Source organism: Arachis ipaensis, chromosome B09 (genome assembly GCF_000816755.2).
Source record: "Arachis ipaensis cultivar K30076 chromosome B09, Araip1.1, whole genome shotgun sequence".
NCBI classification, from domain to species: domain Eukaryota; kingdom Viridiplantae; phylum Streptophyta; class Magnoliopsida; order Fabales; family Fabaceae; genus Arachis; species Arachis ipaensis.
In genome coordinates, this window is record NC_029793.2 from 54,021,879 (window position 1) to 54,093,967 (window position 72,089).

The following is a 72,089-nucleotide window of genomic DNA, read 5'->3' on the forward strand; positions in this document are numbered from 1 at the left end:
CTTTCAAGAGCCAACATTCTTAATTTTAATTTAAAATATGCACTATTTATTCATACATTCATAAAACACAAGCAATGCCACCACATCAAGATAATTGAACTATTCTTGTTATACAACTTGAAATCCATGTATCTCTCAATTATTTTCAAATAAAATTTTCTTATAAGTAAGGTGAGAGACATATGGAACATTTTATAACTTTAAGACATAGATGATCATGCAACAAGAACAAGAGAACAGACAATAAAACATAACAGAAAATAGAAAAATAACATAAGAAAATGGGATTAAGAGAACGAATCCACCTTAATGGTGGCGGCTAGTGCTCCTCCTTGAGGATCAAATATAGTGCTTGATCTCTTCAATGTCACTCCTTTGTCTCTGTTGTTCTTCCCACAGAGCCCTTTGATCTTCTCTTATTTCATTGAGGATGGTGGAATGCTCTTGATGCTCCATCCTCAACTAATTCATGTTAGAGCTTAATTCTCCCACAGAAGTATGCCATTGAACCCAATAGCTTTGAGGAGGAAAATACATCCCTTGAGACATCTTAGGGATCTCATGCTGAAGCGGTTGCAGAGGCTCATGTGCATCCTCTCTAGTTTTCACAAAGGTCTAAAACCATTGTCATAGATCAGAAAACCATTCCTAAAACTTTAGGCAACGCTTTGGCAACAATTTTTGACCTGTGGTATATGCGGCCGTTACCAATGCTCAAAGGCAACGGTTTTTTACCTAAGGCAACGACAACAAAAAAACCATTGCCATAGTTACTGGCATAGACAATGGTTTTGACAACAATTTTTAAAGAACGGTTTAAAACCGTTACTAGATAGGCAATGGTTTAAAACCGTTCTCTTTGATGACGTAACGGTTTAAAACCATAACTGGATAGACAACGGTTTTAAAGTGTTGTAATTTTGTTGTTCATAAAGACAACGGTTTAAAAGCATTGCCTTTGGTTGTGTTTTTTACAACGGTTTTACTACCATTGTCATTTTGTAGCTGTCTTTGACAACGTTTTTAATACCATTGCCTTTTGTGACTTTTGACAACGGTTTTTTATAACTATATTATTCTTTATTTACAATAGTTTTCTCATGTTGCATTGAAATTAGTTCCAACTATTTTTTTTTAATTTAATGTTAATAAACAAGGTTAAACTATTTGAATCAAATTATTAAAGAAAACTAATACACTTACCATAAAAAAAATAAATATTTATATACTTAGTGAACCAAAAATTTCTGAATACAATATAGTTTTATCAGTGTTGGTTACAAGTAATTCCAGATATTTTCTGATTATCCCAGGAAAATAAGCTACAGAAATGCCAACCCTAGAAAAGAATTCAATCTTCCTCTAAAGAGTTTTATCAATGCTGGCAGCAAAAATTTTTGGGCAACGAGAAATAATTCTCCCAATAGTTTCTCTATCCAAGCCCATATTTTCAAAAGACAGAACCACCTGTGGACAACAAGAAACACAAGCTTCTTAACTAGGGAAAAAATGAAGCATTTTGAATCAGTAAAATACAAAATAAAGAACAATGGCATGCATATAACACGTATCACTAGCACAATGGATACAAGCACATAGGTACTTAACAAATTCAATTCTTAATAAGGCTTCAAAAGGATCAAGCAACAATAGTGTAGTTATTTTCAATTATGATTGTTATAGCCAGTAAGAAAAGCAATATTTGCATTGCTAATAAATAAGCTTCTTAATACATCAAATCAAAAGGTTGTAATTTATAAAAGATATTAAATCCAAGAACTTCTTTGCGTTGAAGGCACCACAAAAGATCACAAGACCCACCTCCCCCTCCTGTCCCCTCCTTTGACACTACCAGAAGGTAAACCAACAGTAGCAATAAATATAATAGCAAATCTTAGACTTCAGATTCAAGCATACTTATTCAAGCATACCTAAAAGAAACCAGTCTCATCATGGACCCCTTTGTCAACATCAGCAGTTGCTTTGCTTAGTATAGTCTCTCACACAAAGCAGAAACTTTAGACCACCATCCCCACCTTGCGGTAGCCAGTTAAACATGAAATCTTATCCACTAAATTAAATTGATAGCACATGAACTCTTATTTCTTCCATGTAACTGCAAAGAGATGATTAAACAACACTAAATATGAATGGAAAAGGTTTAGAACTAAATAAATTACAACTGAAGCTCAGGTCGTGTTGCCCCTAAATACATAATGAAGATAAAATAGTGTCATAATTAAAAAAATAACATTCTTCAAGAGTGTAGTGTCGTCAGCTCAGATAGAGCCAAATTATGACCAGCCTAAGTGTAAATCGATGACTATACACACTGATAAAAGAAGAATGTTTCCAAGTACCCACATGAACTATAAATTCTATACTCACAGGTTGTTTCTATTGAAATGATTAGATTATGTGCACAACAAACAAACAAAAAAGTGCCTAAAGAAAAAAGGAAAAAAATAGAATGGTGCTAACTTGTTCAAGGTAAATCAATCATGGATGAAGACAGAGTCTATCACATTTCAAACAAGCAGCTTTACAAGTAAGCTACCAAGGTTGAAATGCTGGTCAACACATAGGAATTAAATAGAAATTGAAATGATCAAGAGAAGGTTAAAAGGAGACACACCCAGTAAAATACTGTCAATTCCATCATGCTGGGATTGTCTGTCTTCAAGGATTATCAACTGTCGTAGCTGTAATTCGTAATTGTCTTGTCTATTCTTACTCTCTATTCCGCTTCCAGAAAACTCTTCTCCACCAAACTTCTAATCCTCTTTGAATATTTGGGCAATCTTCTCCAGAATTCTAAAACTTTTACTTGAGTCATTCAGGCCATCATCCTGCAGTTATAAGAATCCATAACATAGAATAAATTAAAATGGGTGAAAATATGCAGGCTGTGTGAATTCTGGATGATTGAGTACCTCATTTTTTTCAATTGGATATATGAAAATCTATATCAACCAGAAGATGTAATGCTCCAAATTATGACCTATATCTATTTGATTAAAAAAAAGGTACCAAGTAATCTCACCCGTTTAAGATATATAATTTTATGAAATGCTTTCCATTTTGGCAAGAGGGTAGCATCCTCATCTTGTATCAGGTAATTATTCATTGAATATAGGAAGAGCAAAAAAAATAGAGAAATATAGAAATAGTTAAGAGCATAAGAATTAAGACCATAATGATATAAACATGATAGACTTTCAGTTTTTCACCATTAGACACTAAAGCCATTACTAGGTCATCTAGGTCATCAAATAAACACGAGAAAGGGAAAATCTTACCTTGTAGTTGTCATTCACTTTAGAGGACCACTAGGAAGAAGAACAACTTAGTTTAACCAGAGCAGCAGAGGCAGAGGACCAAGGACCAGAAGAGCATCAAGAGCAGGAACAGCGACGCAGGGGAGGAGACGAAGACGAGCACCAACAGCGACGACGTAGAAATCGATGACGACGCAGAGGGAGAAGACGACCATGACGACGACCATGCACAGGAGACGATGAACAAGGCACAAGAGACGACGACGAAGCAAAGGAGAAGACGCCAACGCAGAAGCCAACGGCAGAGGAGACCAAGGCGAGGTAGAACAGGAGACTGTATGGGTGCTTCTTCTTCCAGGAGCTCCATTGTTCTGCTACTGTGGTTGTGGAGGCACAGAGAGGGTGAAGAAGGAGTGGAAGCGCAGAGAGAATGAAGAAGGAGTGAAACAGAAAGTGAGACTTAGGGTTTTTATTTTATATTTATAGAAAAAATTATCTAAATTTGTATGATTATTTATAATTATTTTTATATGTATCTTTTAATTTGTATAATTATTTAAATAATATTAGAAAATTATTGTTTGATAAAAAATTGTTGTAATGGTTATAAAACCGTTCTTTAAAATAGTCAAAGAGAACGGTTTTATTTTGTTGCTATAACGTAATGAAAAATTGAACTTCAACAACAACACTGTAAAAACCGTTATCTAAGACCATCTAATAGAACAGTTTTAAAGTGTAGCATTTTGGCAACGGTTTTTATGCGTTTCTTTTGTGCAATTATTTAAACAACAATAAAAAACCGTTGCTTAAAACCAAATCATGGTAACGGTTAAAAACTGTTCTTTAAACTAGTCAAAGAGAACGGTTTTAGTTTGTTGCTATAAAATAATGAAAAATTGAATTCAACAGTAACACTATAAAAAACTGTTGTCTAAAACTATCTAAGAGAACGGTTTTAAGACGTTGCAAAATTTGGCGTTGCTAAAGCCCGTATTTGTTGTAGTCCTCATCAATGAAGATGTCTCCTTCTATGATAATTCCAGCTGAATTGCATAGGTGACATATGAGGTGAGTGAAAGCCAACCTTGCTTTGGTGGAAGGCTTTTCTGCTATCTTGTACAATTCTTGAGGTATCACCTTGATAAACTCTAATTTTGTGGTTTATCTTGTACTTAATTTGGGGGATTTTATCACATTTTCCCACATTTATTCAATGAAATAGCATGGTTTTGTAATTCTCCCTTGATTTGTGATTAAATGTAAAAATATGCTTTTTAGGCCTTAAAATAGCTAAATTTAATTCACTTTAATTCCATTCGATGCCTTGATATGTTTGTTAAGTGATTTCAGGTTTAGAAGGAAAAGATTGGATTGAAGGAATGAAGGAAAAGCATGCAAATTGGGAGAACTCATGAAGAAATGAAGGAACCGCAAAGCTGTCAAGCCTGACCTCTTCTCACTCAATCGACCATAACTTGAGCTACAAAGGTCCAAATGAGGCGGTTTTAGTTGCGTTGGAAAGCTAACATCAGGGGCTCCGAAATGATATAAAATTTGCCATAGTTTCCTGACGTATAAGGGTGCGTACGCGCACATGACGTGCAAGCGCTGATGGATTAGTGTGGGTCCATTTTGGGCAACTCGTTGGGGGCAATTTGTAGCTCATTTTGGGCCCAATACAACTCATTTCTGATGCTATTGAACCCAAGAATTGAAGGGGGAATGAACCAAGTAGTCAGTTTAGTTTTCATGATGTTTTAGTGTAGAATTCTAGAGAGAGAGGCTCTCTCCTCTTTCTAGATTTAGGATAGAAATTAAGGTAAAGTTAGGTTAATCACTCTCAAATTTCTCTTTCAATTCTTGTTTTGATTTCAATTCTCTTTATATTTTAGTGTTCTATTGTCTTAATCTTCTTAGTTTCTCTTATTAATTTCTTATGTTGCTCTCTTTTATGTTTATGAACAATTGTTGGATCTTAATTTTCTTTAATGCAATTTTATGTTTCCATGTTTCTTTTATGATGATCTTGATTGTTATTGTTGATTTCTTGCTTATGTTAGTTGTGGGTTCTTTTAATTCTTGCATTTTATGATGTTTACTTTTATTGCACACTAGGTGTTTGATAGAATGTTTCCTTTAGTTTTTGAGTAGCTTTCTTTGCTCTTGGCCTAGGCTAAGGGAATTGAGTGACCTTGAGTCATTAGGTCTCAATGATTTGGTGATTTGAGAATCCTTGGTGATCAATTTGATACTCATTGACACCAACCCACTACTAATCTAATTAGTAGATAGGTTGGAACTTATGGGTTGATGTGATCAAAGCCATTTGATGTACTTCAAGTCTAGGAGTAGATATTACGTACTTAAGACTTTTGGAAGTAGACTTAATGAGCTTGATTCTTCATAATTGTCAATATATGGTTTGTAGACAAGGATGGTGATCTCAATTACCTATGTTTAGCCAAGAGTTTTTTCCCATTTATTTCATTAGTTCTTATTATTTACTTTCTTGTCATTTACTTTCTTGCTAATTACCAAATCAAATCCCCTTGCATCTTCATAGCCAATAATTAAACACTTCATTGCAATTCCTTGTGAGACGACCCGTAGTTCAAATACTTCGGTTAATTCTTATTGGGGTTTGTACTTGTGACAGCGAAAATTATTGTCGGTCTAAAATTTCTCTTATAGAAATAAGAACTTCGTTGTAAGCATAGCTCCAAATCAACAAAAAATTCTTGCATCAAATTTAATTTGGTTTTGTCACAAGTACAAGCCCCAATAAAAAGTTAACCGAAGTATTTAAACCTCGGGTCGTCTCACAAGGAATTGCAATGAAGTGGTCAATTATTGGCTATGAAGGTGCAATGGGGTTTTGGTTGATAAAAGGGGCAAGAAATTAAATGACAAGAGAAGTAAATCAAGCAAGTAAAGAAAGCAAGTAATAAAGAGAGACATTCATGGCCAGGGTTGAGAATATAGACCTTCTATCCTAGTCACTAATAACAATAATTAACAAGAATTTATCCTATTTCATCATCTCCAATGTTGGAAGAAGGTGTAAGTTATCTTCCATGAGAGAAAGTGAAACAAGACTAGTTAATCTCAATCCAAAAATCCTAATCAACTTACTAATGGAATTAGCAAGAGATTAGAGTCAATGGAAATCATATTAACAAATAACTCTAGATCACCAACATGAATTGGGTATTCATGACTCAAGATTACCTAATTACTCTTTCCAAGCCAAGAATACTCAAAATCTACTCTAACATCCAACCAAGTATTTTGTCAAACACTTGGAAGACATAAATAGAAAACATAATAAATGTGCAAGAATAATAAGATCCAATAACTACCAATTGCAAGAAAAGTAAGATCACAACTCAAGTCAACAATAAAAGAACATCAAACATTAAATTACACTAAAAGAGATCCAAATCCAACATGAGTTTATTAACATAAAAAAGGCATAAAAGTAAAATTAACATCACAAACTATGAGAATGAAGGTGTAGAAGCAAGAATTCATAAAGGAAACATGATGAAATCAAGAAATCATGCCTAGATGAAAATACCCTAGGAACCATAATTCTAGAGAGAAGAGGGAGCTTCTCTCTCTAAAAACTGAGCTGCATGATGCAAAAACACCAAAACAATTGCCCCTCCCCCTTTGCTCAATCTTCAATTCTGCATCAAATACCCTCAGAAACGAGTTGGATTTGGACCTGGGCAGCTCAGAAATTGCCCCCAGCGATTTCACTTTAAGTGGGCCACGTGTACGCGTGGGTGACGCGTGCGCATCGATGGCAAAAACTCCTATCCACGCGTAAGTGTGCAGGGCGCGTGCGCGTCGCTTGCAAGATCTCCAATGCACGCTTACGCGTGCATGACGCGTGTGCGTGGCCCTCAATTCTTCAAGCTCATTTCTTCATGAATTCTCCCTTTTGCATGCTTTTCTCTTTATTTCTTCCATCCGATACTTGCCTTATGAACCTGAAATCACCCAACAAACACATCAAGGCATCGATTGGAATTAGAGTGAATTAAAATCGCCAATTTAAGGGCCTAAAAATCATGTTTTTACACTCAAGCACAAATTAAGGGGGAATTAAAAAATCATGCTATTTCATTGAATAAATGTGGGAAAAGGTTATAAAATCCCCCAAAATAAGCACAAGATAAACTACAAAATTGGGGTTTATCAAACCTCCCCACAGTTAAACCAAGCATGTCCTCATGCTAAAATCAAGAAAGAAGCAAAGGGTATCAACATTTATTCAATGCAAACTACCTACATGTAATCTACCTATATGGAACTATCTAAATGAATGCAACTACTTAGTCAAAATAAATCAATTTCCAAGAATGCATATACAAGCGCAAGGGCTAGAGAAATCGCAATCAAATCAAACCCTTAATTGAATTGAGTCATTGAAAGATTTCACAAACTTGCAAGAAAAAAATGATCATGGGTGGAAGCATGTAATTGAGCGATCGAACCCTCACCGGATGTGTATCCGCTCTAGTCACTCAAGTGTATGGGGTTGATTCACTCAATTCTCCCCTAATCATGCTTTCTAAGATTTGTTTTTCATCTAACAATCAACAATTATTTCATGCATGCATACAAATATCATGAGGACTTTCCATGGACTGTAATGGGGCTAGGGTCAAGGTAGGATGCATATGGTCAAGTGAGTTTGAAATTTGAATCTTTGATTACCTTAAACTTCCTACCTAACCTATATAACAACCTATACAATTCTAAACAAACCTAACTACCAATTCTTCACTTTTTCACACACTCATGCATTCTCTTTTGATCACCACACATATGCATTGATTTTTATTGAACTTTGAACTTTGGGGCATTTTGTCCCCTTTTTATTGCTTTTCTTTTTCTTTCTTTTTCTTCTCTTTTTTTTTCATCAATAAAGTGTATATACAAGTACATCAATGCATATGGTTTACACATGATTAATACATGAGTATGTACCCAATTCCCAAGATTTTTCAACAAAAATACGAACACACTTTTATCTCTACCGAATGTTCCCAACTTTTCCAAAATCAAATGATGAACACTCTCAGTATCCTAAGCTAATCAAAGATCCAAACAAGGGACATTTATTGTTTTTCACTTAAGGCTTGTAATGCGCTAAAATTAAGAACGAATGGGTTAAGCATAGGCTCAAAATTGGCTAACAATGAAAGATAAAAGGTAGGCTATTTGGGAAAGTGAGCTATTTAAAACACTGGCCTCAATCATATAAGTGCATTCATACACAAAATAATGGATATAAAGAATCAAACAAATCAAGGATTACAATCATAGAAAGAGAATAATGCACACAAGAATGAAAATAAGTGGTTATATAATGTAACCACACAATTAGGCTCAAGTCTCACATGCTTGTGTTCTCAGCTCGAAAATCATGTTCCACAATATATAGTTCAAGCAAGTTCTAAAAAAAATTTTTTTCAATCAATTGGGGTGCCCTATAGATAAATTTCTTGAAAAATCTCATTATTTTGACTAAGCTTATTATGTATATATGCAAACTAAGAAAATGTAACTAAGAAGCCTAGAAGACCTAAAATGAGATGCAAAAGTGTTGGGATTAGAAATTTGTCACCCAAAAATGCCGATTGGTCGGACGACCTCCCCACACTTAAAAGTTTGCACCGTCCTCGGTGCACTCAAAGATGAGCAAGGGGGTATGGCGATTCTCCGAGTTGCCACCTTCAGCTGGCGGATCAACCGGTGCTACATGTTCTTTCTTTCACTTCCATTTTTTCTTATGGTGCATCAGTCATGAAAAATAGAAAATAACACCGTAAGATGAGAAAATATAGAAGCAAGGAAGCGTAAATTATTGGAATGAGGTAAATCACTAGAATGAAGTGAGTGAATTAGTGTGACATTAATGAAAAATAGGTGTGTGAATTCTAAATTAGGCGCCCTTTAGAACATATACACACATTAGTATAAAAAGTTATGTCACGATTACACAAAAGAAAGCATGCACTTCACTCATTCTAATGTGCTTGAGATACTTTAAAAGACTTGTATGTTAAGACAACCAAATAAGTAGTGAAGAAGCATAAAAGCATTCAAGCAAAAAATCAAGCAATTGTGAATAGGATAATGGATGGACATTGATTAATGTGCAAGGTAACTTTAATGAACAAAATGGTATATGAAACTTACACAACAATCAATGACACATATTGAAGTTGTTGCAACACCTAAGTGGCATAGAGGTGGAAGACATGGATGCTATGGAACTTAGAAAAAGAGATATAAGAGTCAAAATCAATCACATAGCAAGCATGGTCCACAAAGCTTTACAAGCTCAAAAATATGTCACTAGGTAAGCGCTCGATCCGATTTCACAATTCCAAAATCTCAATGCATGAAATAGGTGATATGAATAAGGGTCAATCATGAATAAGCAACACCTAAGAAACAATGCATCGACAATGCACAATTGCCTAACAATAGATGATGAATGCATGGTAGCCAAAACATGCAATTCAAAGAGTTAAGACGCATGAAGGCAATGTGACAAGTACTTGGTATTCAAAAACATTAAGCATGAAAAGTTCCAAAACAAGTAACCAAATATAACCTCAACAAAGAATCCAACAAGTAATATAAACACAATTGATGTTAAGATAACATCCTATTAGTAATCAGCAGCAGTAAACAGTAAACAAGATTAGTAATCCAACACTAATAATGGAAAACAAAAATTAGACACAAATTAAACTAACTAACTAACTAAAAGAAATGGTGTTATATGGTGTTTGGTAGTGTTGGATGAGGAATAGGAGAAGAGAAGAGGATAGAATAAGGAAAGAAATAGAAAGAAGAGAAGAAAAGAAGTGTAGTGAAGGAAGGGCGTCCACGCGTATGCGTATGTCACACGTGCGCGTGGAAATGGTGAAATGAGAGCGACGCGTACGCGTGAGGCACGTGTGCGCATCGATGGGTTATTTCGAGAGTGACGAGTACGCGTGAGTTGCGCGTACGCGTGAGTTCACTTGCGCGAAAGGCACAAAACGCCCACAGTGCAGGCACAACTCTCGGGAAAATGGATGAGAAATGGAAATATGCAATCCACGCGTATGCGTGGAGGACGCGTGTGTGTGGATGGTTGAAAATAGTTGGGTCACGTGTACGCATGAAGTACGCGTATGCGTGGGTTGATGCTCTATTTTTCAAAATTTTTCATGTTTTTACACCAAACCAAGCATTCCAAACTTCCAAACAGCTACCAAAACATCATAAAACCTTATTTAACCTATTATACTCCCAATTAAACTCAACTAACTAAATAAAACATGAAATTAAACGTAAATTACCAATATTTACAAAGAGGAAAAAGGGAAAGATGTTACCATGGTAGGGTGTCTCCTACCTAGAACTTTTGTTTATTGTCCTTAAGTTGGACTTATGGGGAGCTCCTCATCAAGGTGGCTTATGCTTGAATCCATCCCTGAACATCCACCAATGCTTGGACTTCGATTGTGCTTCATCATTCAAGGTTAATAACTCCAAGCTTTGATGGAGTTCTTCACAAACCATGGGCTCCCAAAGTTGATCCACACCTTGTAAATCGGGATCCCATACTTTGTTCTCACACCTGTCTTTAATTTAATCACTTTGATCCCGTCCGGGTGGTAAGAAAGCCGAATTCTCATGAAGGAACCAAACGATCCACCTAGACCCATTCAATTGAGCACTACACCAATCCATGCTCTTTAATTTCAAGCTTCCAACCATAATGAGCCTAGACTTACAACGCCAACCACTAAACATCCTCCTCCTACACTTAATTCCGCAAAGCATCCTAAGTTAGCCATCCGTCTCAAGCAAACCAAATTCAAGTGGGATAGTAAAGCTAAGAGTTAGAAGTTTTACCCACTCAAATGAAGGATTGGATGATGACCTAGGTAGAGGAGTTCCCAATGATCTTGACAAGGCGCGCTATACTCTCGTCCATCCTCTCCTAGAGGCTTCAACCACATGGCAAGGTTGTTCAAGCTTTACTTCTTGCCAAACTCCCTCAAGTTCCCATGCTTCTTCACTAAGTTCTTCAAGCTCTTCCCCATCACTCAAATTATAAATGGGTGGTTTAGTGAGGTCCACCTCATCATCAATCCCAAGCATAGTGGGGAAGGATTCTTCAAACTCAGAAGGATCATATGTTGATGCGGAATCATCATAAATAGGAGGGCCTATTGCTTGGGACACTTCTTCCAAATCTTCAATCACATTGTATCTTGGAGGTTGTGCACTCTCCTCCTCAACATCAACTTCAAATTCCATGGAAGAAAGCTCTTCAATTTGTTATTTCTCTATGTACTCAACATATCCTAAGGTTCCAACCACTATTTCCTTTGGTTCAATCATCTCTACCTTCTCCTCTTGTTGCACTTCTCGCTTTAACTCTTCTTCTCCACCTTGAAGCTCCAATTCCACTCCCTTACTAAGCTCTTTGGTTGCTTCTCCACATTCGACAATGGGAGTGCTTTGATTGCGCAAGCTTAGGCAGGATGAAACTATGTTGCCAACGGCTTCTACCATGATAGCCGTCTTGGCTCTTAACTCGTCAAACTTCTTTTCATCCTCCTCGTGTTGCCTTATGATACGAGATTCAAGATCTCTCAGTTCTAGCATGAGGGCTTCATTGGGCGGTGGTGGTGAAAGAGAGGTTCATTATTTGAGGGAAGGGCATTGTAGTTGGATGGTGGTTTGATAAACCCATATTTTATGATGTATTTTGTGCTCAAATTGAGTGTTTCTATCAATTCTTCACCCACTTCTTCATGTAAATTACTTGGTTTTACTTTCCCTTCCTTATTTTATGATATAAGTGAAAACATATTTCCTATGCTTTAAAAATATTAATTTTAATTACCCTTTACTATCATTCGATGCTGTGATTTGTGTGTTAAGTATTTTCAAATCTCATAGGGCAGGAATGGCTTAAGGGACAAAAAGGAAACATAGAAAAATGGAAGGAAAACACAAAAATGGAGTTTTGAAGAAAAGGCAGCGACGCGAACGCATGGACGACGCGAACGCGTGCCTAGCGCGAAAATGCAGTGACGCGAACGCGTGGATGACGCAGACGCGCGCCTTGAGCTAAACGCAATTGATGCGTACGCGTGACCGACGCGTACGCATGACAAGGAAAACTCCCAGATGACGCGAACGTATGACCCATGCGGACGCGTGATAGATGCCACGTACAGGAATATGCAGAAAATGCCCCCAGCGATTTTTGGACCCTTTTTTCGGCCCAAATCCAAACCAGAAACATAGAATATAAGCCAAAGAATGGAGGAATCAAAGGAGAGACGGAGAACAACTTAGTAATACATAATTTTAGGTTTTAGATGTAGTTTTTAGAGAGAGAGGTTCTTTCCTCTCTCTTAGGATTAGGATTAGGATTAGGATTTCTCTCAAGTTTTGGATTATTTCTCTTAAATCACAAGTTCAATGTTCCTTTAATTTACTTTCTAGTTTTATTTACTTCATTACTTTAATTGTTATTTATCTTTTCAATATGGCTTACGAACCTTTCCATGTTAGGACTTGAATTTATGTTTAAATGCAATTTGAGGTATTTCAGATTTAAGATTTCTTTCTTTTATTTATGTTACTGCTGCTTCCCATCTGAAGGCATTTTTATTCGAGTAGATTTATTTTCTCCTTTTGGCCTTGGTTAAGTAATTGGAGACACTTGAGTTATCAAACTCCTTGTTGATTGAAAATTGGAATTCTTTGCTGATTGATTTGAATTCCAATAACTCTAGTCTTTTCTTAGGAATTGACTAGGACCAAAGGAATCAAATTGATTCATCCACTTAACTTACCTTCATAGTTAGAGGTTAATTAAAGTGGGAGCAGAATCCAATTCTCATCACACCTGATAAGGATAACTAGGATAGAACCTCAATTTCTCATACCTTGCCAAGAGTTTTATTATTTATTTAAATTAATTCCTACAGTTTACTTTCTTGCCATTTACTATTCTAGCTTTTTATTGTATACATTAAAAAAATCCAAAAATATACTTTTTTCCATAACCAATAATAAATCACACTGCCCTGCAACTCCTTGAGAGACGACCCGAGGTTTAAATACTTTGGTTATAAATTTTATTGGGTTTTGTTACTTGTGACAACCAAACTTTTGTAAGAACGGAATTCTTGTCGGTCTAGAAGCTATACTTACAACGGAAATTTATTTGTGAAAATTCTAGATCGCGCGAGAGTTCCGTTCTTCAAAATGGCGCCGTTGCCGGGGAGTTGTAACTGTGTGCCTTATTATTGGTTATTGTAAATATTTTCTTTTGCTTGTTTATTTTTTTTATTTTTATTTTCACTTTTAATTTTTATTATTTACTATGAATTCTCACCCCTATCGCTTTGAGTTTGGTACTAATAATGTTGAAAGGAATGGAAGCTATAACAGGAACATGCATTAAGGTCAAAACAATCAGAGATGGATGGAGCCACGAGGATCTGATCAACCCTTTAGGCAACAACACCTTCCAACCTATCATGGACGACGACCATTCAATAATGCATGTCAGAACAATAGTTATGGTGGACCCCCTTGTAATTACCGACAAGCCCCATCATACGCCTATGAACCACCTCCTCAACACAGCTTTGAACCATAACACTCACAAGCCAACTACCACCATTCACCTCCATATAACCCTAACCCGTATCCACCCCAATTCCAACCTAATTACTCCCGAGAACCACCACTTCCCTATGCACCATGTCCATATCCATCACTCCAAGAATCAAGGGAGCAACTCAAGAAAACATTTGAAAATTTTCATGCCACACTTCACCAATTGAATCAAGCGATAAATAGACTACCTTCCCGACGTTCGAACACTCAAGGAACCCCCATGGATTCATGTGGACAAACTAATGAAGAACGCAGTATGAAGGAGATACTAGAAACCCCACTGGACAGTATGGAGCATGACTTTGTACTGGAACAAGTAGAGGAAGCTGAAATTATCGAAGAAGAAGAATTGGTTGAAGACCTAGGAGACACTAAATCTCCATGGGAATCCAGAATTGTGGAGGATTCTGTCAAGAAATTTACAATTGATGATAAGGAGGATAGTGCACAACCTCCAAAGTAGGAATCTTATGAAGAACTAGACGGAATAACTCAACAAGCAAGTTTCCTTGATAATGAAGATCACGAGTCAAGTTCTCCTAGTAATGAACTTGCATCCGCAAGTGAATTCTTTGAGATGGAAGAATCTTCCCCAAGTGAATACGAAGATGATGCGGAGGTAGATTTTTTGCAACTCCAACTTATGATTTGAGTGATGAGGAAGATATCGAAGACTTCGATCAAGACATGTTACAGCTGAAGAAAATTGCAAAGAAGTGGAAGAATTCATAGAAGAATACAAGGGAGTAGAGCTTGCAAAACCACTAGAAACACCTATTCCAAGGCCATTACCGCCCAATACAAACTTCAAGTGGGTAAAATTCTTAGCTTTTATCTTTACTTTTCCACTTGAATATGGTTTACTTGAAACAGATGGTCAGCTTAGAGGTCTTTGCGACTTTAAGAGTAAAAAGGAAATGGTTCGTGCTCAAGGCTGGTATGCAAGATTCAATAAGGTTCCACGCTTCAATCTGAAGTGTAAGGATTGGTTTCGAGTTCGATTGAATGGGTATCGGAGAATGATTGGCCATCTTGGTGAGAATGCAACTTCTAAACCGCCCAGCTGGAAAAATATAACTCAAGATAAAGGCGGATATAAAAGTAAGGTTTGGGATCCTGGAATCTATTCTGACATCCAACACCCCGGGAACCTGAGAACCTGTTTGAATTTACTCAAAGGCTTTACATGCCTAGTTTGGGACCCCGGAGGCTGTTGGCATTCCAAATAGTGGTGGAGATTTTTGGATGAATTCAAGCACAAGCTACCATAACAAAGGACTCCCCAAATGTCCAACTTAAAGACTAACTAAAAGTGCTAGGTGGGAGACAACCCACCATGGTATGATCGTTCCTTTTTCAACTTTATTTCATTTTGTTTGCTTTTATTTTATTTTACTTTCATTGAACCTGGAATTATTCATAGCATCTACATCAGCATTGCATATTGCATACTGTATAATTGCAAAAAAAAAAAAAAAAAATCACCCCACGCGAGCGCGCAGGCAACACGTGGGCGTCGACTAGAAATCGGCGTAAAGATCCAACGCCCAGAAAGTTGGGCTGGAATCGTTCGGCTGATGTGCCTTTAGCAGAAACTAGCCCATGCGTTCGCGTCCCTGACACGAACGCGTCACTGTACTACGCACATCCCACGCAAAAGCGTGAGTGACGCGTCCGCGTCACGTGGATTTTATGGACCCTATTAGAAATAGAGAGTTGCGACAAAACGATGCTGGAACTGTGCGTTTAGCACAATTTTCAGCGATGCGTTCGCATGCTTAACGCGTACGCGTCCCTTACCTTTTACCCAATTCACGCGATCGCGTCAATGAAGCGTTCGCGTCAACACCTTTTTTGCCCAAATCACGCGATCGCGTGCTCCACGCGATCGCGTGCTCCACGCGATCGCGTGCTCCACGCGATCGCGTGCTCCACGCGATCGCGTGTCCCCCCTCCCCTTCTTCCCCTCCTCTTCTCCCCTTTTCTCATCCCTCCACAACCACTAAACCGCCCCTGCCTCCACCTCGGACCGCCACCACACAGCCACCCATCACCGCTGCGTCACGAACACTACCACCATCTCTCTAAGCCTACTTTCTGTTTCTACACACCAGGTTCCGCCGAACACCGATTTCATTTTCCAATTAGTCAGTTAGTTGCATATTTTACAGTTTTTGTCAAAATATGATAGTTAGAGATGTATGATTGCAGTGGATTTTAGGTGGTTAGGTAGCTAGGATGTGGTTAGTGGATTTAGGCCTGATAATTGCACCGTTTGTGCTACTTGTTTTTTTATCTGATTCGCAATTCTAAATATGCTGTGATGATTCTGTTCATATGTTGTTCTTCATATTTGATGTTGCTGTTGAACTGTTCTTTACTGTTTTTACTAATTGTTAATCTTTTCAGCACTATTTAATTTCATATGAACTGATTTTTCCTGCTGTTTACTACCCGGGAACATCCAATTTTAGCCGGAATGATGCCCAATTTTCTGCAAATTTATGATTTAATCTACTCCATTCACGTATTGGTTTGAAAACCCATTATTTTGCATTACTTGGCTACAACCAAACCAATTCATGAATGCACGGGCTAGCATTCTTATTCCTTTTGGTTCCCTGAGTACTAAATTGCTTATTGATGATTTTATTCTCATTTTAAACTTACTTTATCTATAGGAATTATCATCAATAAATTGCAATCCTTGCTTGAATATGAGTTGATTGTTCCTCAAGTTTGTGAATTTCTTGGTAACTAGGAAAACCATTCGCATGCCACTCACTTTAACTTCCTTTTAACTCCTAACCAGTTTAGCTTTCTAACTTCCCTTTTTAATTTTTTTTACCTAACTACTTTAACTTTCTAACTCAAGGCATGATTACTGTTTTTCCTAATTCACTTGAATTGCACTTCTATTATATTTTGGATTGTGATTTTTAATCTCAGACTTTTAACTTGAATTCAATCCAAAATGTACATATATTTACCATATTTCATACTTCTATTACTCTTTTGCCTTTATGCTTACACTGACCAACCCTACTTGCCTACTTGTTTTCCTGCTTTAGTTCTTCAATTATATCCTGGAATTTCTGTTTTTTCAGGATGTCTGTTCCTAAAAACAAAGGTAAAGGCAAGGCAACTATAGGTAAACGAAAAAGAGGAGAATCTTCTACCTCTATCCTGGATCTCCTTCACGATAATTTCTGGCGGTAAAAGAACTTTACCCCGCAGGAAAAGGCCGACAAGCTCCTCACTGCCACAGATCAAGTCAAATTTGCAAACAGATACTGTGAGCTTAAGTATCCAGTGTTTGCCACTGCCAGGAACCTCTACCTGGAGAGAACTCTTAAAATTCCAGAAGAACTCACCCAGTACACTTCCAAACAGATAAAACAAAGAGGCTGGTTCTTCATGGAAAGGAACTTGAAAGAGGTCAATGCTTCCTGGGTCAGAGAATTTTATTGTAACTATTTCAAAACCTCCTTGAATGCAGTGCACTTCAGAGGGAAACAGATTTTAGTCACTGAGGAAGCTATTGAGGATATCCTCCGGCTTCAGCCTAAGTCAGATCAGCCTGACGGTTACCAAAAGGCTCAAGAGGATATGAGATACATGAGATTTGACTAGGATGCAGTCAAGCAGAGAATAGCTCTTGATCCTACTGCCCCATGGGTCATGGGAAAGAATACAGTGATGCCTAAGGGAATCAAGCTGATATATTTGAATGATGAGGCTCAGCTTTGGCAGCAGATCCTGAGTAATTACGTGATGCCGAGCACTCATGAGACAGAGGTGCCCACTGCTATGATCACCTCATCTGGTGTGTGACAGAGGGTAAGGAACTGTATCTTCCATGTTCCATTAGGTATTATATGACCAGGATCCATGTCAGAGGCACTCTCCCTTTTCCTTATCTGATCACTCAGCTAGGCCGCCGAGCTGATGTGCTTTGGGAGCTGGCTGATGAGAAGCCAACTACTGCAGACTGCAAGAAGATCATTCTTCACAGCAGGAAGTTTCTGGCATTAGGGTACAGACCCCCTTTTCTCACTGCCTCAGGTAAGGCAGCCACATCTTCAGCTGCCCCTTCTGTATCCACTGCTGCACTAGCCCCATCCACTGCACATCCACCTGCTCCTGAGCCCATTTATCATCTAGTGCACCGCCTCTTCGTATGCCTGGATCGTATGGAGCGTCGCCACAAGCGACGCTATGAGCACCTAAATTTGATGATCCGATCCGGCAGCGACATCTCATCCGAGCCTGACACCGCTTCTGAGCCATCTGATGTGGAGGCGGATGATCATGAGGAGGAGGCACATGCCCAGGCAGAGCAGAGAGGACCTGAGCAGGCTGCACCACACTATGAGGAGCCCCACCAGATCCAAGCCGCAGATCCGGAGATTCCTCTACAGACAGAGCCTCTGCTTCCGCAGGCAGCTCCTCCTACATTTACCGAGACTGCAGATTCTCAGCCTACCACAGAGTCACCGGCAGCCCATCCTTCTAGAGATGACACTTCTCACACCCAGCCTGAGTGAGCATCGAGGACGATGCTATTATTTAAGTGTGGGGAGGTCGCTATCTCTGGCATACTTTATTTTGGTGAACCACCCTTCAGACACTCTTTTTTTTTATCCTATTTTGCTTATTTTTCTGTATTTTTATTTTTATTTTTATCTTATCTTGTCTTTCAGTACTTGCATATTTTTCTGTATTTTTACAGTATTTCTGCATTTTACACTTCAGTTTATATATTATCTTAGATATTTAGTTTAGTCTAATTGCAATTTTAGTTATTAAGTTATGATATAGAATATATATGGATTAATTAGTTTAGTTTACCCTTTCAGCATGCGATAACATGGACTAATTGAAATAAAAAGAGTAAACTAAAAACTATAGTATAACAGAATCACAACAATCCACACACTGTATATATATATATAGCAATAAATGATTGGTTAATTTACACAACATTTTTCAAGGAAGAACACTAAGATTTTAAGGGCCACCTTAAGATTCACATTGAGAATAATGGGAACTCTTGATTTCTACTTGCATGACATACATAACTGATATATGGTTTTTGAGCCAGAGAACACACAGCCTGTGAGTTTTTGAGCTTATTTGTATGGTTACATTATTTAACCATAATTATTTCATTCTTGTGTGTTCGCCCTTCTTTTTTTATTCTGGTAATCTTTACTTTGTTTTAATCTATATGTCGAGTATAGAATATAGATACATACTAAGAGATGATTGAGGCCATCATTTAAATTTTTCCTCACTTATCCCAAATAAGCTTACCTTTTACATCACCTTTGTTAGCCCCCTTGAGCCTTTAATCCCCTCTTGTTCTATAACCACACTACTAGCCTTAAGCAGAAAAATAAATTAAAAATTCCAAGTTGAATCCTTGGTTAGCTTAAGATAGAGATTGTGTATTCACTAAGTGTGGGGAAACACAGGAACATGGGTTGATAGGAGGGGATTAATTCAATAAGATAATAAGGATTTTAGGAGCATGCTCATGTAAAATCAAATTAAACCAAAACACCATGTGCACTGATATATGTTAAAAAAAAATCTTTTTTATAATATAAATAGATAAATAAGGGGACAAAATTATCCCAATAATAAGTTTAGTGAAGAAATCAATGCACATAAGGTGAAATTCAAAGTAAAGTTAGTACATGAGTATATAATAAAAAAGTGGAAAAATTTGGGTAGCTAGGTAAAGCATTTCAAATTATATAAAGTATATGTTAGGTGAGACCTTAGACTAATTAAGGATTCAACTTATAGCTCACTTAGCCTTATATATATATACCCCTACCTTTACCTTGGCCCCATTACAACCTTTAAAAGACCTCATGATCTTTGTATGTCTGTATTCAATATTTGTTGATTGGTTAGATGACGAACAAAGTTTTAGAAAGCAAGAATAGAAAAGAATGGAGTGATTAACCCCAAACACTGAGTGACTAGAGAGTAAACACAAAATCCAGCTAGGGTTCAATAGCTCATCACCATATATCTCTGTTTAAATATTTAATTGTCTTGCAAGCTTATGAAATATTTTAACACAACTCAATTGTGACAGTACTTTAACATGATTTAGGTTTGGCTATACATATATAATTCCTTGAAAATATGAATTAGATTAACCACATGTAAGCTCTGTATATATAGGTGGGTGATAATTAAAATTGCATGATTCATGTAGGTAGTTTGCATCTAGAATAGATTGCATTGCATGAGATTCCACCATTCTAACTTTACCCTTTCACTTGGATTTAGCATGAGGACATGCTATTGTGTAAGTGTGGAGAGGTTGATAAACCCATATTTTATGATGTATTTTGTGCTCTAATTGAGTGTTTCTATCAATTCTTCACCCACTTATTCAGGTAAATTGCATGGTTTTACTTTCCCTTCCTTATTTTATGATATAAGTGAAAAACATGTTTCCTATGCTTTAAAAATATTAATTTTAATTACCCTTTACTATCATTCAATTCCGTAATTTGTGTGTTAAGTATTTTCAGATCTCAAAGGGCAGGAATGGCTTAAAGGACAAAAAGGAAACATACAAAAATGGAAGGAAAACACAAAAATGGAGTTTTGAAGAAAAGGCAGCGACGCGAATGCATGGACGACGCAAACGCGTGCCTAGCGCGAAAATGCAGCGACGTGAACGCGTGGATGACGTGGACGCGCGCCTTGAGCAGAACGCAATTGACGCGTATGCGTGACAAGGAAAACTCCCAGATGACACGAACGCGTGACCCACGCGGACGCGTGACAGACGCCACGTACAGGAATCTGCAGAAAATGCCCCCAGCAATTTCTGGACCCTTTTTTCGGCCCAAATCCAAACCAGAAACACAGAATATAAGCCAGAGAATAGAGAAATCAAAGGAGAGATAAAGAACAACTTAGTAATACATAATTTTAGGTTTTAGATGTAGTTTTTAGAGAGAGAGGTTCTCTCCTCTCTCTTAGGATTAGGATTAGGATTAGGATTTCTCTCAAGTTTAGGATTATTTCTCTTCAATCACAGGTTCAATGTTCCTTTAATTTACTTTCTAGTTTTATTTACTTCATTACTTTAATTGTTATTTATCTTTTCAATATGGCTTATGAACCTTTCCATGTTAGGACTTGAATTTATGTTTAAATGCAATTTGAGGTATTTCATATTTAAGATTTCTTTCTTTTATTTATGTTACTGCTGCTTCCCATCTGAAGGCATTTTTATTCGAGTAGATTTATTTTCTCCTTTTGGCCTTGGTTAAGTAATTGGAGACACTTGAGTTATCAAACTCCTTGTTGATTGAAAATTAGAATTCTTTGCTGATTGATTTGAATTCCAATAACTCTAGTCTTTTCCTAGGAATTGACTAGGACCTAAGGAATCAAATTGATTCATCCACTTAACTTACCTTCATAGTTAGAGGTTAATTAAAGTGGGAGCAGAATCCAATTCTCATCACACCTGATAAGGATAACTAGGATAGGACCTCAATTTCTCATACCTTGCCAAGAGTATTATTATTTATTTAAATTAATTCCTACAGTTTACTTTTTTGCCATTTACTATTCTTGCTTTTTATCTTATACATTAAAAAAACCCAAAAATATACTTTTTTCCATAACCAATAATAAATCACACTGCCCTGCAACTCCTTGAGAGACGACCCGAGGTTTAAATACTTCGGTTATAAATTTTATTGGGTTTTGTTACTTGTGACAACCAAACTTTTGTAAGAAAGGAATTCTTGTCGGTCTAGAAGCTATACTTACAACGGGAATTTATTTGTGAAAATTCTAGATCGCGCGAGAGTTCCGTTCTTCATGGTTCATATTGATGAAATTATTGAGGTGGTGTGTATGGATTTTATGGTCCTTGGGAGTATTGGTATTGGAATGGTGGTGGCTCTAGATATGGTTCAATGGTGGTTGGTATGATGGATATGGGTTGGAGTCATATGGAGGTGAATGGTGGTATGAGGCTTGTGAGTATGGTGGAGAGCTATATTGGGGAGTGGGATCATATGCATATGATGATTGTGGTTGACAACCACAATTAGGATCATCACACACATAAGATTGGTATACATCTTGGTATGGCTTTTGAGCATAGTACATTGATGGAGGTTGTTGCCATGAAGGTTATCCATAAGCTTGCGGTTCCTCCCACCTTTGGTTGTTCTTACCTTGATGCATATCCTCATTATAGCCTCCATCTCCTACAACATAGTTAGAACCACACTCATAGCCAAAATGATCAGAATTCATGGTGATAAGAGAAAATAAAAACAAGTATTAATAAGAAACAAAGAGAACAAAATCCTAAAACTAGCAAAACTTAACAAACAAACCAAAAATCAATCCATTCATAATATATACAATAGCCAATAACATACCACTATTGCAATTCTCCGGCAACGGTGCCATAAATTTGACAGCAAAAATTATTGTCGGATCAAATTTAATTTGGTTTTGTCACAAGTACAAACCCCAATGAAAAGTTAACCAAAGTATTTAAACCTCGGATCGTCTCACAAAGAATTGTAATGAAGTGGTCAATTATTGGCTATGAAGGTGCAAGGGGGTTTTGATTGATAAAAGGGGCAAGAAATTAAATGAAAAGAAAAGTTAATCAAGCAAGTAAAGAAAGCAAGTAATATAGAGAGACATTTATGGCAAAGGTTGAGAATATAGACTTTCTATCCTAGTCACTAATAACAATAATTAACAAGAATTTATCCTATTTCGTCATCTCCAATGTTGGAAGAAGGTGTAAGTTATCTTCCATGAGAGAAAGTCAAACAAGACTAGTTAATCTCAATCCAAAAATCTTAATCAACTTACTAATGGAATTAGCAAGAGATTAGAGTCAATGGAAATCATATTAACTAACAACTCTAGATCACCAACATGAATTGGGTATTCATGACTCAAGATTACCTAATTACTCTTTCCAAGCCAAGAATGCTCAAAATCTACTCTAACATCCAACCAAACATTTTGTCAAACACTTGGAAGGCATAAATGGAAAGCATAATAAATGTGCAAGAATAATAAGATCCAACAACTACCAATTACAAGGAAAGTAAGATCACAACACAAATCAACAATAAAAAAACATTAAACATTAAACTGCATTAAAAGAGATCCAAATCCAACATGAGTTCATTAACATAAAAGAGGCATAAAAGTAAAATTAACATCACAAACTAAGAGAATGAAGGTGTAGAAGTAAGAATTCATAAAGGAAACAAGATGAAATCAAGAAATCATGCCTAGAGCTAAGATGAAAATACCCTAGGAACCCTCATTCTAGAGAGAAGAGGGAGCTTCTCTCTCTAGAAACTAAGCTACATGATGCAAAAACTCCAAAACAATTGCTCCCCCTTTTGCTCAATCTTCAATTCTGCATCAAATACCCCTAGAAACGAGTTGAATTTGTGCCTGGGCAGCTCAAAAATTGCCCCCAGCGATTTCACTTTAAGTGGGTCACGTGCCGAGTGTCACGCGTACGCGTGGGTGACGCGTGCGCGTCGATGGCAAAAACTCCTATCCACGCGTAAGTGTGCAGGGCGCATGTGCGTCCCTTGCAAAATCTCCAATGCACGCGTACGCATGCATGACGCGTGCGCGTGACCCTCAATTCTCCAAAAACTCATTTCTTCATGAATTCTCCCTTTTGCATGCTTTTCTCTTTATTTCTTCCATCCAATACTTGCCTTATGAACCTGAAATCACTCAACAAACACATCAAGGTATCGAATGGAATTAAAGTTAATTAAAATCACCAATTTAAGGGTCTAAAAAGCATGTTTTTACACTCAAGCACAAATTAAGGGGGAATTACAAAACCATGCTATCTCATTAAATAAATGTGTGAAAAGGTGATAAAATCCCCCAAAATAAGCACAAGATAAACCACAAAATTGGGGTTTATCACCTACCACCCAAGTGGAACCATGATGATCAATGAGAAGATGGGTGTGAAAATAAGATATGGGATCCCGGATCATAACATGAAGAACAATTTTGGGAGCTCATATCTTGGGAAGGACCTCACCCAAGCTTGGTGAAGATGGTTGGAAGTTCTGACAACCAATTCTCAATTGTTGAGAATTTCTTGGTTAATCTTGGTGCTTCTTGACTTGTTTGATATTGTTGGGTGATGAAACTTTTAAATCAATGCTTAATCTTGTATGACTCTTATATTCTTTGTGCATTGATATGAACTTGCATGTCTTTCATGACCCACTTTTTTTAGTTGAACTTGATGCTTTTGAGTGCTCTTCATGCTTTGACTTTACTCTTGCATCAAGTGTTAGTTAATATGCCTTAGCTTATATTGTTTTCTCACTCACATGTTGTAGCTACCATGTAGTGAGAACCCTACTCTTAATTGGCATTAGCCCTGCCTATGTTCTATTTGCTTTGATATCTTTGTTGTAGGCTTAAGTTTCTTTCTTTTTCTTTCCTTTTAGGATGGCCACCAAGAGGGAAAGGAAAAGCTTCTAAATGGGGCAATACACAAGTCCTTTCGCACAACCTTTTGGAGAAGCTCATCAATTATAGCAACCCACCCACCTTGCTCTTCTTTGCATGCACCGAGGACGGTGCAAATTTCTAAGTGTGGGCAGGTCGTTCGACCGATCTCCGTGGATAACAATTTTTCTTTTCAACGCCAATTTTTCAATTTTTTCCTTTGTCTAGTTGTTGCATTGCATGATAGGATGCATGATAGTTAGAACTTATTAGGACTACTTGGTTAGGGTAATAATTGATTTTCCAAGACTATTTTAAGGCACCCTACCAATTTGAAAAAAAAAATTGTTGAACTTGCTTGAAAAATTTATTTTGGAACATGGTTTTTGAGTTAAGAACACAATCATGTGAGATTTGAGCCCAATTGTGTGGTTACATCTTATAACCACTTATTTTCATTCTTGTGTGTATTATTCTCTCTCTATGATTGTAATCTTTGATTTGTTTGATTCTTTATATCCATTATTCCATGTATACATGCATTTATATGATTGAGGCCATTATTTCATTTAGCTCACTTACCCAAATAGCCTACTTTTCATCAACCATTATTAGCCGATTTTGAGCCTATTTAATCCCTTTTGTTCTTAATTTTAGCACATCACTACCCCTAAGTGAAAAATAATAAATGTCCCTTAATTTGGATCTTTGATTAGCTTAGGCTAGTGAGGGTGTGTATCATTTGGGTATGGGAAACTTGGGACATTGGTTGAGGTAAAAGTGTATTTTGTATTTTTGTTGAAAATCAGGGGATTGGGTACATGCTTATGCATTAAATATGTAAATCCATATGCATTGGTACGTTTGTATGTACTTTGTTGTGAAAAAACAATGTGGAAAAAAATAAGTATATAGAAAAAGAAATAGAAAAATAAAAGAAACAAAAATATATTAAAAAATGCAATAAAAAGGGGATAAAAAAATGCCCCAAAGTAAAGTAATAATAACAATGCATATGGAATGTGAATTAAAGATAATGCATGAGTATGTGAAAAAGTAGGAATCATGGGTAACTAGGCATTGTATTACAATTGTATAGGTTGTCATATATGTATTGGTGTTGTGATGACAAGTCATCTTAGCCTAGTTTTACTAGCCTTTTTCTTTGTTTTTATTTGGTTTTATGCACTTTCTTGCATTCTAAGTAAGTAATTTGGAATGGAAATGCATGGTTTCATTGAATCAAACAACCACCATTTAATTGATGCTAAATCATCAGGTTTAAGCTAAATTTAATTGATTTTTAATGATTTATAAACCTTGTGAATTTGGTGATACTTTGATTGGTTGTTTTGATTACTTGTAGGTGAAGAAAAGAAAAAAAATAAGAAAAGCGTAGCCTAAGGAGCATGATCTAAGCAAAGAAAGAAAGCGTCGCACAAAGAAGAGAAGCGTGGCTTAAGGAAGGAAAAGCGTGGGTGAAGTCAAGAAACAAGGGCACAAAGCTCTTGCCAAGAGCTTTAAAGCTCTTATGGAGAGCTTTCCTTCAAAGAATCAAGAGCCAAGCTCTTGGCAAAGAGCTTTGAAGCTCTTGCCAAAGAGCTTTTTCGTGCATGCCATGAAAAAAATCAAGGAAGAAAAGCTCACTAGCTTGTTTTCACTCACCAAGGTTCGAACTAGGCACCTCAAGGAAGCAAGGCATTGTGCGCCACTCATGTGCCAAGAAAAATTGGCTTGTCTTCCTTCACCAAGGATTGAACTGGGCACCTCAAGGAAGCAAGACTTTGGGGGCTTTTCTAGTGCCAAGGAAATTAGCTCCACAAGTGCTCCACCCAAGACTTGAACCAAGGACCTCAAGGACAAGTAAAGCTCTTGCCAAGAGCTTTCAAGCTCTTGCAAGGAGCTTTGTTCTCTTGGACCGTGCGCAACACATTGGAAGGAAAGGGAACCAAAGCTCTTGGCCAAAGCTCTTGCCAAGAGCCGAACTCTTCCCTGGGAGGTGCACTATGGGCTAAAAATTGAACTAAAAATCCAAATTAATTCATTTCTTTACCAAATCAAAAGCCCATCCAAATTCTAAAATCCAAGAATAGAAAGTGTATAAATAGGAGCTAGTTTAATGTAATTAGAACCTTTTGACACCTCTAGATTTTACTTTGAATTTTCCTTTTAATTGTCATTTTCATTTTTGAGCTTTTTACTTGTGAATTGGGATCTTAGAGAATTTGGAAGGAGAATTGATCTCTCTTCTTCCTTGTTCTTGCTTGAGCACTCTTTTATTTTCTTGTTTTTTATCTTGGGTGAAGAATTAAAGAACTTCTGTTTCAATCTCACCTTGGGATCTCTTGTTTACTTCTTCTGCATAATTGAATTTCAATTTTTGTTTACTGCTTCATCTTCTCTTTAATTCTGCAATTTACTTTTCTTTACTTCTTTTGCAATTAATCTTGTTGGATCAAGGAAGGATTTGAGATCTAGACTTGTTTTCTAGTCTCTTCCACTCCTAAGATCTTCAACCTCTTTTAAATTGCTGCAAATTAAGCACAAGTCATTTTCTGTTTTAATTTCTCAAGCATTTCTACTTTTCTGTTTAGATCTACTTTACTTCAATCCACATTCTACTCTTCTGTTTTGTTGCAATTTACTTCCTCTTGTTTAAATTCTGCAATCCCAACTCCCAATCCCTTTTAAAATTCAAGCAATTTACATTTCTTGCACTTTAAGATTCAGTCATTTACATTTCTTGCAATCTAAGTTTCTGTAATTTACATTATTTGTTCTTTAAGATTCAGCTTATTTACTTTCTTTGCTCTTTAATTTCCTGCAATTTAGTTTCTGTCAAATACAAACAACTCAACCAATACTTGATTCGCTTGACTAAATCAACCACTAAACTAAAATTGCTCAATCCCTCAATCCCTGTGGGATCGACCCCACTCATATGAGTTATTATTACTTGATGCGACCCGGTATACTTGCCGGTGAGTTTTGTGTTGGATCGTTTTCCACAACATCAAGTTTTTGGTGCCGTTGCCGGGGATTGAATTAGATTGACAATGATTAAGTGAAGTGAAGATCTAGATCAAGCACTTTTTATTTTCTGTTTCTTTAATTTTTTACTAACACACTAACTGTTTGAATTTTTGCTTAAGCCAATTAACATTTTACTTCAGCAATGGATTGAAGTGTTATTGCCTTTCTGGTGTTATGTGATTCTTATGCTTTGGTTGTATGTCAGGTACAAGGAGAATTATACCCACTTTTTGTGAACAAGATGAAAGAACCCTTAGAAGATTAAGAAGAGCTGAAAGAGGGAAAAACATTGTTGGAGAAGAGGATTCAGAAGAAGAGTTCCAAGATATGGAGGAACACTTAACAAATCCACCAAATGGAGTAGAAGGAGCAGCCAATAACAACAATAACCCACCACAGAGAAGAGTTTTGGCCTCCTACACATGTGCAGATCCTAGACAGTGTGGGAGTAGCATTCTCACCCCAAATGTTAATGCAAATAACTTTGAACTAAAGCCACAACTCATCACCTTGGTTCAAAACAATTGTTCTTATGGAGGAGGACCACTTGAAGACCCTAACCAACACCTGTCCACCTTCTTGAGGATTTGTGACACTGTCAAAACCAATGGTGTGCACCCTGACAGTTATAAGCTACTGCTATTTCCATTTTCTCTCAGAGATAAAGCCACTCACTGGTTGGAATCCTTCCCAAGAGGCAGCATCAACAATTGGGATGATCTAGTAACCAAGTTCCTTGCCAAGTTTTACCCACCTCAAAGAGTTATTAGATTGAAGACTGAAGTACAAACATTCACACAAATGGATGCTGAACCCTTGTATGAGGCATGGGAACGATACAAAGCTCTAATCAGGAAGTGTCCATTAGGAAGTGGCCAACAACCAGTATTTCTTTGCTCACCAAAGGCAACGCCAACCATCACAAAGGAAAGGAGTGATGGAGCTGGAAGGAGTGGACTCAATCCTAGCTCAAAACAAAATGATGCAGCAGCAAATTCAACAACAATTTGAGCAAATGGCCAAGAGGATTGACAACCTTCAAGTTGCAGCAGTCAACACAAGCCAACCATCAACCACATGGGGGCAAAATGAAGAGATTCAAGAGGAGCAGCAGAAAGAGCAAGTTCAGTACATGCACAATCAAAATTCTGGGCCAAATGAAGTCGAACCAGGAAGCTTCAATGAAAAATATGGAGAGGCAGATTGGGCAGATTTCCAAGCAACTCGCTACTGAGAGACCTTTAAGTTCACTACCAAGTGACACCATTCCTAATCCAAAAGAGGAGTGCAAAGCAATACAACTAAGGAGTGGAAAGATCTTGGTGAAAAATGAAGAAATAACCAAGAAGCCAAAGGAAAATGACAAGAAGCAAGCTGAAGAAGAGAAAACCAATGATGAGGATGTAACAGCAAGCAAGCAAGCTCAGAATCAAGCTCAAGAAAAGGGAGACCAGCCACAAAAATCAAGAAAAGAGAAGGAAGTAATTGAAGAGCCAACTAAGGACCAAAGGCAGGGAATGAACTTCACACCACCTTTGCCATATCCTCAAAGGTTCAACAAGGAGATTAAGGACCAACACTTCCCAAAATTTCTTGAAATCTTCAAGAAGTTGGAGATCAATATCCCCTTAGCTGAAGCACTTGAGCAAATGCCCCTGTATGCTAAGTTCTAGAAAGAACTTATCAACAAGAAGAAGAGTTGGCAAGCCAATGAAACTGTACTACTTACTGAGGAATGCAGAGCACTAATCCAGAAGGGACTTCCTCCTAAACTCGAAGACCCTGGGAGCTTCTTTCTACCCTGCACCATTGGCAGTATGACCATCAACAAGGCGATGTGTGACTTAGGAGCTAGTATCAATATAATGCCTGCTTCTCTGGTGAAAAAGCTAAGCATAAAAGAGGTGAAACCAGTACAAATGTCTCTAGAATTAGTGGACAAATCAGTGATATACCCCAGGGGTATAATTGAGAACCTTCTAGTCAAGGTAGACAGATTCGTCTTTCCTGCAGATTTTGTGATCTTAGAGTCAGATCAGGATGAGGGCGACTCCATTATACTGGGAAGACCGTTCTTGGCCACTGCTAGGGCCATCATAGACATAGAGCAAGGAGAATTAACCCTCAGGATGCATGATGAAAGTGTCACTCTGAGTGTACTTCAAGAAACACAGTTCATTGATGAAAAGAAGGATTGTATGGAAATTAACAAAGAAAATCTGCAAAGGAAGGAAGGGATCAACAAGACAAACAACAGCTGCCTTCCCAAGCAAGAGATAGATGATACAACAGGTCAAAAAGAGAAAGAGACTGTGCAAAATAATGAAGAAGTTCAAGAGGACATTGGAGTATTGGCAACCAAGAAAAGAAATCTCAAGAGGAAGCCTGTTGTCAAAGAAGAAGGGTTAACAAAAGGAGGGAAGAAAAACAAAAGCAGAATCAAAAAGGGTTGGAAGAACAAAAAAATTCCAATAGAAGGGCTTTCCAAAGGTGACAAAGTGCAATTGGTCTATCAACAACTAGGAGCAAGTCAACAGACTGATGACTACTATACTGTGAGCAAAATACTCTCACTAGAGCATGCTGAAATAGAGCATCAAGGAACAAAGAAAAAGCTCACAATCAGAGGAGACAAGTTGAGGCATTACAGCCACCAACCACCATAAAAGAAGGGTTCAATGTCAAGCTAATGACAATAAAAGAGCGCTCCATGGGAGGCAACCCATGATTTATGGTTCCTGCTTGCTTTTAAATTCAATAAAGTGTGATCACTTTAGCATGATTTTGAATTTTTCTAGACACCCTTAACAGATGCATACACTGTCTTGAAATACATGCCAGACTTCTAAGTTTGGTGTGCTTGACAGCACACAAAAGTCAATATTTCAAACATTCTTGGATCATATGCTTAGTCATTTTGGTAAAGTATATGACCAAATATTAAGATTGGTGTCTGCATGTGTACGAATTTTGAAAAAAAAAATCAACTTCTGTTCAGAAAATCAAAATCATGCAGAGATGGATCATGCATTGTTTTGTTTTAGGAATTTATGCTAGGAAATAATTTGGAACTTATGATGAAAGTATCAATTGTGACAAATGCTTGCTTTAATCCTTTGGCAAGAGACAAGTCTGGTGTCCACCAAGCCTTAGTTCACTAAGTAAGGAGCACAATTGATCTTTCATAACTAAGGACCATAATATAGAATGCAAGCATTCACCACTTTACCACCGTGTTTTAAATAAATTCCGAAGCATTTCATTTTGATTTAATTAGAAAAGAAGGGTTGAGGAAAAGACAAGAGGAAGAAACGGTCATGACAAGTCAAGAGAAGGATCACATGTGCCTAGAGAGGTGTGCCAATCTTGGAAAGTGAAAATCTGCATGCTGCTCACCTTGAAGGACGAAATTCATGCAACCAATGGGAAGAGAATCCTTGTCAATCCTCAAGAGAACATGCAAGCCGTTCATATCATGAAGTCACTATGCTGCTCAGCTCAATCTCCACCCTTCATAAGTCATGACCAAATCCTTCTTCAAGTATGATCTTTGTCCAAGATTTTAACACCCTGCGTATAAATAGGAAGGACACTTCTTGCATCACACATTCCTACAAGCCTTCTTCACACTTATAAGCTTCGGCTCTATCTTGTGTACACCTAAAACACGTCCCATTCTCCATTCAATAGCAATATTCCTCTCTACATCCCCTGTGCATTACAAAGCCGTGTCTCAACCAATCCCCAAGTCCATCCCTACTTCTCTATTTTCTCTAAACCCATGGCCTCATCAAGTTCAAGGAGAAGACTAGGAAAAGAACCGATGGTAACAGAACCTCCAGCCTACGATGCAAGAAAATTCATATCTCAATTTCATGAAGGAAGATACCACAGGCTCATGAAGTCAAAGCGCATTATTTATGAGATGGGCTTCGAGCTAAGGGAAGGGGAGTACCCCATAATGAAGCAAATCACTAATGAAAGAAGATGGGAGCTTCTATGCGATCCTCTCACTGATATTAGTGCAGTGCTGATCAGAGAATTTTATGCAAACACGGTGAAAGAAAGCGAAAATAGTGTCTCCTACAAGAGCTATGTTAGAGGAGTTGAAGTGGATTTCAGTCCAGCATCCATTACAAGGGCCCTGAAATTGAGAACCATAAATTATGAAGAGCCCAGCTATGAAGCCAGATTGCGAAGGGAGAATGATCCCGATGAGATCCTACAAGGGATATGCTTGGAAGGCACAGACTGGGAAAGAGATTCAAAAGGAGCTCCAAGCCACTTGAAGAGAATGAATCTTACCCCTGAAGCCAAGGGATGGTACGAGGTAGTAAAAAGATCCATACTTCCCACTGGGAACACCTCATCTGTTATAATTAAGCGTGCACTCTTAGTATACTGTATCCTACATGGAGGAAAAATTAATTTGGCACAACTTATTGCCAACAGTATCCAAGAAATGGCTGAAAACACAAGCACTTTAAGTAGGCTTGGCCATCCAAGCACCATCCTAAGGCTCTGCAATAACGCTAGAGTGATCTTTGAAGATGAGAACATGGAGAAAGTAAAGAAAGGGAAGGGAATTACAAAGAGAAGCATGGAAGGCATTAATGAAGAAGATGAGCAAGAAGAAGAACCCCAAAGGAGAAGAAGATCTCAAAGGGAAGGAGAGCAAACTCTTGGTGCCATAGATTTAAGTCAATTGCAGAGGACTCTTGAGAAAATATCACAACAAAATGAAAGAGCACAAGAACAGTACTCAAGGCAACAAGAGCAATATCTAGAGCACCAAGAGCAATATTTGAGAGATAGGGAGCAAAACGAAGCTTGGCAGCACAGAATGGAGGAAAGATTGGAGAGCTGGCAACAACAATAAATGGCCCAACAACAAGAATTTCAAGCCAAGATTCTTGAAGGACAAAGGGAACTCACAACATGACTTCAAGAGTCATATGATAAGATGTTCCTGACCCAAGTCAAGTATGGGGAGTATACTCACAACCTGTATCAGTGGAAGAACATTCATCACACTATTGGAGAAGTTAGACATGTGTAACAATCAGACTGTAATGAGGATGTGCAAGCAAGGTTGGAGTATTTAACCCGCTGCATGCCAGTACTAAATCCACAAATCAAATCATTTGATCAATGCCAAGAACTTAGAGACCGCCAGGCAGCAAAGTCTCGGCTTAATACCCAGGTGGCATTCCAAAGATTAGAGGCAGTCGGGCTTTCAGGTCTCACAGATCCTATTTGGGAAAGAAGATGTCCTCGTGAAAAAGCTCAAGATTATACACAGACGAGGAAGAGGAAGAAGGGAGAATCCAGCAAATCCAAAAGAATGGAAATGCCTGACAAATAGAGGTGGTGAAGCTCCTTTCCTTACTTTTACTTAAATAAGGAAGATGCATGTCTGAAACATGATATGCCTCCAATTGCTTTATGTTTTACTATTTCTTTTGTTTACATTAGTAGTTAGTCAAGAATAAAATATCTGCATAATGAGTTTCATCATTCATCAGCTTGAATGCTTTGTTTTGTTTCCCATGCTGTCTGAATAAAAGAGAGATGCTTGATCTAGAAAAGTAATTGTTCAATGTTGCAAAAGTTAGAATGAAAGTTAGTGGTGGTGTGTGTTTGATTCAATTGATAGCTCATAGAATAAATGCTGAAGAATGACTTGTTACTTGAAGTTTAAGCCAGTTTGCTGCTATGACCCTTTAATTAATGAAAGCCCCTTGAAAATAACCAAAACAGAAAGAAAAAGAAAGAAAAAAAAGCCAAAAGTTGGCAAAGAAACAAACAATAAGGCTAGACACCAATAGCTTGGACCCTAGGACATGTGCCTGTGGTGTTTATGTACTAGGATATGCTTGGACAAGTAGGTTCTAAGGAGTATTTTAAAACTTGGCAACTTAGATCAACTGATTTGGGATTGCCAACTGAAAGTCCACAATAAAGAGCAACCTAGCTACAAAACATTTAGTGATCCAAAGAGATGCTGAGCATCAATGATCCTAGGAAGAAAAAAAAGTGAGCCATGTGTCTGTGATGAAAAAAAATGTTGAGTGAAAATAAGCCAAAGGCCAAGGCCTTGTGCGCCACTCATGTGCCAAGAAAAATTGGCTTGTCTTCCTTCACCAAGGATTGAACCGGGCACCTCAAGGAAGCAAGACTTTGGGGGCTTTTCTAGTGCCAAGGAAATTAGCTCCACAAGTGCTCCACCCAAGACTTGAACCAGGGACCTCAAGGACAAGTAAAGCTCTTGCCAAGAGCATTCAAGCTCTTGCAAAGAGCTTTGTTCTCTTGGACCGTGCGCAATACATTGGAAGGAAAGGGAACCAAAGCTCTTGGCCAAAGCTCTTGCCAAGAGCCGAACTCTTCCCTGGGAGGTGCACCATGGGCTAAAAATTGAACTAAAAATCCAAATTAATTCATTTCTTCACCAAATCAAAAGCCCATCCAAATTCTAAAATCCAAGAATAGAAAGTGTATAAATAGGAGCTAGTTTAATGTAATTAGAACCTTTTGACACCTCTAGATTTTACTTTGAATTTTCCTTTTAATTGTCATTTTTATTTTTGAGCTTTTTACTTGTGAATTGGGATCTTAGAGAATTTGGAAGGAGAATTGATCTCTCTTCTTCCTTGTTCTTGCTTGAGCACTCTTTTATTTTCTTGTTTTTGATCTTGGGTGAAGAATTGAAGAACTTCTGTTTAAATCTCACCTTGGGATCTCTTGTTTACTTCTTCTGCATAATTGAATTTCAATTTCTATTTACTGCTTCATCTTCTCTTTAATTCTGCAATTTACTTTTCTTTACTTCTTTTGCAATTAATCTTGTTGGATCAAGGAAGGATTTGAGATCTAGACTTATTTTCTAGTCTCTTCCACTCCTGAGATCTTCAACCTCTTTTAAATTGCTGCAAATTAAGCACAAGTCATTTTCTGTTTTAATTTCTCAAGCATTTCTACTTTTCTGTTTAGATTTACTTTACTTCAATCCACATTCTATTCTTCTGTTTTGTTGTAATTTACTTCCTCTTGTTTAAATTCTGCAATCCCAACTCCCAATCCCTTTTACAATTCAAGCAATTTACATTTCTTGCACTTTAAGATTCAGTCATTTACATTTCTTGCAATCTAAGTTTCTGCAATTTACATTACTTGTTCTTTATGATTCAGCTTATTTACTTTCTTTGCTCTTTAATTTCCTACAATTTACCCCTCTCCCTTTACATTTCAAGCAATTTAGTTTCTGTCAAATACAAACAACTCAACCAATACTTGATTCGCTTGACTAAATCAACCACTAAACTAAAATTGCTCAATCCCTCAATCCCTATGGGATCGACCTCACTCATGTGAGTTATTATTACTTGATGCGACCCGGTATACTTGCCGGTGAGTTTTGTGTTGGATCGTTTTCCACAACATCAACCATATACATCCCTACCTTTACCCTAGCCTCATTACAACCTACGAATAAGTCCTCATGATGAATGTATGCATGCATTGAATAATTGTTGATTGTTAAATGAAAAACAAATCATGGAAAGCATGATTAGAAGAGAATTGAGTGATCAACCCTATACACTTGAGCGACTAGAGTGGATACACTTCCGGTGAGAGTTCGATGCTCAATTCCTTGTTCCTGGCTTTCATGAGCTTTCCTCTTGCAAGTCTATTTGAACTTTATTTTGATATTTGAATGGTAGGATTCATGAATCTTCATATGATCTTAGCCCTACTTGCTTATATATGTTCTTGGAGATTGATTCATTTTTAACCAGGTAGATAGAATCATCTTGCATTTAGTACATTCATATAGATAGGTGCATATAGTTTATTTGCATTGAATAAATGTTCATACCCCTTTTCTTGTCCTTCCTTATTCTTTGCGTTGGAAAGTTAACATCCTGGGCTTCAAAATGATATAAAATTTGCCATAGTTGCCTGCCGTTTAGGGACGTGTACGTGTGGATCACACGCACGCGTCGCAGGTTCAGTGTGGACCAATTTGGGCAAAATGTGGCCAGCGATTTCTAGCTCATTTTGGGCCCAATACAACTCATTTCTAATGCTATTGAACCCAAGGATTGAGGAGGGAATGAACCAAGTAGCCATAGTTTAGTTTTGCATCATGTTGTAGGTAGAATTCTAGAGAGAGAAGCTCTCCCTTCTCTCTAGAATTTAGGGTAGTTTAGGTCAAATTCTCTTGGATCTAACTTTTGATTCTTGTTTTGATTTAGCTTTCCCTCTTAATTTCTTGTTATTAAATCTTTGATCTTCTAGTTTTACTTGTTAATTTCTTATTTTACTCTCTTTTATGTTGATGAACAATTATTGGATCTTGATTTCTCTTAATGCAATTTTATGTTTCTATGTCTCTTTTATGTTGATCTTGATTGCTATTATTGATTTCTTACTTATGTTAGTTGTGGGTTCCTTTAATTCTTGCATTTTATGATGTTTACTTTTCTTGCACACTAAGTGTTTGATAAAATGTTTCCTCTAGTTTTTGAGTAGTTTTCTTGACTCTTGGCCTAGGCTAAGGGAATTGAGTGACCTTGAGTCATTGGTCTCATTGAATTGGTGATTTGGGAACCCTTGGTGGTCAATTTGATAACCATTGACACTAGCCTACTACTAAGTTAATTGGTAGCTAGGTTAGGGCTTATGGATTGATGTTGATCAAGTCATTTGATATACTTCAAGTATAGAAGTACACTTAATGAGCTTGGTTCCTCATAATTGTCAATATATGGTTTGTTGACAAGGATGGTGATCTCAATTTCCCATGTCTTAGTCAAGAGTTCTTTCCATTTCTTTTATTAGTTCTTGTTATTTTACTTTCTTGTCATATACTTTCTTGTCAATTTCCAAATCAAACCCCCCTTGCATCTTCATAGCCAATAATTGAGAACTTCATTGCAATTCCTTGTGAGACGACCCGAGGTTTAAATACTTCGGTTAATTTTTCTTGGGGTTTGTACTTGTGACAACCAAAATTTTTAATGTGAGAATTGTTTGTTGGTTTGGAGCTATGCTTACAACGAAGTTCTTATTTCTATAAGAGAAATTCTAGACCGACACGACAATTTTCATTATCAATCTTTTCTGGAGCTACAAAAGTTTAAATTAAGTGTTCTCAATGGCTATAGAAAGTTGACTTCTATAGCTTTCCAGAAATGTTTACTAGTCCATACTTTACTTCAGATTAGAAGGCCAAAAACTGGCGTCCAACGCCAGCCTCTTGCCCCCTTCCAAGCGTCCAGCACCCAAGGAGCAGAGACCAACATCCAAACGCCCAGAGTGGACCCCTAGCCAGCGTTCAATGCCCTAGAGGCCTCATAGCACGTGGATCTCATCAAAGCTCAGCCCAAGCACTCACCAAGTGGGCCCCAAAAGTGGATTTTAGCACTAAATAGACTGTTTTACCCTTACTAGTCATCTGTTTAGTATTTAAGAGTTATTTTACATTATCCCAAGGAAGGACACACCATATTTTCGTTTACCACATTGTATGTCCTTTCAATATGAGTTTCTAAACCTCCTAGGTTGAGGGGAGGAGCCCTGCTGAGTCCTATGAATTAATAAAATTATTACTATTTCGCTTCGATCCGTGTTTGATTTAAGTCTAAGATGTATATTCGTTCTTCAACATGGTGAATAGAATGACCAGTGACAATTAGCTCTATTCATTATACTAGGACCGCGTGCTTGACAAACACCCATGTCTACTTGGGTTCATGTGAATACTTCAGTGGAAAATATTGAACCGCCAGCTTGATTATACATCTCTCAGACGGCTAATCCACGACTTCGTTGGGGACTTCTCGAGACACCAGTTCAGTCAATTTTTGGGGAGATTAGGGTCTTTGTGGTAGAGGCTAGAAGCCAAAGATGCAACATTCTCTGATCTGGAAGATCCGACCTTGTTTGTGGCATTTTGAGTAGGATCATTAAGGAGAATGGACTGTACGAGCTTCACCCTCAATCAGAATGGATCCACACTAACCCTAGGGTTCAGATCTGGAGGAGTATTGACGACCTCTCAATAAAGGCGTTGATCACATGTAGGCTGCCATGCAAGAAATCACTCACAAGCAAAGAAGACAGTAATACCAGAGTTAATTCAGAAAGACAAAGCAACTCCAATCCTTAACCATAATCCTTTTATTGATTCCATTCCAATTCACAAATACAAATAACAAATAGTCAACCCTTCTATCTGCCTGACTAAGACCTGCAAGATAACCATAGCTTGCTTCAAACCACGATTCTTGTGGGATCGACCCTGACTCACTCAAGTATTACTTGGATGACCCAATGCACTTGCTAGTACTGCTGTACAAAAGTGTGGGGATTCGTGCACCAAGTTTTTAGCACCGTTGCCGGGGATTGTTCGAGTTTGGACAACTGACAGATTGTCTTGCTCCATAGATCAGGTATTTTATTTAATTTTCTTTGAGTCTTTTATTTTTATTTTCTTCTTCTTTATTTTCGAAAAAAAAATCAAAACTTTTTCAAAAATATTTTTCTTTTCTTTGTTTAATCTTTGTTCTTGGTTTGAGTCTTGTATTCTTGTTCTTCTTGAGTTTTCTTTTTCTTTGAGTCTTTTTTTCTAAAAAAATTTCAAAATTAGTGTATTTTTGTTTGAGTCTTGTTTTTAAGTTTGGTGTCTTCTTGTGTTTTTCGTTATATTTTTCAAAAATTTGGTGTTTAGTTTTCAAAAATTTTAAGTTCGGTGTTCTTTGTGTGTTCTTGTATTCTTTAAATTTCTTGAGTCTTGTTCTTTGTGTTCTTGTTAATCTTCAAAGTGTTCTTGTATTTTCTTTTTATTTTGATCTTAAAATTTTTAAGTTTGGTGTCCCATTGTGTTTTTGCCTTAAATTTTTGAAAACTTGGGGTGCTAGATCTAAAAATTTTAAGTTTTGTGTCTTTTACTTGTTTTTCTCTTTCCTCATTAAATTCAAAAATAAAAAAATATCTTTTCTATTTTTATTTTAACTTAATTTTAAAATTTTTATCTTATCTTATCTTAGTTTTCAATTTTCAAAAAAATCTTATTTTTTTTCAAAATTTTATCTTATCTTTTTCAAATTTCAAATTTAAGAATTCAAATTTCAAATTTCAATAATCTGGAACATCTGGTTCGAGAGGAATAGAAGGATTTTTCAGAATCATGCCAAAGGTGTAGCTGAAATTATCAACTTGGTTTTGCTTAGTTGCAATGAGTGGAGATGTGTGGATCCCATTTGTTGTTGATGGCTATGTCGGAGATGATTTAGGGATTGTCGCTTGGTTTATATTTTGGTTTTTGTTCTTTGTTGTTCGTTGTTTAGTTCGTTCTGCTCCACTTCAGTGTGTTGAGCTCTTTTATTTCAAAAAAAAAAATTCAAATTTTAAATCTCATCTTTTTCAATTTTTTTCAAAATCTTATCTTATCTTTTCTAATCTCAAATTTTAAAATAAAATCTTTTTCAAATCTTTTTAATTTCTTATCTTATCTTTTCTTATCTTTTTTAATTTCAAACTTTTAAATTCAAATCTTTTCTTATCTTCTATCTTATTTTAAATTCAAATCTTTCCTTAATTAATTGCTTATTTCTCTCTCTTCTTTTTCAAAACTCCCTAACTAACTCTTCTCTCTTCTAATTTTTGAAAAGTCTTTCTATTTCTCTCTCATCTATTTTCGAAAATCACTAACTAATTTTCAATTCCTTTTTAAATTATTGACCTTAATTTTTTAAATTAATTAATAAATAAAACAAAAACAAAAATATTTTAATTTTTATTTATCTTTTCTATTTCTAATTCTTCTCCTACTTACTTCTATTTATTCAAACTCTACTCTTCTCTCATCTTCCATCTTCACTTTTCTATCTTCCTCTTCTGTCTTCACATCTCACTAGGAGTATTCTATACTCAAATCAGACATATAAGCTTCCTTCCTTTCTTTTCTTCTTTTCTTATTTATGACCAGGAATAGGAATAAAGAACCTCTTTTTAATCTTAATCTTGAACCTGAGAAAACTCTAAGGAGGCATTTGCAACAAGCTAAGGCACAACACTCCAGAAGAAACCTCTCAGAAAATATTGAACAAGAAATAGAAGACATGGCCGAACCTCAAGAGGAAGCAAGAAAGTTTCTTGGTGACTACACCATGCCTACTGATGCACCACTACTTCATGGTACATTTGTACTTAATTGAGTGAATTTTATCCACTAAACTCACACTTATTCATATAATTTGCATGTTTTATATTTTTCTTCCTAATTCCGTGCTATGATTGAAAACATGCTTCTTTGGCCTTAAATTACTAATTTTAATTCTCTCTTATTACCATTCGATGCCATGATATGTGTGTTAAGTGTTTCCAAGGTTCATAGGGCAGGAATGACTTAGAGGATGGAGGAAATGGAAGCTACAATAAGAACATGCATCAAGGTTGGATCAATCAAAGATGGGAGGAGCCACAAGGATATGATCAACCCTTTCAGCAACAACCCCCTCCAATGTGCCATGAGCAACAACCATTTTATGATGCGTACCAAGACAATGGTTATGGTGGACCTCTTCGTGACAATCAACACCCACCACAAAATACCTATGTACCCCCTCTTCAAAATAGTTTTGAACCACCATACTCACGAGCCCCCTACTACCAAACACCCTCATATGATCCTAACCCTTATCCACCATACCAACCACCTTATGAGCCATATGAACCATATATAGAACCACCCCAATTCTAACCCAATTACTTCCAAGAACCACCACCTCCATATATACCATGTCCATATCCATCAATCCAAGAGCCATATGATCCTAATTATGTTATCCAAGAGGAATAAGAGTCAAAGGATCATCTCAAGGAGACACTGGATCAATTTTAAGCAACCCTTCATCAATTAGAATAAGTGGAAATCTGGAAAGTACACGAAGCTCTCATGGCTAAAGCATCTCAACCTGAGAACAAGGAATTGAAGTGTGTTGTGCAACAAGTGGAAAATATGGATAGTGTTGAACCGCCACATCCTTATTATGATGAACCACCCTTATATCATGAACCTTTCCTCCCAAGTAATGAACCCTCATATCCACCCCAATCTCCAATGAATGACACTCTAAGTGTTCTTCTTCAAGGGCAAAGAGAGCTGCAAAGGACGACACAAGAGTTCATAGCTACCTTGACTGAGGAAGTAGGTAATTTAGCCTCTCTGCGTTTCGATACTCAAATCACTCTGATGAGCGGATAATTTATACGCTTTTTGGCATTGTTTTTAGGTAGTTTTTAATATGTTTTAGTTACTTTTTATTATATTTTTATTATTTTTTATGCAAAAATCATATTTCTGGAATTTACTATGAGTTTGTGTATTTTTTTGTAATTTCAGGTATTTTCTGGATGAAATTGAGGGACCTGAGCAAAAGTCTGATTCAAAGGCTGAGAAAGGACTGCAGTTGCTGTTGGATTCTGACCCTTCTGCATTCGAAGTGGATTTTCTAGAGCTAAAGAAGCCCAATTGGTGCGCTTTTAATTGTGTTGAAAAGTAGACATCTTGGGCTTTCCAGCAATGTATAATAGTCCATACTTTGCTCGAGATTTGATGGCCCAAACTGGCACCAGAATTGGAGTTAAACGCCCAAACTGGCATCCAAGCTGGCGTTTAACTCTAGAAAAGGCCTATGCACGTGTAAATCTCAATGCTTAGCCCAAGCACACACCAAGTAAGCCCCAGAAGTGGATTTTTGCATTATCTGCACTTAGTTACTTATTTTTTGTAATCCTTAGTAACTAGTTTAGTATAAATAGCACTTTTTACTATTGTATAAGGGAGCTTATACCATTTTTCACATTTGGGAGGCTGGCCATTCGGCCATGCCTAGACCTTTTTCTCTTATGTATTTTGCAACGGTGGAGTTTCTACACCTCATAGATTAAGGTGCGGAGCTCTGTTGTTCTTCATGAATTAATGCAAGTACTATTGTTTCTCTTTCAATTCACACTTACTTCTTCTCCAAGATATACTCTTGTATTTAATTCAGTTAACTTAGAATGAAGGGGTAACCCGTGACAATCACTCACTATCTTCGTTACTCGCTTAGCCAAGATCCGCGTGCTTGACAACCACAAGCGGTTTACATGATGTTCAACATAATGATTGGACGACAGCCGGAGTATAGTCTCTGAGGTTTCTGATCCACAGATTTGACTTGCCTCTCCTGACAATAAAGCATTCGAATCCGTGAGATCAGAACCTTCGTGGTAGAGACTAGAACCAATTGGCAGCATTCCTGAGATCCGGAAAGTCTAAACCTTGTCTGTGGTATTCCGAGTAGGATCTGGGATGGGATGACTGTGACGAACTTCAAACTCACGAATGTTGGACGCATTGACAGTGTGCAAAAGGATAGAGAGATTCTATTCCGACATAAGTGAGAACCGACAGATGATTAGTCGTGCGGTAGCTGTGCCTGGCATTTTTCATCCGAGACGAGAGATCTGACAGTTGATTAGTCGTACAGAAACTGTACCTGGACCATTTTCACTGAGAGGAAGGATGGTAGCCATTGACAACAGTGATCCACCAACATACAGCTTGCCATGGAAGGGAGCACACATAATTGGATGAAGACAATAGGAAAGCAGAGGTTCAGGAGAAACAAAGCATCTCCAAACGCTTATCTCAAATTTCCACCAATGAATTACATAAGTATCTTATTTTATTTTATGTTTTATTTATCTTTTAATTATCAAAACCTCATAACCATTTGAATCCGCCTGACTAAGATTTACAGGATGACCATAGCTTTCTTCAACCCGGCAATCTCTGTGGGATCAACCCTTACTCGCGTAAGGTTTTGTTACTTGGACGACCCAGTGCACTTGCTGGTTAGTTGTACCGGAGTTGTGAAAAGTGTGATCACAATTCCGTGCACCAAGTTTTTGGTGCCGTTGCCGGGGATTGTTCGAGTTTCAACAACTGACGGTTCATCTTGTTTCTTAGATTGGGTAATTTTATTTTATGTTTAAGCTTTTTATTTTTATTTTCGAATAAAAATAAAAATAAGAAATATAAAAAAAATTTAATAAAATCATAAAAACCAAAAAATTTTTGTGTTTCTTGTTTGAGTCTTGTGTCAAATTTTAAGTTTGGTGTCAACTGCATTTTTTTATTTAACTTTCTTAAAATTTTTGAAAATTCATGCATTATGTTCTTCATGATCTTCAAGTTGTTCTTGATGATTTTCTTTGTTTGATCTTTACATTTTCTTGTTTTTCATATGTATTTTCAAATTGTTAATGTCCCTAATACAAAAGTTCTTAAGTTTGGTGTTTTGCATGTCTTTCTTTTCTTAAAAATTTTCAAAAATATATTCTTGATGTTCATCCTGATCTTCAAAGTGTTCTTGGTGTTCATCTTGACAGTCAAAGTACTCTTGCATGCATTATTTGTTTTGATCTTAAATTTTTATGTTTTGTTTCATTTTGTTGTTTTTCTCTCCCCTCATTAAAAATTCAAAAGTAAAAAAAAATATTTTCCTTATTCTTCTCATAATTTTTGAAATTTTGAGTTAACTTGGTCAAAAATTTTTAAAATTTAGTTGTTTCTTGTTAGTCAAGTCAAAATTTCAATTTAAAAACTTTATCTTTTCAAATCTTTTTCAAAATCAATTCTTTTTCATTTTTTTTATGATTTTCGAATTTCATTCTTAAAATTTTTCAAAATCTTTTTCATTTTTATTTTAGTTTTTTCGAAAATTTTAAAACTAATTTTTAAAAATCCTTTTTCTTAATTTTATTTCATATTTTCGAAAATCCTTGCTAACAATTAATGTTTTGATTCAAAAATTTCAAGTTTGTTACTTTCTTATTAAGAAAGGTTCAATCTTTAAATTCTAGAATCATATCTTTTAGTTTCTTATTAGTCAAGTCATCAACTTTAATTTTAAAAATCAAATCTTTTTAATTTCTTTTTCAATTCTTTGTCAAAATAAATTTCAATCATATCTTTTTAAAATTTTAATTTCAAAATCTTTTTCTAACTTCTTATCTTTTCAAAATTTATTTTCAAATCTTTTTCAACTAACTACTTGACTTGTTTGTTTTAATTTTAAAAGTTTACTATTTTTTTTCTTTGTCAAAACCACCTAACTACTTTTTCACTTCTCATTTTCGAAAATAACTAACCACTTTTTCAAAATTATTTTTAATTAACTAATTGTTTTAAGTTCTAATTTTATTTTATTTCTTTTAATATTTTCGAAACTAACTTAATTAATTAAATAAAAATAAAAATATTTTTCTTTTTTCTCTTCTTAAAATTTGAATACTCTCTCTCTCATCTCTTTCTAATTATTTATTTAATTTCTAACACTTCTCTTCTACTCATAATTTGAACCCTTCTCTCTTCTCTCTGTTCGAATTATTCGTCTCCTCTCTCTTCTCATTCTTCTATTCTTCTATTCTTATACTCGCATAAAGGAATCTCTATACTGTGACATAGAGGATTCCCATTCTCTCTTTGTTCTCTTCTTTTTCATATGAGCAGGAACAAGGATAATGACATTCTTGTTGAAGCTGATCCTGAACCTGAAAGGACTCTGAAGAGGAAGCTAAGAGAAGCTAAGGCACAACACTCTGGAGAGGACCTTACAGAAAATTTCAAAAATGAAGCAGACATGGCAGCAGAACCCAACAACAATGGTGGAGTTGCAAGGAAGATGCTTGGTGACTTCACTGCACCAACTTTCAACTTCTATAGAAGAAGCATCTCAATTCCTACAATTGGAGCAAACAAGTTTGAGCTTAATCCTCAATTAGTTTCTCTAATGCAGCAGAATTGCAAGTTTTATGGACTTCTATTGGAAGATCCTCATCAGTTCTTAGCTGAATTCTTGCAAATCTGTGACACTGTTAAGACCAATGGGGTTAATCGCGAGGTCTACAGACTTCTGCTTTTCCCCTTTGCTGTAAGAGACAGAGCTAGGATATGGTTGGACTCACAACCTAAAGAAAGCCTGAACTCTTGGGAAAAGTTGGTCAATGCTTTCTTGGCTAAATTCTTTCCACTTCAAAGGATGAGCAAGCTTAGAGTGGAAGTCCAAACTTTCAGACAAAAGGAAGGTGAATCCCTCTATGAAGCTTGGGAAAGATACAAGCATTTGATCAGAAGGTGTCCTTCTGACATGCTTTCAGAATGGAGCTTCTTAGGTATATTCTATGATGGTCTGTTTGAATTGTCCAAGATGTCATTGGACCACTCTGCTGGTGGAGATCTTCATTTGAAGAAAACCCCTGCAGAAGCCCAGGAACTCATTGAGATGGTTGCAAATAACCAGTTCATGTACACTTCTGAAAGAAATCCTGTGAATAATGGGATGACTCAGAAGAAAAGAGTTCTTGAGATTGACACTCTGAATGCTATATTGGCTCAGAATAAAATATTAACTCAGCAAGTCAATATGATTTCTCAGAATCTGACTGGAATGCAAGCTGCATCCAGTAGTACTAAAGAAGCCTCCTCTGAAGGAGAAACTTATGACCCTGAGAATCCTGCAATGGAAGAGGTGAATTACATGGTAGAATCCTATTAAAACACCTGTAATCCTTCATGGAGAAATCATCCAAATTTTTCATGGAAGGATCAACAGAAGCCTCAACAAGGCTTCAATAATAATAATGGTGGGAGAAATAGGTTTGGCAATAGCAAGCCTTTTCCATCATCTTCTCAGCAACAGATAGAGAATTCTAAGCAGAGCCTCTCTAACTTAGCAACCATAGTCTCTGATCTATCTAAAACTACTCTCAGTTTCATGACTGAAATAAGGTCCTCCATCAGAAATTTGGAGGCACAAGTGGGTCAGCTGAGTAAAAGAGTTACTGAAATCCCTCCTAGTACTCTCCCAAGCAATACAGAAGAGAATCCAAAGAGAGAGTGCAAGGCCATCAATATATCCAAAGTGGCCGAATCTATAGAGAAGGAAGAGGCAGTGATTTCCAGTGAGGAAGACCTCAATGGACGTCCACTGATCACTAAGGAGTTCTCTAATGAGGAACCAAAGGAATCTGAGGCTCATACAGAGACCATAGAGATTCCACTGAACTTACTATTGCCATTCATGAGCTCTGATGAGTATTCTTCCTCTGAAAAGGATGAAGATATTGTTGAAGAGCAAGTTGCTCGGTATCTAGGAGCAATCATGAAGCTGAATGCCAAGTTATTTGGTAATGAGACTTAGGAGGATGAACCTCCATTGCTCATCAATGAACTGAATACCTTGGTTCAATAGAAATTACTGATGAGCGGATAATTTATACCCTTTTTGGCATTATTTTTACATTGTTTTTAGTTTGATTTAGTTACTTTTAATTATATTTTTATTAGTTTTTATTCAAAAATAATATTTCTGGAATTTACTATGAGTTTGTGTGTTTTTCTATAATTTCAGGTATTTTCTGGCTGAAATTGAGGGACCTGAGCTAAAATCTTATTCAGAGGCTAAAAAAGGACTGCAGGTGCTGTTGGATTCTGACCCTCCTGCACTCAAAGTGGATTTTCCAGAGCTACAGAAGCCCGATTGGCACGCTCTTAATTGCGTTGGAAAGTAGACATCTTGGGATTTTCAGCAATATATAATAGTATATACTTTTCCCGAGATTTGATGGCTCAAACTGGCACTAAAACCAGCCTAAAACTTTCTGGCGTAAAACGCCCAAACTGGCACCCAAGCTGGCGTTTAACTCCAAGAACAGCCTATGCACGTGTAAGGCTCAATGCTCAGCCCAAGCACACACCAAGTGTGCCCCAGAAGTGGATTTCTGCACTATCTGCACTTGGTTACTCATTTTTTGTAAACCTAAGTTACTAGTTTAGTATAAATAGCACTTTTTACTATTGTATTCGCATCTATCTTTTTATCATTTTAGATCTGAGACCTGGACTTGGAGGCTGGCCACACGGCCATGCCTAGACTATTTTCACTTATGTATTTTCTATGGTGGAGTTTCTAGACCCCATAGATTAAGGTGTAGAGCTCTGCTGTTCTTTATGAATTAATGCAAGTACTATTGTTTTTCCTTCAATTCACGCCTACTTCTTCTCTAAGATACTCACTCGTACTTCAATCTGGAGAATGATATGATCCGTGACACTCATCATTATTCTCAATTCTATGAACGCGTGCCTAACAACCACTTCCGTTCTATCTGAGCTCAACGTAGTCATTGGGCGACAGCTTGAGTGCGTATCTCTTAGGTATCTAATACACGGACCGAGTCCGTGAGATTAGTATCTTCGTGGTATAGGCTAGAACCAATTGGCAGCATTATTGGGATCCGGAAAGTCTAAACCTTGTCTGTGGTATTCCGAGTAGGATCTGGGAAGGGATGACTGTGACGAGCTTCAAACCTGCGAATGTTGGGCGCAGTGACAGTGTACAAAAGGATGAATGGATTCTATTCCGTCGCTAGTGGGAACTGACAGATGATTAGCCATGCGGTAGATGTGCCTGATATTTTTCATCCGAGACAAGAAATTTGACAGTTGATTAGCCGTCCAGAAACCGTAGAGGACCATTTTCACTGAGAGGATCCTACAGCTTGCCATGGAAGGGAGCACGCATGGTTGGAAGAAGGCAATAGGAAAGCAGAGGTTCAGAAGTAAGAAAGCATCTCCAGACGCTTATCTGAAATTCCCACCAATGAATTACATAAGTACCATTATCTTATTTTATGTTTTATTTATATTTTAATTATATAAACCTCATAACCATTTGAATCCACCTGACTGAGATTTACAAGATAACCATAGCTTGCGTCAAGCCGACAATCTCCGTGGGATCGACCCTTACTCACGTAAGGTTTATTACTTGGACGACCAACTGCACTTGCTGGTTAGTTGTGCGGAGATGTGAAAAGTGTAAATCACGATTTCCCATGTTCTTCAGAGTTTTTAAGAATGAATTCTAGAGTTTCATGAGATATGTTGAAACCTTGCTGACTGTTAAGCCATGTCTAATTTTTTGGACCGAGGTTTCCACTTATCTTTGCAAGAGCCTTTTGGTTCCCATCAATTTGGCTGTTGTATGTAATGCTCTGCTAAAGCTTGGTTGGCCATTTGGCCATGTCTAATTCTATTGGACCGAAGCTTTAGACTAACATTGCACGAATCCTGGAATTCTTATTAAAAATTTTGTATCTCTTTATTTTCTTTTTCCAAAATAATTTTCGAAAAATACAAAAAAAATTTAATAAATCATAAAAACAAAAAAAAATTTGTGTTTCTTGTTTGAGTCTAGTGTCAAATTTTAAGTTTGGTGTCAATTGCATGTTTTAATTTCTCTTAAATTTTCGAAAATATATGCATCGTGTTCTTCCTTGATCTTCAAGTTGTTCTTGATGATTTTCTTTCTTTAATCTTGTGATTTTCTTGTTGTGTGTCTTTTGTTGTTTTTCATATGCATTTTCGAATTCATAGTGTCTAAACATTAAAAATTTTTAAGTTTGGTGTCTTGCATGTGTTTCTTTTCTTAAAAAAATTTTGAAAAATATGTTCTTAATGTTCATCATGATCTTCAAAGTGTTCTTGGTGTTCATCTTGACATTTAAAGTGTTCTTGCATGCATTTATTGTTTTGATCTTAATTTTTATGTTTTGTTTCATTTTGTTGTTTTTCTCTCTCCTCATTAAAATTCAAAAATAAAAAAAAAATATCTTTCCCTTATTTTACTCTTCAATTTTGAAATTTTGGATTGACTTAGTAAAAAATTTTCAAAATTTAATTGTTTCTTGTTAGTCAAGTCAAAATTTCAATTTAAAAATTTTCTATCTTTTCAAATCTTTTTCAAAAATCAAATATTTTTCATTTTTCTTCTTAATATTTTTGAAAATTTTTAAAATTGATTTTCAAAATTTTTTTCTTATTTTTATTTCATATTTTCGAAATTATTGCTAACATTTAATGTTTTGAATCAAAATTTTCAAGTTGTTACTTGCCTATTAAAAAAGGTTCAACCTTTAAATTCTAGAATCATATCTTTTAGTTTCTTGTTAGTCAAGTAATCAACTTTAATTTCGAAAATAAAATCTTTTTAATTTCCTTTTCAAATCTTTTTCAAAATAGATTTCAATCATATCTTTTTCAAATTTTAATTTCAAAATCTTTTTCTAACTTCTTATCGTTTCAAAAGTTATTTTCAAATCTTTTTCAACTAACTACTTGACTTTTTGTTTGATTTTAAAAAAGTTTACTATTTCTTATCTTTTTCAAAACCACCTAACTACTTCTCTCTCTCATTAATTTCGAAAATCACTAACCATTTTTTTCAAAATTCTTTTTAATTAACTAATTGTTTTAAATTCTAATTTTATTTTATTTCTCTTAATTTTCGAATTCTAACCAATAACTAAAATAAAAACAAAAATATTTTTCTCTTCTTTTAAATTAATATTCGAATTTCTTCTCTCTCTCTCATATCTTTCTATTTATTTTATTTAATTACTAACACTTCTCTTCTTCTTAAAATTCGAACCCTCCCCCTCTCTTTGTGTTCGAATTCTTTCTCTTCTCCCTTCTTCATTCTATTCTTCTATTCTTCTACTTACATAAAGGATTTCTCTTCTTTTCTATTCTCTTCTTTTTCATATGAGCAGGAACAAGGATAAGAACATTCTTGTTGAAGCTGATCCTGAACCTGAAAGGACTCTGAAGAGGAAGCTAAGAGAAGCTAAAGCACAAAACTCTGGAGAGGACCTAATAGAAATTTTCAAAAAAGAAGAAGACATGGCAGCAAAAAATAACAACAATGGTGGAGATGCAAGGAAGATGCTTGGTGACTTTACTGCACTAACTTCTGACTTCTATGGAAGAAGCATCTCAATTCTTGCAATTAGAGCAAACAACTTTGAGCTTAAGCCTCAATTAGTTTCTCAAATGCAGTAGAATTACAAGTTTCATGGACTTCCATTGGAAGATCCTCATCAGTTCTTAGCTGAATTCTTGCATATCTGTGACACTGTCAAGACCAATGGGGTTAATCCTAAGGTCTACAAACTTATGCTTTTCCCCTTTGCTATAAGAGACAGAGCTAGGATATGGTTTGGCTCACAACCTAAAGAAAGCCTGAACTCTTGGGAAAAGTTGGTCAATGCTTTCTTGGCCAAATTCTTTCCACCTCAAAAGTTGAGCAAGCTTAGAGTGGAAGTCCAAATCTTCAGATAGAAAGAAGGTGAATCCCTCTATGAAGCTTGGGAAAGATACAAGTAATTGATCAGAAGGTGTCCTTCTGACATGCTTTCAGAATGGAGCATCCTATGTATATTCTATGATGGTCTGTCTGAATTGTCCAAGATGTCATTGGACCACTCTGCTGGTGGATCTCTGCTGGTGAAGAAGACGTCTGCAGAAGCCCAGGAACTCATTGAAATGGTTGCAAATAACCATTTCATGTATACTTCTGAAAGAAATCCTGTGAATAATGGGATAACTCAGAAGAAAGAAGTTCTTGAGATTAATACTCTGAATGCCATATTGGCTCAGAACAAAATATTGACTCAGTAAGTCAGTATGATTTCTCAGAGTCTGACTGGAATGCAAGCTGCATCCGACAGTACTAAAGAAGCTTCCTCTGAAGAAGAAGCTTATGACCCTGAGAATCCTGCAATGGAAGAAGTAAATTACATGGGAGAATCCTATGGAAACACTTACAATCCTTCATGGAGGAATCATCCTAATTTCTCATGGAAGGATCAGCAGAAGCCTAATCAAGGCTTCAATAATAATAATGGTGGGAGAAATAGGTTTGGCAATAGCAAGCCTTTTCCATTATCTTCTGAGCAACAGACAGAGAATTCTAAGCAGAGCCTCTCTGACTTAGCAACCATAGTCTCTGATCTTTCTAAGACCACTCTCAGTTTCATGACTGAAACAAGGTCCCCCATCAGAAATTTGGAGGAACAAGTAGGTCAACTGAGTAAAAGAGTTATTGAAATCCCTTCTAGTACTCTCCCAAGCAATATAAAAAAGAATCTAAAAAGAGAGTCCAAGGCCATCAATATAACCAACATGGCTGAACATATAGAGGAGGAAGAGGCAGTGATTTCCAGTGAGTAAGACCTCAATGGACGTCCACTGACCCCTAAGGAGTTCCCCATTGAGGAACCAAAGGAATCTGAGGCTCATATAGAGACCATAGAGATTTCACTGAACTTACTGTTGCCATTCATGAGCTCTGATGAGTATTCTTCCTTTGAAGAGGATGAAGATATTGTTGAAGAGCAAGTTGCTTAGTATCTAGGAGTAATCATGAAGCTAAATGCCAAGTTATTTGGTAATGAGACTTGGTAGGATGAACCTCCATTGCTCATCAATAAACTAAATACCTTGGTTCAACAAAAATTACCTCAGAAGAAACTGGATCCCAAAAAGTTCTTAAGACCTTGCATCATAGGCACCATGACCTTTAAGAAGGCTCTGTGTGACCTTGGTTCAAGTATAAACCTCATGCCATTCTCTGTAATGGAGAAACTAGGGATCTTTGAGGTACAAGCTGCAAGAATCCCACTAGAGATGGCAGACAATTCAAGGAAACAGGATTATGAACTTGTAGAGGATGTCTTAGTGAAGGTTGAAGGCTTTTACATCCCTGCTGACTTTATAATCCTAGATAATGGGAAGGAAGGGATGAATCCATCATCCTTGGAAGACCCTTCCTAGCCACAGTAAGAGCTGTGATTGATGTGGACAGAGGAGAGTTAGTCCTTCAATTGAATGAGGACTACCTTGTGTTTAAGGCTCAAGGATCTTTTTCTGTAACCATGGAGAAGAAGCATGAAAAGCTTTTCTCAGTACAGAGTCAAATAGAGCCCCCACACTCAACTTCTAAGTTTGGTGTTGGGAGGCCACCATTAAGCTCTGAATCTCTGTGAAGCTCTCTAAGAGCTCACTGTCAAGCTATTGACATTAAAGAAGCGCTTGTTGGGAGGCAACCTAATGTTATTTAATAATATTTAATTTCATAGACATTTGTTTTCCATTGTTATTCTATGTTTTCCTTATGTTGATGATCATGTGAAGTAATAAAAACAGCTACAGAATTAAAGCAAAATCAAAAACAGCATCAAAAATAGCACACCCTGGAGGACAGGCTTACTGGCGTTTAAACGCCAGTAATGATAGCAGAATGGGCGTTTAACGCCCAGCCTGGCAGCATTCTGGGCGTTAAATGCCAGTATGGGCAGCACCCTGGGTGTTTAACGCCAGAAAAGGGTGTCTGGCATCTGGCTGGCGTTAAACGCCAGAGATGGCAGACAGACTGGCGTTTAACACCAGAAAAGGGTGTCTGGCTGGCGTTAAGTGCTAGAAAGGGGCAGCAGACTGGTGTTTAACGCCAGAAAAGGTAGCAGAGCTGGCGTTTAACGCCAGAATTGGCACACTGCGAGTGTTTGAATGCCAAAATGGTGCAGGGAGCAAAATTCCTTGACACCTCAGGATCTGTGGACCCCACAGGATCCCCACCTACCCCAACTCTTCTTCTCTCATCTTCACACCTTTTCATAACACTCTTCCTCAAATACCCTTGACCAATCACATCAATACCTCTTCCCCAAACACCATTCACCTATCAAATCCTACCCTCTTCCCCATATTCTCTTTACCACTCACATCCATCCATCATAAACCCCACCAACCTCACCATTCAAATTCAAACCATTTCCCTCCCAAACTCACCCCTTCATGACCAAGTTCCCTCTCTCTCTTACCCTATAAATACCCCTCCTTACAACCTTCAATCTCACACTTCATACACACTTAACCCCCCTTGGCCAAACCACTCACCCCCCTCCATCTCCTCCATTTCTTTTTCTTCTACTCCTTTCTTTCTTCTTTTGCTCGAGGACGAGAAAAACTTCTAAGTTTGGTGTGGGAAAAGCTCTGCTTTTTTATTTTTCCATAACCATTAATGGCACCTAAGGCCGGAGAAACCTCTAGAAAGAGGAAAGGGAAGGCAATTGCTTCTACCTCTGAGTCATGGGAGATGGTGAGATTCATCTCAAAGGTACATCAAGACCACTTCTATGAAGTTGTGGCCAAGAAAAAGGTAATCCCCGAGGTCCCCTTCATGCTCAAAAAGAGTGAATATCTGGAGCTCTGACGTGAGATTCGAAGAAGAGGTTGGGAAGTTCTCACCAACCCAATCCAACAAGTCAGAATCTTAATGGTTCAAGACTTCTATGCTAATGCATGGATCACTAAGAACCATGATCAAAGTATGAACCCGAACCCAAAGAATTGGCTCACAATGGTTCAGGGGAATCACTTGGATTTCAGTCCGGAAAATGTGAGGTTGGCATTTAACTTTCCATTTCACTTGGCATTTAACCCTATGTCTTTATTACATGATCATTAGTGTCTAGTGTCTATGTCTTAAAGCTATGAATGTCCTATGAATCCTTCACCTTTCTTAAATGAAAAATGTTTTTAATTTCAAAAGAACAAGAAGTGCATGATTTCGAATTCTATCTTGAATTTAGTTTAATTATTTTGATGTGGTGGCAATACTTTTTGTTTTCTGAATGAATGCTTGAACAGTGCATATTTTTGAATTTGTTGTTTATGAATGTTAAATTGTTGGCTCTTGAAAGAATAATGAAAAAAAGAGAAATGTTATTGATAATCTAAAAAATCATAAAATTGATTCTTGAAGCAAGAAAAAGTAGTCAACACAAAGGCTTGCGAAAAAAAATAAAGAAAGAGAAAGAGAAAGAAAAAGCAAGCAGAAAAATCCAGTAGCCCTTTAAACCAAAAGGCAAGGGTAAAGAGGATCCAAGGCTTTGAGCATTAATGGATAGGAGGGACCAAAGGAATAAAATCCTGGCCTAAGAGGCTAAACCAAGCTGTCCCTAACCATGTGCTTGTGGCGTGAAGGTGTCAACTAAAAAGCTTGAGACTGAATGGTAAAAGTCGTGATCCAAAGCAAAAAAAGTGTTCTTAGGAGCTCTGGGCACCTCTAACTGGGGACTCTAGCAAAGCTGAGTCACAATTTGAAAAGGTTCACCCAGTTATGTGTTTGTGGCATTTATATATCCGGTGGTAATACTAGAAAACAAAATGCTTAGGGTCACGGCCAAGACTTATAAAGTAGCTGTGTTCAAGAATCAACATACTAAACTAAGAGAATCAATAACACTATCTGAATTCTAAGTTCCTATGGATGCCAATCATTCTGAACTTCAAAGGATAAAGTGAGATGCCAAAACTGTTCAGAAGCAAAAAGGCTACTAGCCCCGCTCATCTAATTGGAACTAAATTCATTGATAAGTTTGAATTTATTGTATTTTCTCTTCTTTTTATCCTATTTTATTTTTAGTTTCTTGGGGACAAGCAACAATTTAAGTTTGGTGTTGTGATGAGCGGATAATTTATACCCTTTTTGGCTTTATTTTTACATAGTTTTTAGTATGATTTAGTTACTTTTTATTATATTTTTATTAGTTTTTATTCAAAAATCATATTTCTAGAATTTACTATGAGTTTGTGTGTTTTTCTATAATTTCAGGTATTTTCTGGCTGAAATTGAGGGACTTGAGCAAAAATCTGATTCAGAGGCTGGAAAAGGTTTGCAGATGCTGTTGGATTCTGACCCTCCCAAACTTGAAGTAGACTTTCCGGAGCTACAGAAACCCAATTGACGCGATCTCAATTGCGTTGGAAAGTAGACATCTTGGGCTTTCGAGCAATATATAATAGTCCATACTTCATCCGAGATTTGATGGCCCAAACTGACGCTAAAACTAGCCTAAAACTTTCTGGCGTAAAACGCCTAACTGGCACCAGAATTGGAGTTAAACGCCCAAACTGGCACCCAAGCTGGCGTTTAACTCCAAGAATAGCCTATGCATGTGTAAGGCTCAATGCTCAGCCCAAGCACACACCAAGTGGGCCCCGGAAGTGGATTTTTGCACTATCTGCCCTTAGTTACTCATTTTCTGTAAACCTAAGTTACTAGTTTAGTATAAATAGCACTTTTTACTATTGTATTCGCATCTATCTTTTGATCATTTTAGATCTGAGACTTGGACTTGGAGACTGGCCACACCGCCATGCCTAGACTATTTTCACCTATGTATTTTCTACGGTGAAGTTTCTACACCCCATAGATTAAGGTGTGGAGCTCTGCTGTTCTTCATGAATTAATGCAAGTACTATTATTTTTCCTTCAATTCACGCCTACTTCTTCTCTAAGATACTCACTCATACTTCAATCTGGAGAATGATATGATCCGTGACACTCATCATTATTCTCAATTCTATGAACGCGTTCCTAACAACCACTTTCGTTCTATCTGAGCTCAATGTAGTCATTGGGCGACAGCTTGAGTGCGTATCTCTTGGGTATCTAATACACAGATCGAGTCCGTGAGATTAGTATCTTCATGGTATAGGCTAGAACCAATTGGCAGCATTCTTGGGATCCGAAAATTCTAAACCTTGTCTGTGGTATTCCGAGTAGGGTCTGGGAAGGGATGACTGTGACGAGCTTCAAACCTGCGAATGTTGGGCGCAGTGACAGTGTGCAAAAGGATCAATGGATTCTATTCCGACGCTAGCGGAAACCGACAGATGATTAGCCAAGCGGTAGCTGTGCCTGGTATTTTTCATCCGAGACGAGAAATCCGACAGTTGATTAGCCGTGCAGAAACCGTAGAGGACCATTTTCACTGAGAGGATCCTACAACTTGCCATGGAAGGGAGCACGCATGGTTGGAAGAAGGCAACAGGAAAGCAGAGGTTCAGAAGTAACAAAGCGTCTCCAGACGCTTATCTGAAATTCCCACCAATGAATTACATAAGTACCTTTATCTTATTTTATGTTTTATTTATATTTTACTTATCAAAACCTCATAACCATTTGAATCCGCCTGACTGAGATTTACAAGATGACCATAGCTTGCTTCAAGCCGACAATCTCCGTGGGATCGACCCTTACTCACGTAAGGTTTATTACTTGGATGACTCAGTGCACTTGTTGGTTAGTTGTGCGGAGATGCGAAAAGTGTGAATCACGATTTCCCACACCAATTACCTCAGAAGAAACCGGATCCCAGAAGGTTCTTAATACCTTGTACCATAGGCACCATGAACTTTGAGAAGGCTCTGTGTGACCTGGGGTCAGGTATAAACCTCATGCCACTATCTATAATGGAGAAACTGGGGATCTTTGAGGTACAAGCTGCAAGAATCTCACTAGAGATGGCAGACAAATCAATGAAACAGGCTTATGGACTTGTAGAGGATGTCTTAGTGAAGGTTGAAGGCCTTTACATCCCTGCTGACTTCATAATCCTAGACACTGGGAAGGATGAGGATGAATCCATCCTCCTTCGAAGATCCTTCCTAGCCACAGTAAAGGCTGTGATTGATTTGGACAGAGGAGAGTTAGTCCTTCAATTGAATGAGGACTACCTTGTGTTTAAGGCTCAAGGATCTTCTTCTGTAAACATGGAGAAGAAGCATGAAAAGCTTCATCCAATTCTCTCCATACAGAGTCAAATAGAGCCCCACATTCAAACTCTAAGTTTGGTGTTGGGAGGCCACCATCATGCTCTGAGTATCTGTGAAGCTCTATAAGAGCTCACTGTCAAGCTATTGACATTAAAGAAGCGCTTATTGGGAGGCAACCCAATCTTATTTATCTATGTTAATTAATTTTTCATTTCATTTTCTATTGTTAGTTTATATTTTCTTTAGGTTGATGATCATGTGGAGTCACAAAAGCAGCTACAGAATTAAAGCGGAATCAAAAATAGCATAAAAAATAGCACACAATGGAGGACAGACCTACTGGCGTTTAAATGCCAGTAAGGATAGCAGAATGGGCGTTTAACGCCCAGTCTAGCAGTATTCTGGGCGTTAAACGCCAGAATTGGCAGATAGACTGGCGTTTAACGCCAGAAAAGGGTGTCTGGTTGGCGTTAAACACCAGAAAGGGGCATCAGCCTGGCGTTTAATGCCAGGAAAGGCAGCAGAGCTGGCGTTAAATGTCAGAAATGGCATACCAAGGGCGTTTAAATGCCAGAAAGGTGCAGGGACTAGAATTACTTGACACCTCAGGATCTGTGGACCCCACAGGATCCCCACCTACCACAACTCTTTTTCTCTTCTCTTCACAACTTTTCATAGCACTCTTCCCCAAATACCCTAGACCAATCACATCAATACCTATTCCCCAAACACCATTCACCTATCAGGTCCTACCCTCTTCTCCATAATTTCTTCACCACTCACATCTATCCACTATTCCCCAAAAACCCATCATAAAACCCACCTACCTCACCATTCAAATTCAAAACATTTCCCTCCCAAACCCAACCCCTTCTTACACGAATTTCCTCTCTCTCTTACTCTATAAATACCCCCTCCTTACCACCTTCAATTTCACAAATCATAAACACTTAAACCCCCTTGGCCGAATTCAAAACACCCCTCTATCTCCTCTATTTCTTCTTCTTCTCCTCCTTTCTTTCTTCTTTTGCTCAGAGAAACTTCTAGAAAGAGGAAAGGGAAGGCAGTTGCTTCCACCTCCGAGTCATGGGAGATGGAGAGATTCATCTCAATGGTCCATCAAGACCACTTCTATGAAGTTGTGGCCAAGAAAAGGGTGATCCTCGAGGTTCCCTTCATGCTCAAAAATAATGAATATCTGGAGATCCGACGTGAGGTTCAGAGAAGAGGTTGGGAATCTCTCACCAACCCCATCCAACAAGTCAGAATCTTAATGGTTCAAGAGTTCTATGCTAATGCATGGATCACTAAGAACCATGATCAAAATGTGAACCCGAACCCAAATAATTGGCTCACAATGGTTCGGGGAAAATACTTGGATTTCAGTCTGGAAACTGTGAGGTTGGCATTCAACTTACCAATAATGAGAGGAGATTCCTTTCGCTAGAAGAGTCAACTTTGATCAAAGGTTGGACCAAGTCCTCATGGACATCTGTGTGGAAGGAGCTCAATGGAAGAGAGACTCCAAGGGCAAGCCAATTCAACTAAGAAGGCTTAACCTCAAGCCAGTGGCTAAAGGATGGTTAGAGTTCATCCAACGCTCTATCATTCCTACTAGCAACCAGTCTGAAGTTACTGTGGATCGGGCTATCATGATCCATAGTATCATGATTGGAGAGGAAGTGGAAGTTCATGAGATCACACCTCTAGAACTATACAAGGTGGCTGACAAGCCCTCCACTTTGGCAAGGTTAGCCTTTCCTCATCTCATCTGTCACCTATGCAATTCAACCGAAATTGTCATAGAGGAAGACATCCTCATTGAAGAGGACATGCCCATCACTAAAAAGAGGATGGAGCAAATAAGAGAGCCCGCTCATGGACCTCAACAAGAGCATGAGGAAATTCCTCATCAAGAAATCCTTGAGAGGCCTCAAGGGATACACTTGCCTCCACAAAGCTATTGGGAGCAACTCAACACCTCTTTAGGAGATTTAAATTCCAACATGGAGCAACTAAGAATGGAGCACCAAGAGCACTCCATTATCCTCCACAAAATCATAGAGGACCAAAAGGCCATGAGAGAGGAGCAACAAAGGCAAGAAAGAGATATAGAGGAGCTGAAGAACTCAATTGGTTCTTTAAGAGGAAGAAGAAGCCACCATCACTAAGGTGGACCCGTTCTTTAATCTCGTTGTTTATTTTCTTTTCTGTTTTTGGTTTTTATGCTTTATGTTTTGTCTATGTTTTTGTCTTTATTACATGATCATTAGTGTTTAGAGTCTATGTCTTAAAGCTATGAATGATTCCATGAATCTCTCACCTTTCTTAAATGAAAAATGTTTTTATTTGCAAAAGAATAAGAAGTGCATAATTTCGAAATTTATCTTAAAATTAGTTTAACTATTTTGATGTGGTGGCAATACTTCTTGCTTTCTGAATGTATGCTTAAACAGTGCATGTTTGAAATTGGAATTAAGAAAAGTTGACTCTTGAAAGAATAATGAAAAAGGATACATGTTATTGGTGATATGAAAAATCATAAAACTGATTCTTGAAGCAAGAAAAAGCAGTGAAAAATAAAAAAAAAAAGAAAGAAAAAGAAAAAGCAAGCAGAAAAAGCCAATAGCACTTTAAACTAAAAGGCAAGAGCAAAAAGCCAGTAACCCTTTAAACTAAAAGGCAAGGGTAAAGAGGATCCAAGGCTTTGAGCATCAGTGGATAGGAGGGCCCAAAAGGAATAAAATCCTGGCCTAAGCGGCTAAATCAGGATATCCCTAACCATGTGCTTGTGTCATGAAGGTCCAAGTGAAAAGCTTGGGACTGAGTGGTTAAAGTCATGATCCAAAGTAAAAGAGTGTGCTTAAGAACTCTGGGCACCTCTAACTGGGGACTCTAACAAAGCTGAGTCACAATCTGAAAAGGTTCACCCAGTTATGTGTCCGTGGCATTTATGTATCCAGAATGAAAAAGAACTTAACTAGGAAAATCAATAACATTATCTGTATTTCTGAGTTCCTAAAGAGGCCAACAATTCTGAACTCCAATGGATAGAGAGATGCCAAAACTATTCAGAGGCAAAAAGCTACTAGTCCCGCACATCTAATTTAAACTAATCTTCATTGATATTTTTAAAATTTATTGTATTTTCTCTTCTTTTTATCTTATTTTGTTTTTAGTTGCTTGGGGACAAGCAACAATTTAAGTTTGGTGTTGTGATGAGCGGATAATTTATACGATTTTTGGCATTGTTTTTAGATAGTTTTTAATATGTTTTAGTTACTTTTTATTATATTTTTATTAATTTTTATACAAAAATTACATTTCTGGACTTTATTATGAGTTTATGTGTTTTTCTATAATTTTAGGTATTTTCTGGCTGAAATTGAGGGACCTGAGCAAAAGTCTGACTCAAAGGCTGAGAAAGGACTGGAGATGCTGTTGGATTCTGACCCTCGTGCAGTCTAAGTGGATTTTCTGGAGCTACAGAACATTAATTGGCATGCTCTCAATTGCGTTGGAACGTAGACATCTTGGGCTTTCCAGCAATGTATAATAGTCCATACTTTGCTCGAGATTTGATGGCCCAAACTGGCATTTAAACGCCAGCAAGAGACCATTTTCTGGTGTAAAACGCCGGAACTGGCACCAGAACTGGAGTTAAACGCCCAAAATGGCATCCAAGCTGGCGTTTAACTCTAGAAAAGGCCTATGCACGTGTAAAGCTCAATGCTCAGCCTAAGCACACACCAAGTGGGCCCCGAAAGTGGATTTCTGCACTATCTGCACTTAGTTACTTGTTTTCTGTAATCCTTAGTAACTAGTTTAGTATAAATAGCACTTTTTACTATTGTATAAGGAAGCTTATGTCATTTTTCACATTTGGGAGGCTGGCCATTCGGCCATGCCTAGACCTTTTTCTCTTATGTATTTTCCAACGGTGGAGTTTCTACACCTCATAGATTAAGGTCCGGAGCTCTGCTGTTCTTCATGAATTAATGCAAGTACTATTGTTTCTCTTTCAATTCATGCTTACTTCTTCTCCAAGATATACTCTTGTACTTAATTCAGTTAAGTCATAATGAAAGGGTGACCCGTGACAATCACCCACTATCTTCGTTACTCGCTTAGCCAATATCCGCATGCCTGACAACCACAAGCAGTCTACATGATGTTCAATGTAGTCATTGGACGACAGTCGTAGTATAGTCTCTTGGGTCTCTGATCGACGGATTTGACTTGCCTCTCCTGAAAATAGAGCATTTGAATCCGTGAGATCAGAACCTTCGTGGTAGAGGCTAGAACCAATTGGCAGCATTCCTGAGATCTGAAAAGTCTAAACCTTGTCTGTGGTATTCCGAGTAGGATCTGGGATGGGATGACTGTGACGAGCTTCAAACTCATGAATGTTGGGCACAGTGATAATGTGCAAAAGGATAGAGAGATCCTATTCCGACACAAGTGAGAACCCACAGATGATTAGCCATGCGGTAGCTGTGCCTGGTATTTTTCATCCGAGACCAGAGATCCGACCGTTGATTAGCGTCCAAAAACCGTACCTGGAACATTTTCACTGAGAGGACAGATAGTAGCCATTGACAACGGTGATCCACCAACATACAGCTTGCCATGGAAGGGAGCACGCATGATTGGATGAAGACAATAGGAAAGCAGAGGTTCAGAAGCAACAAAAGCATCTCTAAACGCTTATCTGAAATTCCCACCAATGAATTACATAAGTATCTTATTTTATTTTATATTTTATTTATCTTTTAATTATCAAAACCTCATAACCATTTGAATCCGCCTGACTAAGATTTACAGGATGACCATAGCTTGTTTCAAGCTGGCAATCTCTGTGGGATCGACCCTTACTCGCGTAAGGTTTTATTACTTGGACGACCCAGTGCACTTGCTGGTTAGTTGTACCGGAGTTATGAAAAGTGTGATCACAATTCCGTGCACCACACTCCCATGGCTACATGTGGAGAATCTAATGCAGAACGTAGCATGAAGGAGACACTGGAGACTCCGGTGGACAATGAGAAATGTGACTTTGTATTAGAACAAGTGGAGGAAGCCGTAATAGTTGAAGAGGAAGAAGTGGTTGAAGACTTAGGAGACGCTGAACCTCCATGGGAATCAAGAGTTGTAGAGTATTCCTCCAAGAAGATTGAAATTAATGTCAAGGAGGCTAGTGCACACCCTCCATGTCATATTCCATATGAAGATTTAGATGGGATAGATCAAGAAGCAAGTTCCCTTGGTGATAATGATCATGAATCAAGTCTTCCTAGTGATGAATCCACATCCGCAAATGAGCCCCTTGGGTATGAAGAATCTTCTCTAAGTAAGTTTGAGAATGATGTGGAAGCGGAAGCCCTTCAAAAAGGAAGGATGGGAGTTGAGTCTGATTTGTCAAGAACGTTGGAGACTTCTCTACCTAGGTTACCATCTACTACATCATTTGAGTGGGTAAGACTTATCTCTATTCACTTTATAGCCCCACTTGAGTTTGGTATTCTTGAAACCGATGGTCAACTTAGGAAGCTTTGTGGCATTAAGCGTAAGAGAAGGATGTTTAGTGGTTAGAGCTGCAAATCAAGACTCATCAAGGTCGATACTTCAAGAACTAGATGCAACGGTGGAGCTAGTGAACATTTGGTTGGATCTAAGAGAAGAGTTTGGTATTGCATTGAGAATTCAGATTGCTTGCCACCCGGTTGGGACAATGGTGATCCACTTCAAGACGGGTGTAGAAACAAGATTTAGGATCCTGGCATACAAGAGGATCGACTTTGGGAGCTCAAAGCTTGTGAAGAACTCCCTCAAGGCTTGGCAAATTCACTTGGGAATGATGAAGATTATTGGAAGTCCAAGCGTTGGTGGCAGTTTCAAGATAAGTTCAAGCACAAGCCACCATGACAAGGAGCTCACCAAATGACCAACTTAAGGACTTTAACTAAAAGTGATAGGTGGGAGACAACCCACCATGGTATGATCGTCCTTTGTTATTCTTAGTTTTATTTTATTTTCTTTTTATCAGTGTTCATTCATAATTTTTGCATCATCACCTGCATTCTGCATAAAAAAAGGGGATCGACGCGCAAGCGTCTACGACGCGCACGCGTCGTGTGTGACTGCGCAATAAAGAGAAAGCGAACAGAGAGTTGTGCTGGAACAACGCAGGAGGGGTGTGTGGCGCACAAGCCACCCCACGCGTACTTGTGCCTCAGATGTACGCATCCCCTGCAGAAATTTCAACCCACGCGTAAGCGTTAAGGACGCGTACGTGTGGGCATGAAAACGGCGTAAAAGCATGAATTTCATAGAGAGTTGTGCGGCCATTGTACTGGAAGCGTGCGAGTAGTCACGCGTACGCGCGACAGACGCTCACGCGTTAGTCTGCATGTTTGGCCACCCACGCGCACGCGTGACTTGCGCGCGCGCGCGTTGCGTCCCATTTCTCATTCCCTTTTCCTTTCTTCTCTCCTTCCTCTTCTTTCTTCTCTCCTCTCTTGCTCCTTATTCTTCTTTTCTCACTTTCTTCTCATCCTTATTCTCTTTCATTCTCTTTTTCATACTGCATTTGCATACTTTCCTTCATTGCATTTTAATTTTATTCATATTTTTATCTCCTTTTCTAATTTCCTATTTTACCATTGGTGTTAAATGTTCTTATTCAACTGTTGTATCTTTTCTGATATTATTTTGGTGGTTAGTGACTTGTTTTACACTGTTGGGTGATATTATTTATCTGTCAATGCCAATCTTTTATGATACCTGCGTCCCTTTTGCATTGATATGAATTTATACTGTCTTTCATTACCTACTATCTCTTCCCCATTGTTGCAATTTTTGCAGTATTGATATGCCATTTGCTTCTACTATTTTTTCACTTACATGTTGTAGCTACTATGTAGTTGAGACATTTATTATTTGGCATTAACCCACCCATACTTTATTTATTTTCTTATCTTTATTTCTGGGTTACTTTTCTTCTTTTTTCTCTTCTTTCAGGATGGCCACTGAGAAGGGAAAGGAGAAGTTTCTCAATAGGGTGACATACAAATCCATCTGCATATTCTTTGGAGAAAAGCATCAGTTGTTGCAGCCTGCCCACTTGCACATCTCCGCATGCACTGAGGACGGTGCAATCTTTAAGTGTGGGGAGGTCGATACCGACTTCCGAGGGTTAGTTATTTCCTATTTCAACACCAATTTTTAATTTTCTTTGTTAAATTAGTTGTTGCATTTGCATGTTTGATTGCATGTTTATTTGACTTTGTGCATATTTTACCACCACTTGGTTGGAGTGACGATTCTTTTTCAAAAAACTTTTTATAGCATTTCACTAATTTGAATTAAAGTTTTTGTTAAACTTGCTTGAAGAATTTTATTTTAGAACATGGTTTAGAGCTCAAACACACAAAACCTATGAGATTTTTGAGCTTATTTGATTGGTTTCATTTTATCAACCAATATTCTGTTTTAGTGTGTGTTTTTCTCTCTAAAATTGTAATCTTTGTCTTGCTTAATTCTATATTTCCATTATTTGATGTATGCATGCACTTATATGATTGAGGCCTTGTTTCACTGAGCATACATACCCAGATGGCCTTAACCTTTTTATTATCCTTTATAAACCAATGTTGAGCCTACTTATCCCATTTGTTCTTTACTCTAGCACATCATTAACTCTAAGCGTAAAATAATAATGTCCTTAATTTGAATCCTTGGTTAGCTTAGACTAGTGAGAGTGTTCATAATTTAAGTGTAGAGAAGTTGGGTTTAGAAACATTTGGTTTTAAGAATTGGGTATTGTATATCTTTATGAAAATGTAAAAGAAATGTTTAAGACATGTTTATGCATTCAATAATTTAACCATATGCATTGAAAAAAATAAAAAAAATAAAAATAAAATCAAAAAGAAAAAAATGGGAGAAAAAGAAAAGAAAAAGAGCAAATAATAAAAGGGGACAAAATGCCCCAAAGTAAATTGTGATAGCAATGCATATGTACTGTACTCAAAATCGGATGTATGAATATGTGGTAAACATAGTAAATGGGTAGTTAAATTTTGTATTGTGATTACATGGATTGTCTTAAGTTAGGTTGGAAATTTAAGTTAATTAAGGATTCAGATTTTAGTCCACTTGGCGAAGTACAATCCTACCTTGACCCTGACTCCATTACAACCCCTAAAAGACCTCTTGATATGTGTATTTGTGCATTAAATTTTTGTTGATTGGTAGAAGAAGAGCAAGTCCTAGAAATCAAGGTTAGTAGAGAATTGAGAGAATCGAACCTTAAACACTTGATTAATTAGAGTGTATACACTCCCGGTGAGGGTTCGATGCTCGATTCATTGTTCCCGGCTTTCCTGAGCTATTTTCTTCTCCAAGTTTATTTGTACTTTATTTTGTGATTGAATTAGTGGAATCCAATTTGTGTTTGTCTTGGAGAATTTGTTTACTTTTAACCAAGTAGGTAAAAGTATTTTTGCATGTAGTTGCATTTATATAGATAGGTTGCATTTCATAATTTCTACCATTCTTCTTCACTGCTTTGTAACTTCTCCTGAGCTTAGCATAAGGACATGCTAATGTTTAAGTATGGGAAGATTTGATGCATCACTATTTCGTGGTACATTTTGTACTTAATTGATGGATTTAACCCACTAAACTCACACTTATTCATATAATTCGCATGTTTTACATTTTTCTTCCTAATTCTGTGCTATGATTGAAAACATGCTTCTTTGGCCTTAAATTACTAATTTTAATTCTCTCTTATTACCATTCGATGTTGTGATAAGTGTGTTAAGTGTTTCTAGGGTTCATAGGGAAGGAATGGCTTAGAGGATGGAAAGGAAGCATGCAAAAGTGGAAGGAATACAAGAAATTGAAGGAATTGTTAAGCTGTCAACCCTGACCTCTTCGTACTAAATTGACCATAACTTGAGCTACAGAGGTCCGAATGAGGCGGTTTCAGTTGTGTTGGAAAGCTAACATCCGGGGGCTTCGAAATAATATATAATTTTCTATAGTTGCCATGCTGTTAGGCAATGCACATGCATACATGTGACCTTGCAAAAGTTCAATCGACGCGTACGCGTGGGCGACGCGTACGCGTGACAGAGCACGTGCTGGACGTATCAGAAATCACTGAGGGCAATTTCTGGGCTATTTTTGGCCCAGTTTTAAGCCCGAAAAATACAGATTAGAGGCTGTAGAGTAGAGAAATCACATTCATTCATTCACACAACATTCATTCACATAATTTGAGGGTTTTAGATGTAGTTTTCTAGAGATTCTTAGGTTTAGCTATTTTCAATTTTAGATTTCTACTTTGCTTTACTTTAGTTTTCTTCTACTCTTATTAGTTCTAGTACTTTAGTTTATCTATTTCTCTTGTTAGTTTATTTAATTTCCCAATTTAGTTTATGAATTCTCATGTTAGATTTGATTTTCCATTTAATGCAATTTGAAGTATTTCATATTTATTGCTTCTTCTATTATCTGTTAGTCATTGATGTTTGTAATTGGTAGTTTGGATATAATATTCCTTGCTAGTTTTCTATGTTTTTATGTTGTGCCAACCAAGTCTTTGATTAAATACTTGGGAGGATTTTAAGCTAGATTTTTATATTCTTGGTTTTGGTTGAGTAATTGGAGACTCTTGAGTTATCAAACTCCTTTGTTGATTGAAGATTGAAAGTTGCTAGTTGTTTTGGATCCCTCTAAAGCTAGTCTTTCGTTAGGAGTTGACTAGGACTTGAGAAATCAAATTGATTCATCTACTTGACTTTCCTTTATAGTTAGAGGTTAACTAAGTGGGAGCAATAGACAATTCTCATCACAATTGATAAGGATAACTAGGATAGGACTTCTAATTTTCACACCTTGCCAAGAGTTTTCTTAGTTATTAATTTAATTTATCGCCATTTTATTTCCTTATTCCTTATTTCAAAAACCCAAAAAGATACAATCTCATAACCAATTATAAGTACACTTCCCTATAATTCCTTGAGAGACGACCTGAGGTTTAAATACTTCCGTTTATTTTTATTGGGTTTACTTAAGTGACAACCAAATTTTTGTATGAAAGGATTCTTTGTTGGTTTAGAAACTATACTAGTAACTAGAATTTATTGAGGAATTCTAAACCGTCAAAAATCTATTCCTCACCTACCAATGACTTTTATGGCAGGAGTATCTCTGTACCTGCCATTGGAGCTAACAATTTTGAGTTTAAGCCTCAGTTAGTCTCTCTTTTGCAGCAGAATTGCAAGTTTCACGGACTTCCAATGGAAGATCCACATCAGTTCTTAGCTATATTCTTGCTAATCTGCGACACAGTCAAGACTAATGGAGTAAATCCTAAAGTCTACAAACTTATGCTCTTGATGCCAGGGCATTATGGCCTATTTTTCTATGCTTTCTCAGTAGATTTTAATTCAATTTTCATACAATTTCTGTTGATAAAGGAGCAAAAGCATAAAAATCTCTGCATAAAACAAAATCTCAAGCATAGGTGAATTTTAGCTAATATACAGGGTAAATATGATGAAATAGATCACACTAAGTGAAGTTTTGATTTTGGGTATTATTAGCACACTTAGTATAATGAAGTTTGTCTTGTATGTTACTTTGATACACTTTGTTTGCTTGATTTCAGACCAAAAGAAGTAGAGAAGAGCCACGTTAGTGACTACGTTAGCGCCACTAACATGGCCATTAAAGAGGAAGGAAGGAAAGCTTGGAAACTTAGTGAGAACATTAATGCCACTAACGTTAGCAAAAGGCAAGAAGACCCACGTTAGCAACCCCGTTAGCTCCACTAACGTGGGCACTAACGTGGAAGAAAAGAGAAGCCCCAATGTTAGTGAGAAAGTTAATGGCATTAACTTTGAATAAGGAGCAGCGTTATTGGCAAAAGTGAGTGCCAATAATGCTAGCGAAGCAAAAGAAGACCCACGTTAGCTTCCACGTTAGTTACATTAACGTGGGAACTAACGTGGAAGGAAAGGGAAACGCCAACGTTAGTGGAAAAAGTGAGTGCCACTAACGTTTGTGAAGCAAAGGAAGACCCACATTAATGGCCACGTTAGTTACACTAATGTGGACATTAACGTGGGAAAAGATCTCACTTGGCAGCCTGACCATGCCTTCTTCAAACAAGAATAACTTGAGCCACAAAGTTCCAAATGAGGTGATTTCAATGGCATTGGAAAGTAGGATTCCAGAGCTTGCCAAGCATATATGGCACTACATGGTGGACACTAAATTTGAGGGAGAAAACCTTCCCCGAAAGTGCAAAGATGAACATGGTATCAACCTGTAGTAAGGCCAGCTGACCTCTTCACCTTCCAAGAAGTGTAACTCGAGTTGTAGCGCTCCAATGATGCGCTTTCAAAGGTGTTGGAAAGTAGACATCCAGGGCTTTCCAACAATATATAATAGTATTGGGTGGACATTAAGTTTGAGCTCCAGAACCTGGCAATATTAACCCCTTGGACGCGGACGTTATTGGCACTCACTTTTGCCAATAATGCCAGCCACTATGCCACAACCATGTCCCCTTCAAAGGAGCATAACTTTAGTTATAGAAGTCTAATTGAGGTTATTTCAGTTGTGTTAGAAAGCTGACATTCAGAGCTTTCCAACGATATATAATACTCTATAGTGGACATGAAATTGGAGCACAAAAAAGAGGCATCTTTTAAGCCCTAAAAATACCAACTGGGTAGCAAGTGTGACGTTAGCCATACTAACTTCAGCACTAACGCCATACTTGTAGCGTTAGTGTGGCTAACGGAAGCAATAAAGCCAAGTCAGCCTCGACCTCAATTTGATTTACTTCTCTCTCAAGTCCACTTCAAAGCTCAAGCAAGCAAGCCCACAATTGTCAACCAATCAAGGCCACAAGAAGCATCTAGAATAGTTAATTTTCATTTTATTATAATTTACTTTTAATTTCATTTCATTTTGTAATTTAGGAGAGCCTATAAAAAGGCCTTAGTTTGTACATTGATTTTATTCTGGAACGGAGAATTGAAGGAAGGGGGAGAGAGTGAAGACCGATTTGAACTTCTGTGAATTGGCACACTCCAAGGGGAGTGGGTCTTCGGACCCCTCCCCTCAATCACTCTTCTTCCTTTTCTCTTCTTTTCTTCCTTAGGAGTAGTTTCGTTTTAGTTGTAATTTTCATTTATGAACTTTGAAGTTTTATTTTCAGTTTTAACCTTCATCTTTACTTTTCTGCACTTGCTTTCTTTTCTATTTTGGTAGAGCAATGATCAACTAACTCTTTTCATTGGGTTAGAGAGCTCTATTGTGATTTAATGGATCAATTGTAATATTTATTCTTCTTCTTCTTTCTTTTCTCTTGATTTTACTAGAGAGCTTTCGATCTTCATCCAATTGGGTAATTGTCTCGAAAGAGAAATTTCTCATACTTGGATTTCCTCTGAACCTTGGAAGAGGAATGAGGAAATCATGCTAGAAATGCTCTCTCACATTGGATTAGGTTGGGGGTTGGATGGATATTGTGACATTTAATCCTACTAATACTTTGATCTATGAATGTGTGTGGTATAATCAGTGACCAAACTTCATCTCTTCTCATGAGCAATTAAATCAAGAAATTGGGAAATTGTTCAAGCTTAGAGAGATTGGGTTGCCAAGGAATTGGGATCCGATCACTTAAGATTGCCAAGGAGATCAATGAATGCATTGATTGAGGAAAAGATGAGAACGAACTTGATTTGGAGGATTGCAATATCTCTTGATCCCAATGTTCATTTTATTTTCAGTTCTTACATTTACTTTTCTTTCCATTTTACTTTTCTGCACTTTATAGTTTTTTCTTTACATTCATGCAATTTACAATTCCTTGTTGCCTATCACTCCAATCTAATTCGTCTAACTAGGATAATCAATTAACCATTGATTGCTTAATCCATTAATCTCTGTGGGATTTGACCTCACTCTTTTGTGAGTTATTACTTGACGACAATTTGGCATACTTGCCGAAGGGAGATTTGTTGAGAGGCAAGTTTCCGTGCATCAAGTTTACGGCGCCGTTGCTGGGGATTAATTGTGATTAACAAACTACCGGTTGATTGATTTACTAGATTAGACACTTTTCTTTTGTCTTTGTTTTCTTTTGTTTCTTTATTTTCTTTTGCTATCTAACTGTTTGTGTTAATGCCTCACCAAGAAGCCTCTGTTCGTGACAGCTCTGGCTCTTGGTGATTTTGTTATTAATACAACAGTTTCTTTTACTTAGCTTCTTCTCAAATAAAATTGGCATATGATCACATTCTAAGTTTGGTGTTGCCCTGCAACATTCTGTTTTCAATCTTTTCTGGATACTTGCATCAATTCCAAAAGAAAGTGTCACACTAAGTTTGGTGTGCCATTTATTTTTCTATGCAATGTATCCAGCAACACCACTTATTTATATAATCATAATGTCTGTGCTTCTTTGTCCTGCAGTGTTATCCTTAATTTTTGCTTGCTTAACCACATACATCACTTACATTTCAATATGTAAGACGTTCATGACCCATCATAGACCCCACTACCACTGTTTTATTTGCTGCTTGAAGACAAGCAATTAGTCTAAATTGGTGTGGGAAGGGAGAATAGTAGGAGAAAAAGGGCAACAACAATGAAGATGAACTACAAGGTGGTAAAGTTCCTTTTTTCTCTTACTTATTTTGGGTACATTCAATTGCATGATTGTCTTCTGATTTCTTTGTATGTATGTGTGCTTGCTCCTTATGAATAAGTATAGTTTGAGTTTTAAATTACCATATGTTGTTGTGACATTATAATTGCCATCTTGAATTTTTGTGAGTCCAAAGCAATGTAGTTTCATGATCATAAACAAACAAGGTCATTTAAGAAGAAGTTAGCATGAGCATATAAGTATTGGGAAGCTAGCATAACTATTATTGCTCAATCGCATTTGAATTTATTTAATTGAAGTTTTCATCTAGGACATTTTATGAAATTTTTGAAATCATGAAAACCTTGAAAAAGCAATTGCAAATAAGGCAAGAAAAAAAGGGAGAGAATGAGAAAGCTGAAGGCTCTGAGTACCAATGACAATTCAATTGTTAAGTGCTTGTGGTGTTTATGTATCAAGCAAAAAACTTGAAAACAAAACATTTAGAGTCAAGGCTAGGCTCAAGTGCAAAAGCTCTCTCTCAAGGCTCAAGGCTCTGAGCATCAATGATTAGAGAGTCAAAAAGACAAGAAAACAAAATGAGCCAAAAGAGTCCTCTGATTAAATGCTTGTGGTGCTTATGTATCAAGTGGTAATACTTGAAAACAAAGCATTTAGAGTCGTAGCTGTCAAATCATGGTGCAAAGAACCTAGAAGATAAGATAAAAAGAGAATGAAAAGCATGTTCAAGGAAGAAACATACAGAAAAGATTTCATAAAATGAGCTAGATAGAGGCATCACTCATCTGAATTTCTTTTGTGATTGTTGCATGCATAGAAAGCTAGCTAACCATGAACATTACACTGCTACTCTTCTTACCTTGGATTGTCAAACCTTATTGCATGATTCTCTTCTTGCCTGGGGACAAGCAAGATTTAAGTTTGGTGTTGTGATGCCAGGGCATTATGGCCTATTTTTCTATGCTTTTTCAGTAGATTTTAATTCAGTTTTCATACAATTTCTATTGATAAAGGAGCAAAAGCATGAAAAATCTCTGCATGAAACAAAATCTCAAGCATAGGTGAATTTTAGCTAATATACATGGTAAATATGATGAAATAGATCACACTAAGTGAAGTTTTGATTTTGGGTATTATTAGCACACTTAGTATAATGAAGTTTGTCTTGTATGTTACTTTGATACACTTTGTTTGCTTGATTTCAGACCAAAAGAAGCAGAGAAGAGCCACGTTAGTGGCTACGTTAGTGCCACTAACATGGCCATTAAAGTGGAAGGAAGGAAAGCTTGGAAAGTTAGTGAGAACGTTAACGCCACTAACGTTAGCAAAAGGCAAGAAGACCCACGTTAGCAACCCCGTTAGCTCCACTAACGTGGGCACTAACGTGGAAGAAAAGAGAAGCCCCAACGTTAGTGAGAAAGTTAATGGCATTAACTTTGAAGAAGGAGCAGCGTTATTGGCAAAAGTGAATGCCAATAACGCTAGCGAAGCAAAAGAAGACCCACGTTAGCTTCCGCGTTAGTTACATTAACGTGGGAACTAACGTGGAAGGAAAGGGAAATGCCAATGTTAGTGGAAAAAGTGAGTGCCACTAACGTTTGCAAAGCAAAGGAAGACCCACGTTAATGGCCAGGTTAGTTATACTAACGTGGACATTAACGTTGGCAAAGATCTCACCTGGCAGCCTAACCATGCCTTCTTCAAACAGGAATAACTTGAGCCGCAAAGTTCCAAATGAGGTGATTTCAGTGGCATTAGAAAGTAGGATTCAAGAGCTTTCCAAGCATATATGGCACTACATTGTGGACACTAAATTTGAGGGAGAAAACCTGCCCTGAAAGTGCAAAGATGAACATGGTATCAACCTGTAGTAAGGCCAGCTGACCTCTTTACCTTCCAAGAAGTGTAACTCGAGTTGTAGAGCTCCAAATGATGTGCTTTAAAGGGCGTTGGAAAGTAGACATCCAGGACTTTCCAACAATATATAATAGTATTAGGTGGACATTAAGTTTGAGCTCCAGAACCTGGCAATATTAACCCCCTGGACGCGGACGTTATTGGCACTCACTTTTGCCAATAACGCCAGCCACTACGCCAGCAACCCTGTCCTCTTCAAAGGAGCATAACTTGAGTTACAGAGGTCTAATTGAGATGATTCTAGTTGCATTAGAAAGCTGACATTTAGAGCTTTCCAACGATATATAATACTCTATAGTGGGCATGAAATTGGAGCACAAACTAGAGGCATCTTTTAAGCCTCAAAAATACCAACTGGGTAGCAAGTGTGACGTTAGCCACACTAACTTCAGCACTA